This window comes from Solea solea, chromosome 2 (assembly GCF_958295425.1).
Source record: "Solea solea chromosome 2, fSolSol10.1, whole genome shotgun sequence".
Taxonomy (NCBI): Eukaryota; Metazoa; Chordata; class Actinopteri; order Pleuronectiformes; family Soleidae; genus Solea; species Solea solea.
The window spans coordinates 7,506,213-7,578,301 of NC_081135.1; the positions used below are offsets into that span (position 1 = coordinate 7,506,213).

The following is a 72,089-nucleotide window of genomic DNA, read 5'->3' on the forward strand; positions in this document are numbered from 1 at the left end:
ATCATATGGATGAATTTGAGATTCATTTATTAAACCTACTGAACTATTCAAATCAATATTGGCATGTAACAAAAATTGTACTAACGATACTTTATATTATGCATAAATTTGCTCTTGCTGCAATTTATATTTGCAATAGTTTATCTTTAAAAGGTTGGCACCTCGTATAAAAGAGTGCAGAGCACTGTATAGAGGATGGGATAGAATGAGAATCGGTATGTTACTTTAGACTGAAATCGTGATAAAACGTTGGTAACATTGTCATGGAACTGGGTGCAGACCACATTTTCCTCAAGTGACATCACCTGTACTTTGTGATACATATTGGAACATTAGAAATGAGCTGATGCGAAGCTGTGTTCTTAATTCATTCAAGAACAAAAAGGCAGAGCTGGAAACAGCTCGCGATGTGCGTCAGGCTGTTTTTTTGATCTATTCACGTGGGACTAAACCACATCATCAAGGCTTAGGGCCATTTTATTCTCAGTATTTAAAAAAAATAAATAAATAGCAAAGCATATATTTATTATATATCAATTATTTTGAGACACTGCAAACCAGACACTCTATCGTGATAGATCTTTCCTTCATTGACCGACAATTGCGCCGAGGTACAAGTCGTCCTGTTGACAGGCGGAGCAAGTATTGCCACAAAAAGAAGTCATTGATGCTTTTTCATTGCAGGGTAACAGCCATTATGGTGCACATCTGTCAGAACCACGATGCTTTATGTTTTCTTTTTTATCAGACAGGGACAGGTGCATTTAAAATGTCATGGACATGTATCAATGTCTTAAAAGTAATAGAAAGCCCGGGATGGAGCGTTCACCAACCAGACAGCATGCTCGCTCACTGCACTTAAAATCTGTCCATCACCACCCGCACCCACCCAACCACACACACACACACACAGTGTTGCTATGTTTCCATTTCTCATTCCTTTTATATCTCTCTGTTCTCTCTTTTCTGCTTCCAAGTGCAGGGTGCGGGGAGTCATTTGCTAATTGGTTTTGCAGAGGAAACGTATTCACTCGCCTCCTTCTCCTCAATACCCCAGGGCTCTCTTCCTAGATGATTCCCCTGTCTCTTGCTCCTGCCAACTCAGTCGAGTTTTCACCACAGCTTGTTATTCTTCTGAGCAGTGTAAAGCTGCGGAGCTGCAGGGGCTTCAGAAACACTTCTCCCAGTCCATGAATCCATAAAGCGTTGAAGGGAGGAACTCGGCTGCCTGTTCACTTGTCCTACACAGAGATTCCATTTTATGACTTTGACCAACTTCTGCAAATGAGAGGCTCGGCGTGTAAATGAAGTGTCACAATCGCTGAGGAGTGTGGGCGGAGGAACTTAAAAGATTACTGCAATGTTTACTTGATAAATTTAGTGAGGAAGGTCGCGTTGAGGGCATAAACTTGTTGAGTGGGAGGACAGAAGTTTTTTTGGTTTGTTTTTATTTTCCTGTGGCATAATCCGGTGTACTCTGAATTTGAAGGGGGGGAAACACAAGGAGACAAAGTTCTGTTAAAAAAACTGTTGCTTAAAAAAAGACTGAGAGTTATTTTTGAGATAGGTGTGGCTAAAACATCATAACATCCATCCATCCATTTTCTACTGCTGTATCCTCCACAGGACTGTCACCACCATCTGTTAATAGCTGTTTTGTGCTGTGGATGAAGTCAGAATCAGAATCTTCGTATTATTTCGGAGGAAACGGTTTCGTTAGAATCGGTCACTTACAGAAAAGAGAGCAACCAAACCACCAAAGTAAACCTTCTAATTAGAAGCTTACATGAAAGAGTACAAGAAGGGGCACAAAAAATGTAAATAAAGAGCACCTAAAAGAGCGCAAAAAATGAAAATGAAATTTAAATAGCGAGCCATGACGGCTCTAAACAAAGGTATGCAATGTCCATTTCCCGGTTAACTAACCCAAAAATGCGGCTGCTTCTGTAATAAGATTGAATAAAAAAAAAAAAAAAAAAGCAGAGGAAGAGGAAACACTTGCTGTCCCCATCTTGACAAGCTCACAGACAAATTCTCAACTTTCAGCCACAAGACTACTGTTGGTCCCTGGATGAAAGAGAAGAAGTCGTGTCCTTTGGGTTATGCGTGCTTCTCAGAGCAGTGACGACGCTCCGTCGGCAATGTTTGGTGTGCTGTCATGCTGAGCTTTATTTACACCCCGAGCTTATTTGACTTTTGGGACTTTGCCGCCGCCTGACTGCTCATCATATCTGTCTTACACTGGGGGTGCAAGCACAACTCTGACTTTATTGTGAAAGACATTTTATAATCTCTGTCGTATAAAGGCAGCCGCGGTTATACGTCTGATGTTAACATTAAATGCATTCAATACTCAATCCAATCCAATTTGAAATGAGCCTGTATCCAAGTTCCCGGCCTTGAGCGAGTCAGCAGAGTTGAATTGTGCATTATTCAGGGAAATATAGTTGAATTGAACCTGTGTACACCCAAGGTACACTCAAGGGCCACTCCGTACACACGCCACCGAATACAGTGGCAGGAGTGGCACCTGGTCTAGTCTTAGGCTTACTGTGGTTGCTGTTGCCAGTCTTTCATTTCGATGGCATCAACAAAGGCATTTCCAACCTAAAGAGCCGCTGCTCGCTGAATATCTCTACTATTATATTATATATCGTTAAATTATATATATAATATTATTATATAATAACCACTATTATTTGGACTTTTCACATGGCCGTTGTTGTACCCGTAATAGTTGTGTCCACATAGCTCAATGGTCCGATTGTGAGTGGTCAGTATTTGACAATATGTGATCTTTAAGTTTATTGATGATATCCGTTCCTACCTCAATAAATTAGCTTTAAATATATAATTTCCTGTTTGTCTGTTGTATAAAGTGATAAAACGCTCATTTTGACGTCTATGCCCTGGGTTGCTGCTATGCGATTGGATGATTAGACATTCCTGTTAACAGTTAAGCAGTGGCCAGAAAGTCTATTCACTGTATCTGGAAATACTACTAAATCACAGTAAAACGATACTAAACAGATTATTAGAAAGTAAAAAAGGAAATTAAATGATATTTGAATTGATAAATCAGCCATTTCCTAAAGAATATGTTTGATGAATGGATCACAACTGCATGTTTTGCATGTAATTTCAGCTTTCAGACAAAATATCCACAAATGTATCATCTGTGGGTCCTGACCCTGTCCTCGGGAATGATTGCTTTAGAGCTTTAGAGGAATTTGTCTCCGTCCACTCAAAATCAAGTGCTTCGCCTTGAACGGAAACATGATCTGACCTCATTTTGACCCGCCTACTCTGCAAGTTTCATCTAAGATGTGTTTTGCAGATACGGGAATGAGGATGAGTGAGACTGAACGGTTGCTCAAAGGCGGAATAACAAAATGGGGTGAAGGCAGCATATTTGAACGGTTAGCGTTGAATATGCTCTCTAAGCTTACATTTTAGAGTGCACACCCCATTTCTTCACAGCTGACACTCACACATTCACGTCAGGGTTGAGTGGCTGGTGATATGTTCTGCATATCGCTCAAAAGAATGATCGGCTAAACCCCACGGAGCCCTTCAGACGAGATCAAACCTTAGCTAAAAGTTGAGCCACCTATATGAATGGCAATGTATTCGAAATGAAGCTTTGATATTGAGGCACATTCCACATTTTCATAATTCAGGGATAATTTTGGATTTCAGTGCCAAAAGGATGTGGATTGAAAATGTTGCTTTGCCCTTTCTGAATATTTCATGGCACCCCATAAATGTTACATAGCACTCTGCGGTTTAATGTTTCGGAAGTATAGGATGTAGCTGTAAAACTGGGAGGTTTGTCCAATCTTAATATTTAATGGTGATTCTGACAGATGCCCGCTAAATCTCAATCGCGTCTTAATAGGTTTGTTTTGGAGACACTGCAGATTAAAACATTATGCAGTAGAACGGTGTTGCATGCTAGTTTTGCTGCAGGAGAGCCTTTCAGTTTTCATGCTCTAGCAGCAGCGTCGAAATGCTAATACTTTGTTACCGTCCTTAAGTACAACATTCACGTATCTGTACTTGACTTTATTTGTATTTCCATCCATTACATTACATTACATTACATGTCATTTAGCAGACGCTTTTATCCAAAGCGACTTACAATAAGTATCATCCCTTTTAGGTACAAGACTGTCTAACCGTGTGGTATTCACTGCTGTGTGTATAGGAGCTCTGTGTATTTAATGCATTTCATTATCTCATGATGAGAATTTGATTGCCTCACTAGCTTAGTTAGTTAGCGAGCATTTCCATTTCTTGCCTAGAGAGCCTGGGAGTGTGTAGTTGATGATTTTAAGGTTGAACTGACAGTGTATCTTCAACTTCAGGTAGTTTCCCTAGCAACAGTAGACTTAAGAGTGAATGACAGCATTGAAACTACAGTAAAGTATGTATTACATATATATATATATATGAATGTGTATATATATATATATATATATATGTATGTGTATATACATAATTAACTTATATACTGTATAAGTTAATTCTCTGGCAAGGTTTCATTAGGTACACACTGCACAATGAGTATACATGGTTTAAATATCAATAATAGTAGTATTTTTTAAATCAAACTGCTCGGTATAAACTGCCTTCTCATTCATCGAGCATGTCCTTCAATGTGTTTTGTTCTCTGTGTGGCGGCGGCCAAACAGACTGATAATGTGTCAGAGGAGAGCTGGTCCCCATGTTACTGTTACTGGGTTAGCATTGTGGATAAACAGATTGAGTTGTGTAACTAGAGTTGTCTCCCCCTCCTTATGTGTGCCCTGGGGGCTTCTACCAACTCCTGCCTGACTCATTATTTAATAATAATAATTTTAAAAAAAAAGACACTCTGTTGTCATCACTCTCACCGGCGCAGTCTCTCGCGAAGCTAAAAGAGAGCATGTAAAGGGCAGCACGCCACGGACGACCATCTTCCCCTGGATTAAAACAGTAGCTGCCTTAAATGAGCTGATGCGAAGCTGTGTTCTGATTCTTATATTCTTAATTTATTCAAGAACAAAAAGGCAGAGCTGGAAACAGTTCGCGATGTGCGTCAGGCAGTTTTTTTGATCTATTCATGTGGGACTAAACCACATCATCAAGGCTTAGGGCCATTTTATTCTCAGTATTTAACAAAAAAAAAAAAAAAAAAAGCAAAGCATATAGGAAATAATAAACCATGAATATCAGTTTCTCATCGTTTGTGCTGTTGACACATGGAGCAGGAGTTTAACTTCTCGAGATGATGAATTGATTTGATTTTTAGTTGACTGCGCAAAGGTCGAGGTCGACGATCTGAAGCTTATTGTTCCCAAAAAGTCAACCAGTAGAGTCACAAGATGACATTATTTTTTAATAATCTTTACATCATATATATACATTTAGCTTAGAATTGAGATCGCGATTCTCCGGCACGGTTTTTTCACAAATCGAAATGTTTATTGCACTCATGAACAAAAGATTAGGAACATTCAATTAGGCATTCAAGTGAAGTGCCAAATTGTGATGAAGTTATTTCTTTAGGCCCTGAACATAGCCCTGCATAATGGGATTATTGTTTTTCAATTATTGTTGTCAGTATTATTGTAGTGGCTTAAGTGGCTTAAGTGGCACATGGCGTGTTTCCACTAGCTCGACTCGAGTGCCGTCACGGGAAGAGGCACAAGAATCAAACCGAACAATGCCGATCAGTTAAAAAGAATTCACAATCCAGAAAGCATTTAGCAAAGGAAATGTCTAAAATCTCATAATTTAACAGAGGAGTATTTGGTGTATTTAGCGACAGCCCTGCTGCGAGCCAAATGCAAACCGGTTTTCGGTTATAATACATGACTTTTATGTATAAAATTATTGGAGTAAAATATCATGATGGCCTGGATGAGTACATACAACACATGCTCAGATCATGTCTTTGCCGCTTGGACACTGTGTGTAGTCTTTATCTCGGCCTTTAAACGTGGTGAGGATTGTGCGCTCCGGGTTCAGCCCTTCACAATCTTTATCTACAGGTAATCACAGACGTGTACTCACAGCCATGTAGTCTCCTTTATCCAGTTCACCTCACACAAAGCTGAATTAACTACTGCACCTGTTTTTCTCCCTCAGGCTATCTCCACTTTACACTTATCTCTGTGAATTATCTAAGCGGTTTCCTTCTTTTTCCCCATCAGATGACTTATAAAAAACGAATTATGTATATGCTCATTGTATTTAAAGCTTCAAGCGATTCATATGAAATTTATTTAAATCAGTTTCATGCAGCCAGCCTGTTGTTTTTGTTATTTTGATTGATTTTGGAATAAAAAACAGTTAAAATAAATGGTTACCAGTAAATGTTAGCAATAGGTATTTAAAAAGATATTTTATTGTATAAAACTGTAGTGTTGTTTTTAGCTGTCAATAGTTTTTTTTTTTCTTTAATGCAACCAATCGCAGTGTTCAATAGCTGAATAATCACATTTTTATCACATTAAAAAGTAGCAACAGTTTTTAGGTCCATATTAATGTGATCCCATATCCAATGAATCCAAAATAAACGGACTTAATGAGCTTGATTTTTTTTTTTTAGATTTCATTTGATTATTTCAAATGTATAGAAGTCCAATAAGCAGAGAAAAATGCCGTGTGAGGAAAAAACTGTATACTTCAGAAAAGTCAATGCAACCGTAGCCTATTTGCACTTTGCAGGAGTCCTGGTAACAGACTGCAGCACTAACATATATGGACAAAAGTATTGGAACGCCTGATTACACCAACAGGAGCTGTAATGATGTATTCAAATACATATACAGTACAGTAATTTGGAGTCGGTCCCCCTTTGCAGCGATAACAGCTTCCAATTCCAAGGGAATTTGTGCCCATTCATTCTATAGAGCAGAATAGTTTCTCGCTGTCTCGCTGCAGCTGCACGTTAGTTTCTTTTATGTATTTCACTTCCCGACTAAGTAATCAATATGCAGTCTTTTTCCACAAAGTCAAATTGGTAACCAACCAACCACCTTTGTCCCTTGCATGTGATTAATGGCATTTAAAGAAACCCATTAAGCACGTCCTTAAATTATGCCAGAGTAAAGTGTTTCTCTTTTACTCCGTACGAACAGAATATGAAACTAAACCCAGTATAAACAAAGAACAAGGTTTAATGAAAAACACCCAACCTTGTTGTTTTAATACTTTTTAATCTGAAAGCGCGTTAATGAGAACTCATCTGCTGCTTTTGTGCCAGGCAGCATGTGAAAGACTTAGAAAATAGCTTTAAAAAAGCATAATTTAGCAGAATAAATAAAATATGACTTATCCTAATAAATAAAAGATTTCCAAAACCTTAGAGAAGGTAAAAAACCTTCACCCTGGTATTTCTATATACTCCATCTTGTACAAGTTACACTTGCAGACAGATGTTATTGTATATTATTGGAAACCATCGTGTTTCCTTTACATGTAGGAATAACGGTAAAAACTCGCAGGGTAAGACGTCATTTTATAAACCAGTGAGGACTTCCTGCTCCGTGTAATAATTTATGTAAAAATGACTAGATTCTGACCAGCTGCTCTCTCCATGTCTGTGAGGACAGAGAGGAGAGGAAAGGACTGCAGCCACTCTTGTAAAACGTAATCAGAGTGAACAAAGATCTCCTTTGAGGTGGCAGAGGTCGACCGTTTTACGCGTCTGATCTGATCACATCATCATTTTCAGTGACGACGCGGTCTCAGAAGAAAACTTGAATTCATTTGTTTGTTTGTTTGTTTGCTTTCTTCAGAAATGTTTTGACACGTACAAAGGAAGGTGTGCGGCGTCAACTCAAATTGACACCAACAAAAGTGGCTTATCGTGTTAGAACAGTTTAAATTGTGACTGCTGATAAGTCCGTGTGTATGTATGTGTGTGTGGGCTCAAATGTTCCGTTTTCACCATGGAAACCAAAGATGGAGGAATTAGAGCGACAATGGTTTTTGTTGTTGCAGGAGGCGTGATGAGGATGATGTGTGCTCCACTCTGGCTTCTTCCCATGAAGCCCATTTCAGCCTCCACGTGTCCTTCACCGGGAGCTCATTCTCACCTCAGGAGCAGCATTTCATCAAGGTGAGATTTGAGATTAAAATGTTACTTGGTCAAACGTGGCTTCAGGAGAAAGGAAACGCTCCGCTCCTTGTACATTTGACAGCTACTGCCGTGGTCTGACCTTCAGTGCGTGGCTGTGGGACTGCTACAGTTGCCACAATCCCAAATGTGAAGCTGTCTTTGTGTGTAGCTCTCCCTTCCCACGCAGCTGCTTCCACCGGGCTACTGCCGTCACTACAAATACTGGCAAATCCTAACAGTTCACTCACACACACACACACACACACACACACACACAGTGGCGACGGCGTGTTTCTTTGCTTGTGGTCAAAGTTGATGGAAGCTCAAGTCATTACTGACGTGCTGCGCATTAGCCGTGAGTCATGATTAGAGAGGGAGGGACCTTGAGATTAAAGCACACCTGCATAATAATGCCCACATACATAAAGAACTAGGTTAAGAAATACGACATACTAAATTTACATTTAGCAGATGCTTTAATCCAAAGTGATTTACTAAAGAGGAATAAGCTACATAGAAGCGTCTAACGAAAGTATAAAGTAATAAAATAAAGATAAAGTCATAATAGTCGTAATAATTTAACATTAAAAAAAAACAAAAAAAAACACCAGAAGACAAATTTTGATTTGGAATCATGGGAATAATTGTCTAGAGAGAGCTAAAGCAGCGGAACACACAGCAAACTTGTCGTAGTCCTGGGGCCTCATGTTTAAACGGTGCATACGCACATGGCAGGAAGTACTAAAAAATACATTCTCAAGCCTTTGTGGATGGCAGCGCGAGCTCTCCAGCTGCCGTGGGAAGTTGCGCGGCGCTGGAATATTAAGCTCTGAAACTCATCACTTGGTTTTCAAATAATATTTTCAGTCTAGCTACTGTGACACATGTGAATAATAATGTAAAACATTAGCAAGAACAAACTGACCCACACACACACACTAAATACTTTTCTCTTAAGGTGGGGGCTCAAACCAAATGACCTGGGGGCCACCGAGTGTCTAGTTTGGTAAATGGGGGCCGGTCAAGTGAAAAAAAAGTCCAACTATAAAATGATATTTATGATATTTCACATAATTGGAACAATAAATAGTTCACAGTCGTTTCTTAATTTCACACAGCAATGTTGACCAATATGGAGCTGCTGAACCGCACGCATGCATCTCGCCTGGGCAGTTTAAAAAAAGAAAAAGAAAAAAAAAATGTTTAAAAAGTACCAAGGGTAAAGCATAGTTGACATTACAATCAATGTCTTTTAAAAAAAACAAACAAAAAAAAAAACACGTTGCCTTGAACAGACATCAGTCCACAATGTTTCATATGCTCCAAAACAAAATTGTGCAGTCCTTTATTGTGGAAGAAAAAATAGGACAAAAACATTTTCATTAACCCATTTAGGACATAACGAAATAACAACCAAATGTTATTATGCTCCTGCAGTGCCTCTCAGCAGTAGAGACACAGGAAGCAAAGGTCAGTCGCATGGCGACACCGGCCCTCTAGTGTCCTTATCACCGCCATCTCTCATCCCTTCCTAGTTTCCACAGCGTTATCAGTGACAGTTAATGAATCATTACATCGAGTAGCTCGGTGAGCTCTGTCTGCTTATGGCTCATGACGTGTGCCGCTGACACATTTACACTAATTTTCCTCCTTCTTTGCTGCCGCATTTATAACGTTGTTAGTAATTTTTTAAGGGTTCTATAGCCAGGATCTTATTTTAGCGTAATGCTAATGGCGAGAGAGTGCAGCGACCAAGCAGCGGGGTTGGTGCGGAATGAAATCAAATGCTTTTGAGGCTCTTCATTTTTCATTCAATCACTTCATGACAAAAGCAAATGAGCATTTAATGTGTCGTACTGACACATTAAAAGTTATTCAAACAAATAAAAATGAATAGATGAGGTATAATCTGCCAAGTATTAGCCTCATGATTGAAATCAAGGGATTCTGATGCAAAATAAAAACGTTACATCACAAGGTAGGAGCTGCAATCACTTTATTTCAAGTGCAAATGGGCATTTTATAGGTGGTACTGATATTTAAAGTTATTCAAACAAGTGAAAAGGACTATGTGAGGTATAATCTGCCAAATCTTAGCCTCTTAGAAGTGATTTTGAAGTAGAAAAAAACCATCTGGGAAAAAACAGGGCAAAGCATGTTTCTACATTTGTCTACACCAGTGAAATTGATGTACTTCAGGAAGCGGCGGTCCGGACGGCCTGGCCTTGCAAGTATTTATGATTAGTGAGTCATGATTAGTTCTTTGAATCTAATGGAAAGCACGATGCTGCTGTGGATGGTTTTTCATGGGCTTGGCAGTTGCCATGCAGTGACTGACATTGGAGCGCCTTTGTTCTGCTCGCTGGTGGGGGAAACTTGGTGTGGGAGATGTTAAGTGCCGCTAATGTTGTGAGCTTTGGATGTCGATTACACTAAAAAATGTGAGGAAGTATTACAGTCAAAATACCAGGACTTGGCGTATGTATGGATTTATACATCTGTGAGTATGCCATCTTCCATGTGAAAGATGTGCACTATTTTTTTTACATGAGGCCCCTGATATACACTGAGTATCGGTGTCTGTGTTACACTGATGACAGAGGTCATTATTGGCAAAATTGTGCAGTAACATTGGTTGAAAGTAGCTTTGAATGTCTGTACGCCACCAAACCACAAAAAAAAAAAGTTAATCTGATAATTCTGCAACTTGTGAGTGGCCATCCGTGACTTCTGCGGTATAAATACTGTATGAGATGACACATGGGCCAAACCACTGAGGAATATGTTACCATGGTGATGTAGAGGCTGTAAAAATAGCTCAACACCTTTAATTTAAAGACATGTGAGGAACCTGACAGTGGAACTTGTCATTGTGCTTGCTCCCACAAACAGGTACTTCTACTATTGTGATTTGCTTTTGCGCAATAAGTTGCAGTACTTTGGTTGTACAGCTTGTTTTGAGTATGTTTTCAACAATTTTGAAATGTCAGAGAGAAGAAGACATTGGTTTGCTGGTGGTTTTTACACTTTGGGATTGCTGAATCCAAATACTCTGAGGTTTTCGAGCAAAAATGCGGCTGTGTGTGTGTGACAGAGGGTTAAACCAGGCTCAGAGCTGGAGCTGCCAATATAGGACAATAAAAGCCTCCAACATGGAACAAAATATAATTGACTGCAAAGTCGAGCTTTTGCAGTGGACATCCCAGTTTCCTCACCCATATGACCTAAACCTTTTGGAAATTCTGTGTGTATGGTCTTTCACCTTTGCCAAAGTGTAAAATCTCAGAGGCCATTTTTGATCTGTAATCCCTGAACAGTGTCACCCTAAAAGCTGAATATATATTTGAAATTACAAAGCTATAAAACACAAATCAAGTATTTAAAAGTGTTACTTGCACACTTAAGTTGTTTTTTGTTTTTTGCTGAAAACCTGTCATGACCATCCAGCTGTCCAGCTGCGAATGTAGAGACAGTGAATATAACGTTGAATACTGGGATTTTGACATTTCGGAGCACCGAGGACTTCTTTACGTTTTTTAGATGCTGACTAACTTTGGATATCAGGGCTTGCTCTGCAGATTGTTCTAATTATTGAGTTGCTCATGATTACTATTTTTAAGTGAGGACAGCATTGCCATGTGCTTCCGATCTTCTTTTTTGGCTGCTTAAAATAGAATAAAATGTGAATTGGCAGGGTGTTTGCAACGTCTTCCAGCGTTAGTTTTCTCACTGTTCACCGGGAGTGTGACACAAGAGTGCATGGACATTATCTGTAGTCCCATGCTAACTGGCGGGCTGCCAGAGGACTTTGCCTCTGGGTTGAAAAGTGAAGCCTGGAAAGTCTAACAAAAGTAGCACTCAGCCACCAGGGTGACTCAGCTGGTTTTGCAAGAGAAACTCTTTTAATGGAAGTCTATGTGAAAATGAGCTTCCTCATCTCCTTTGATTTAACGTCGGTAAACATTTTTTCTGAGGAAATAATTATGTCCATGGCTAGTTCCAAGTCTTTTTCAAAGCAATTTTGTAAATTATGGTCCCATTTAGAGGAAAATAGAGGGGATTATCGGGCTCATACTAATTTTATATTTTTACAGTGAAAACGACTAAAAATCTCGGATGTAGTTACATTTCTTACTGCAAAAGTAATACTTAAAGCAAACGATCATTCATTACGAAGTAATATTCAGAAATGATTCATTGTATGGAAAGTGGTATGCAATTTAAGGGAATAAGTTGAAGGTCTGTACGTGGAGTCTAACTATGGAACAGTTTGAATGTGGAGTTAAAGGAATGTATAAACTTGAAAAATAAATATAAAGAAATTACTTATGAGAGGTAGAAGAATGAAGAATATGTGTAAACATCTTCACTGGTCTACTTTGTTGCCCTCTGTGGATTTATATACCTATTATATGTATGTTGAGTTATTTTTTTTCTCCTTTTCTATGTTTTTTACAGTATAATAATAATAATAATCAATGGATTGGTAAGTGGGAAGCTAAAAATATGTAAATTATGTTGAGTTGTGCAAATTGGGGTGGGAATAAATCTGTTTATTCTTCCTTTTCGAACATATACATTTTAAATAACAACAAAATGGATGATAAAGTGCAGCACTGATGAGTGGACACCAGTGTGATTGACAGCTGGTATCATCCAATAGGAGCCCGGTTGCCGGTGACATCTGAACTTGCTCGCTTCAAAAACTGACATTGTCCCGGTCAAAGGTGTCTGATTTAGCTCAGGTGACTCGATACCTGATAAAACTGCATCACTGATGTGGTCCTGGGGGCCGTGATCCCCACATGCCTGCTCTCACCAATTACTTTGAGGAGGTGGTAGATAAAATACAGCACAGTGCAGAGATGCCGTTGGTGCTCTGCAGCAACAGCCGCACGGCTCAGCTGATCACCCACAGGTGGGAGAAGACCTGTCGACACATGGCGAGGCTGAATAAAGGCTCGGGATGAAGGTTTGTGGGTGCAGCGCTCTCTCCACTGGAGATACTCAGTCGTACTGTGTATACAGCAGAAGCCTGAAATGTGGCACCACTCCGAGAACCTCACCTCACTGTACTGCCTGATGTGTGGAGTGGGAATTTCCTTCATACTGTGCATACAATGCACAGAGTCACCTGTGTGCCATGCCAATGAAATTATATTTGCTCACGGAGAAGAAACAGAGAGTGAACCTATACCTCAGTTATTATGAGCAGTGGTGGATTTGAACTAATGCACTGCGCCGTTCCTTACACTTAATCACTATCAGAGGGTATAGGGCTGTAAAGTCCCAGTCGACTTATGAGTCGATACGTTCTGGCTCGACTCAAATTCTGATTGGCTGACTTTTTGCCGTATTAATTTCATACAGTCTATGGTTAATTTGATTTCATCTGGATGAATGGGGTGTGAGGTAGCAGCGTTAAACACCCCCCTTTGTTTTCAGTATTTTGGATTAGCCCAACCCACAAGAGACAAGAGATAGATTGAAGAACGTCCAAACGTAATTTTGAGTGTTTCATTTTAGGCTACAGTCAGTCCTCCTCTAACATCCATGTCAAAGACATCGGCAGCATTTTACAGAGATAGATCAAATGAAATCACTGCTCGACGACAAACATGGCATATCATATAAAAACGGTACGCTAACTTGTCTGCGTTATGTTCCGTTTGGAGTATATGAACATATCAGAATTGGATTGGCATATTTCAGCGTTTTAGTCTAATAATTGTTGATTCGTTTTATAACTGCAGGCAAATCATGGGCTATGATATTGCACAGATGCACGTGATGCAAAACGCTTCAGGCTTCAGTCGACCAAGAATTTCTTTGGTTGATTACAGCCCTAAGAGCGTAACATTTGATATTTTACTCCTGCAAATGTATATACAAAAACAATACTTTCGACTAGAGTTTAGGTACTTGGTCAGAAATAAGTTTCACATATTAAATTTCTTGTGCTCAGTAGTCATTAAAAAGCAACAATACCCGCTTCTTAAATGACTGGAAGTCCCCCACACTTTGTGGATTTACACGTTTTTTGGTATTGTAATGGTGTTAATGTTATTATTATTCTATTGAACAGATATTGTTTATGGTTTGTGATGTAGTTATGGCATTTGACCTCTGCCGCAACTGCGTGATAGTGACAGATTTCCTGTTTTGTAGTGTTGTTGAAGGTCGCTTGCCTGCTTCAGTGTGGACTAAAAGTCTGTCTGCATTGGAGCTAGAGCGCTTCATGGTATCTGTACCTACCTGTGTGTTGGGCAACTCTTCAGTAAAAGTGAGATAATCCACTTCAGAGTCACCCTTCATCACGCACATACACTTATATCCCCTGTTATCAGCCGAAGCTAACAGTATCTTTGCAGTGTAGAGACCAATGCTGGAATTGCGACCTTTCTACGAACAGCCAATCACTCCCTACTACGTAACTCTAACCCTGAAGACAGAATATTAACTTTTATTGATAGGTTAATTGACCTTGAAATTTATTTCCACATGGAAATGACTTTTAAGTTCCTTTTTGCGGAGCCGTCTTCATCCTCAGTCGAGTTCCTTTACCCTCAGTCAGGTTTATTCACCCTCAGTGAGATTTATTCATCCTCAGTGAGGTTTATTGATCCTCACACCCTCAGTGACACCTTCACTGAGGTATCTTCCACCTTAGTATTCTCTGTGGCTGTGAAGTTGTTCAGTAGAGTAACAGGCACATGTACGCTCCCCATTGAGCAGCCGCTGCAGTTTGAATAGGTTTTGGGGGACAACGCATGACAGCAGTCAGTGTTATCTTCAAACCTCCTCAGGGTTGTGCCACACGTAACCTGTCAGGGTCACATACTGGTTCTTTACACAATGTGACCCACTGCACCACTGTTGCATAACACCTCCTCCTTGACACCAACATGGGAGAGACACACGGTGGTTTAAACCTTCCATCCTGTGAAAGATACATCTTTGAAGCTCCACTGCACATTAGCTCCAGAGAGTGTCTGGAGCATCGTGACCTGACATTGCCTCTGAAAAAAAAATAAAAAAAGACACAGCATTTTGAATGCACAGCAGCACTTGGGGAGCCAGACTGTCTTTCTAAAGATAAATTTGCTGCTGGGATGGAGCAAGGGGGGGAAACAGAGTGTTGAGTTTATCTCAAACTCAGCATTGTACACTATGACAGGTAAATAATGATTTGTTGTTATCAGGATGAGGCCAAAAGAGGGCCCTGTTTTCCCCCAATGTGACAATTTAGTGTCCTTGTCGTGTGCTACCAAGAGTGGAGTTACAAAATCAGGCTCCTCTCACTTCAATGGCTGTCAACAGAGAGTGGATCGGAAGCCGTAAAACATGGGAGCGTTTGATACTGCATGATAATAAATGTGTGCTACAGGATTCTGTCAATTTAAAGTTCTCCTGTTTAAATGGATCACAACTCATGACAATCGTGAGATTAATATGAGATTATTTGCGCGTAAATGTCTCGCGACGGGTAGTCTTACTTGAAATTGACTTGTAGTGGGGCTGCAAAAACACTGGAGGTCAATAAAACAGCAGGCACTCTGACTTTGATCACGTTAAGGCTTTTCAATACAGCATAATTCAATTAATAGTTTGTACACAGTGTAATAACTGTATTAATTTATACAGGGAAAATTTGACACTGTGCTTAATTGTTTGCCCTTCCACTCCCACACTCTTTCCTATACAAACATCTCACTATTACTGCTAACTGTAGCTTTTCATATAAAAACAATCATCCAGACCAGTGTCTGAGCTCTATTTCAGAAGCAATCTGTAACTAGCACACCTGAAAACATGCGCATGCCTGTGTAAGAACAAGTCTATCTCCTATTATACCAACAAGAGTCAATCAGGAATTCATGCTGCGTCATTGTTTCCAAAGATCGATGAAACTGTTTAAACTTCTTAGTTTTTGGGGGCGGCTCTAAAATGTCAAAGCAGAATTTATGCATTTTTAAATGCATCGTGTGGACGTAGCCTCCCTCACTCATTCAGATGTCAGATAATCATATTAATAGAAGACTGGGACTGATCACCCCTGGCTTGGTTGCCTGGGTGAGGGTATACAAGACTCAACACCCCATGAACCCAGGAGTATGCCCAAGCGGCACAAAAATATCTACGACCAGTAGGCAACATTTTTCACCGTCTTTTAAAGTAAACAAAGACAAGAAGAAGTCCTTTTCCAGCCCGTAACAAAAACGAATACATCCAAGTGTTACCGTCTTGTGCTGTAGACACTATTTACAGCAAACCTGTGCAATAATAATAATAATAGTAGTTATCGAGAGGCAGTCTCAGCTGTCATTCGTGACACTTCACCTGTTTTGATAACGTCTAATAATTCTTTATAAGAAATGTGACCAGCCAAACACACATCCGTGTAATGATAACTACTTAAAATACCAGAATTCATCTTTCGGCACAATTTGTTTTTGCCTTTTTTTCCGTTTAGTCCATGCTTCATCTCTGCCACTAGGGGTCAATCCAGATGTTTCAGCTGTCACATCGAGTTACATGCAAACAATTTCACGCCGGGGTCAACCAGATCATTAAAATCAACAATCAATTTGTTTGTTTTTTGTGTCTCGCAAGTGAAGTGGAACTGTGGGAGAGTGTGCATTTAAACTGTGATCGACTCTTGTCGAGTACTTTGTCAGTAAAAGCTCACAACAAAAGAAAATGGAGCCTCTGTTGAGCTAAATGTTATCATCAAGCCTTCTAAAATGTCTGCTCCCCTCAGTGACAGATTAATACCATTCTCACAACAATGGCGGCAAATTAAATGTTCATGCTAAGAGAACAGATTGAAATCGCTGGCAGTGTCGATACCTTCTCTGCGGCCATTTGGAATTTAAAAAAAAGTGTGAAACTTCTGTAAATGGATGCGTCTGTCTACAGATGCCTTTGCAATGTTACAGGTATATGTGAGTGTGGTAAGCAAGGCTTTAATGACTGTGTTCTTCTTCTTTTTCAAAGGAAAAAGCATTCTTTTTGAGAAAAAAAAACGATGGACAATGGAACTGGAAGTTGTTTTAAGTAATCTTTGAGTTTGAAAAATGACATAAAACCCATTCATACCCACCTAGGTGTGTGCTAAATTGTTGGATTCGGATGCATCTGTGTTGGCACTGTGACGTTTATTTTGAAATGAATAATTATTGCCCTCTTACCTGCACAACAACACAACTTTTTTTTCAGTTACATGGTAACATTCGGCATTTCTTTCTTTCTTTTCTTTTATTGTTTATTTGACGAGGACAATAACGAACACATTGTAAATATGCCAGATTTAGCGCAAAGCTAATTTCCATCCGTAGTCCTCATATTAAAAGACAGACATACCATAAAAAACAAAGAGATCACAATAGAGATAAAAAAATGACCTAATGATAACAATACCATCAGCTATAAATATAAAAGAAAAAACAATATTTGCAGCAATTGTTCAATAAATTACAATAAATGATAGGATAACGTATGAGACAAAGGCTACAGTTATGCTGTATTAAAGTGCTAGACGGCATTTCATTCACATGTGCATATTTGGTGGGACAGTAACCATTTCCAACCCATAGCTGCAGCTTGTGGTGTTGGACTGTGCTTCAATCTCTAATCTCTGGTGACTCACCATGGTCATTTTGTGACTTAAAGGAATACTTCACCAATTTTAGAATAGTAGTATTTTTGAAAAAATTGTGCTTCCCAACCTCAGTATCTTCCGAAATATCTTCATTCCTTTTTTTGGTTACGTACCCACCAGTGACACGAATTCCGTACTTTTTAGACCCACTCGTAGGGGAATGGGACCTCACTTCCAGAATGTAAACAGTGTCCGCCATCTTTGCAAAGTTACGCTAACAGGATCAAGTGTCACTGGTGGACACGTAACAAAGACAAGAATGAAGATATTTCTCAACTCAGGGAAAACTGAGGTTGGGAAACACTATTCAATACAAAGCTAAATGCACATCAGTGAAGTATTCCTTTAATATACATATTCACTTATTTACATATAGGCCCTACAAGCTCACTTGGTGCAAAGACAGGTTTGGAGAGATAGAGGCTCGCCCGACACACTCCCTCTCCACTCCAACCGTATCGACCACTCTCTTCACGCCTCATTCAGTTGTGTTTTTCTCGCTGTCAAAACTGGACTCACCCGAACTTTGAGTTTGATGAGGGAAAACAACAGCAACACTAATGCGAAAAGATTTCCTTTCTGCTGTGTCAGAACTTAGTGCCGCCCGGTACGAGTCCCTCACATGGAATGGATTTCAATAGCAGTCAGGCAACAAAGCAACCAGTCGACAGACTATTAGCGTGCACACACACACACACACACACACAAATGAAATCAAATACCTGCTGTTGCCTTCACCGTAGCTTGAGTAAGCAGAAGTGTAAAAATGTAAAGGTAATTAGCAAAAGGCGTTAAGTCGTTTTGGGGCCAGTTTTGGAGTGTTTGTGTAAGGCTATGTGTGCATTAGCTTTGCCAAACCACAGCCAAGGGGACCATTGTCTCTTGCATTCTCTGCCCCCATCTAATGTTATTGCTTGCCCCCTGCCTCTCTGCAGCAGGGAAGACACACTGAACAGTCAGTGAGGGACCAGAAAAGTATGCAGACTCTTATCTAGTTTCCTTCCCAAACCACTGATAGAAATGTGTGATGATTAGCTGCAGGGATTCAGGAGCGTCATAATATGCCATACATTGATTACCACCGTTTTCCTCCTCGGAATATGAAGCGTGTTTGTGTGATAGCTGGACTTTATCTGTAGGGAATCTGCTGTTTGTAGCTGCTCCTGGGCACTACTTGGATTTGGTCCCACACAACCGTAAGAGCAGTAGTGAGATAACACATGAGCAACCTACAGCCCTAGGGCCAGATGCGACCGATAGAACAATTTTATTCAGCTCACGGTGTCCACAAAGGAAAACAAAATGGCCCCCCAAAAATCAATAAAAGGCGACATTATAAACCTTAGGTACCTTGGACATTCTGGTGCTGGCACAGAGCAGCTTGACCAGATGAGGAGACAACACTCAGTCACTATACAGTAGATTGAGTTACTGCAAACGTTTAAATTCCTACTGCTGCTCTGCGTTTAAACTGCTGAAAAACAGCATGACTTTAGTTTTGAAGTGAAACCTCAGTTTTACAGGAGACTGCGACAAAAGTGCTATCAAGTTTAATAAATTTAATTCATGATTTAGCATCTTTCATAAGGGAAAAAAACCCAAAACAAAAACGATCTAAAAACTTGAGTGAGACTACAGGGAGAAAAGGGAGAAAACACATTTAGATTACGCCAACTCCCCTGATGCATTTTTGCTGCATTTTTGCTGCATTACGTCCATAAAAATTAAAATAGTTTCTGAGTGGAAGAAAACCTTTCGCCACAAATTTGTTTTATCAAATTTATGACACATGTTTCTGATGTGTGGTGCGGAATTGTACATAAAACAAAATGAAAAGGGGCAAAAGTTAAGAGGAGTACAAATCATTGGAACCTTAGTGTGTTAACGCTGTGCAGTGTAACTTGCAAAGGTCTGTTGCATTCAATCCATTGTTAAATGAGTTCACATAATACTGATTAAGCCTTTCAGCTCCACATGACTCTCTTTGTTTCTCAGTATAATAGTGTTTGAACTATGCGACGTCGCTGCCCTGCGCGCAGGCATGACTTGTATTGTATCAAAACAGACAAAGGCAAAAGCAACATTGTGCCAGTAAAGGGAGACAAGTTGGAGTTTGACTCAAAATTTCCGAAGTGAATTCTGCTGCTCACAAAAACCCATTTGTTATACACACAAATGCTCCCTCAGTCAGGTCTGATAGTTTTGCTTCACGGCCTGTCTTACAAATAGTGTCACTTTGTGTCTGTGTGATAAAATAACATTAACGGCAACTCCAAAAATCACAGAGTTAGTCGTGCACTGTCGCTTTAAGAATAAAGTCAGTGAAAGTGTGAAAAGAAAGCATTAGAATGAATTTCTGTGTTGTGCCATTACAATCTCTCTGTCTGAGTGAGAGAACAGAGAGAAATACAAGCTGTTTTGTCTCTCATTGTCATTTCCAGTGCTCAAGGTGAGTTCAGCCCTTCACAGCCCAGTGGGCTGCTAACATTTCCTCCCCATTAAGATGGCGATGCACATGTTCTTGCTTTCTCTCTCTCTCTCTCACACACATATTCCGACTTACTCACATTCTATACACACACACTTACAATGGCAGAGAAGTAAAGGGAGCATGAGGCAAGTGCCAGGCAGAATGTGGGCAGGCCAGCCAAGGTTTTCCGGTACAGGGGTCTCATCCTGCCACATGTCAACCTCGATTGTGGTTAGCACTGGCATGATCAGACGCACCACGACACTCCTCTGTTGCTCTGGCACCCAAAGGTGAAGGGAGGGGCTGAGAGCAAAGAGGGGAGCTGCAAAGAGTAAACAAACAAAGGAGGTGGAGAGTGGAGAGGAAGACTGATACAGGGAGAAAGTAAGGTTGAAGGAGAGGAGGCAACAGGAGTGAAGAGGGAGAAAATGGGGTGACGTCAGATGAGGTGGAGGCGAGCAGTGAGGAGAAGGCGGTGGGAATATGTCTGTGTGTGTGTGTGTGTTTCCATAATTATCTACTTTCGGGGACAAATACCGGACTAACAACCAGTCTTCTGGGGACAGTTTGTCTAATTAGGGACAAAGTCTGCTTCTCCAATTGGAAAAAAAATAATAAAACAGGTCAGTGTTGACGGTTATGGTTAGGAAAGTAGTGGTAATGGAAAGGGGGGGGGAGCATCAGCAATGGTCCGATCAACTGTTATTTCAGCTCCACTCTCCTGTCATTAACTAGCATCACCGCGGTGGCAATTATTAGCACAATAGTGTGAGAGTGAACCCTTGTCTGTGTGTAGTTTAATGAGGACTGAGAAATGAGAGATGGAGGGAAGGAGAAGAGGGAAGAGCGATCATTCTCCTCATCGAGTGTTGACAAAATACAGGCAATTGTGACGCTTCTAATTGTTTGAGGTGTCCATTTTGTGTGTCTGTGTGAGAGAGATAGCTAGAAAGAGAGAGAGAGCATGCCTGCCTCTATGCCTCATGCTGGAATCTGTCACGTAATCATATGTGTGAGTCGGTGTGTCTCTCAGTGTATATGGGACTTTTTGTGTGACTCATTCTGACTCCCTGTGTGTTTGTGTGTGTCACCTCTTTCTGACCTTTTTTTTGGCATCAACCAGTAGTCCTCAAGGAGACCAAAACCTGGTCTTGATGAAGGAGAACCTCATTTCTGAGCAGAGGCTTAATCAGCAGTGGTTAGAACATACACTTATTTGTGCTCTAACCACGCAGGAGTCTGTCAGTGAACCTTTATTTTTGACCTTTTATTTATTTTTATACATTTGCATTTTTGTTTCCACACACCTCAAAGAGGCCACATCAAAGTAGGAAAGTAAATAAATGTGGGATATCGCTGTATCTCAAACCGTGTTACAGCTTGCATTTGACTTCTGCCTTTGGAATTACTCCATAATAAGCTCCTCCCCAAGAATCCAGAACAAGCTGATTGTCCCTTTTGTCTTTTAGAACTGATCACAGAGACACATTTTCCCTCTGATGCGTCCTTTGTGCTTGTGGTGTGCAAAGTCAGGGGTATGTATCCGAGTGCCGTGACAACAGTTCTTCAGCCCTTTTGGAGATGAGATCATTGTTGGGCCTATAGGCCAGGCTTAACATCCACTTTTTGTCATTAACATTTGGCGTTGATCCCTGTCACCCGTTAATGGTTGGCAACCTCTATCAGATCTAGAGTGGAGAAACTTTCAGGGACATTTAGCATCCTGTCCTGTATTTTAAAGTGTGTGCTGCTACTTCTTTCCAATGGTGCTTTTTCTCCTCAGTGATAACAGTGTGTGTGTGTGTGTGTGTATATGTGTGTGTGTGTGCATCAGTGTATGTGTGTGTTTAGGTAATGCTACACTAAGCCAAGCTGTTTTGTTGCCCCTGCATAGCCCCCGTGATTTACCTTTTCTGCTCCAGGTTTCCTCCTGGTCACTGAAGCGATTTGCAGATATGACCTGACACCTGTCTGCTTGGATGGCCAGCAACAGGCCTCACAAACACACACACACACCTACATATGCACACTATGCACCCATGCATAAACACACAAGGAGCACTCCATGGCACACATCCACATAAAGGTGCATCCATATTCTTGTACAAGCTTGGAGATAAAGTTCAAAAATGCACATATATACATGCGCCCATGCACACACATGTGAGGCGGAAACATTCCTTCGCCCCAACACAAACACATTTCTGACATTATTGAGATAGCATTGCCCTGAAAGGTGACAAAACCCATGTGTGTTGTGTAGAAATAGTTGCACCGAGATATTTGTGAATATGTCGGAGTTTATCTTGGGCTGTATAATCATAAGCCAACAAGGCACAGTGATTCACAGCCGGCCGACTGCATCTGTGCAGCAGCTACACACACAAAAATTGTTATATCTAAAATATCCAAGCCAAAGTGAAGAGTTCTTTTAAAAACTCACTATTAAAAACTCAAATAAATGTCAAAATGTGGACTAACGGATACAAAACATGGCTAAACTGCAAATAAGCTATTCTCCCATAGACCGCGTATTTTACGAAGAGTTAAAACACTGTTGGAGAAATGCATGCAAACAATAAAAGCTAATACAGAGTGTGCTACTTTATTTTCTTTTGAGAGCACTGCTCTCAAGCAGGCATTATTATCTGTGAGGACAATAGCAGCAAGTGCAATCACAAGCCATCATACTCACTGTTGTGATAATTAAAATGGCACTGTCAAAGTTAATTTGTTGGCATTGGACAATTCAGAATGTAGGCCGTGTCAATATGACTCTGCGTTCTCGGCTTTTATCAGTGGAATAATTTTCTCAGTTTTTCGCCCATTTGTTGATCTGAAGTCAATTCACAGAGCCGACGAGAGTGTTGAATGTCAGCAGGTTACACAACACAATAACAGAGGCTGTTTAAGTGTTTGCGTTGGCATATTTCTTTTTATCAAGCCATGTGTGAAATTTATACATTATCAAAGATTAGTCATGAAGTCTGTTCGGTTGTATTTGTACAGATTTGAATCTCGGTATTTTTAGATTAACATTATTTCAAGAGCCAGAGAACAGAGAAAAGTGAGAGCCAAACTGCTTGACTGAGACAAAATAATTAGCTTCTATGATAAACCAAACTCACGTAAGATTCTAAACTCAACCTAAATTAAAATACTACACAGCATTAATGTTAAGTTTTAGCACTAACACGTACAGACATGGCACTTCCTGTTGATCCCTCTCATCAAGTATCTCACTCAGACACACAGCGGTGAATTGCAGTGGCTGCTGCCAGGACTAATCAGAGGCATGGACCATGGAGTAAGGAGGGCAGCAGATATTCTTAATGTTGTGGTCTACAGATATTGGAAAATGTTCCTCAAATGCCCATATCTTACTCTATCGGGTTTAATCTTTAGCAAAATGCTTCTGTGAAAACAACATTTCAGACATAGTCAGACAAACGGTGTCACTTTTAGCCTGTGTTTATTTCTCCTTCTTCCTTTTTTCATTTGTATTTGACGTTGTTTTTCTTTTTCTCTTTTGTGTTATGTTGAATAATTCTAACATAAGAAAGAAAGAAAGAAAGAAAGGGGACCAGTATAGTTCTGTATTTCATGCTACACTCTAATGTTGCTTATTTAAAGAAAATGTGGTATGTTATCATGCTTTAATAATTAATCCTAAACCTTATCCTAATGAATCTATTTTAATAATTCCATCCTATCTTAATTGGTCAGAAGCCTACATTTTTGAGTTAACTGTTTCATGTTTAACTTGTAAACAAATCTACATTGCGTTCAAGCTATTGTCAAATGAGGGGGCGGAGACAATAAGCATTGTTGGCAAAATGTTGCTGACGGCGCCGTCTGTCTTAATATGAAAACAAACAAACAAATAATTCCTGTGTGCAGTGTGGAAATGTTGCCCGGTGATGTGAAACACTGCTTCACTGAAAACCACTGGAGTCACGTGGAGCTGATAGTTTTGCGTGACAGAGCCAGTTTTCGAATCCTACGTTGTTTCTATTCCCAAAAAAACAATCAACGACAATAAAACTCAGCAAACATTATGCAGCTTTTTCAACAAAAAAAATTCTGATCGATCTCATGCATGCCCAGAGTTTACCATACACCTCATCATTTTTTATATTCTCCAAAATCCTAAGACATCCGTCTACCTAATGGTCCGAAATGGATCCGTCCTGATGTCAATCTGACCCCAATCTGGTGCCAGATCTGCTGAGGACTGCAGTTTCCCCCCCCTCCCCCTTTCTTCTTTCCACCGGCCTCCATGGTGCCAGGCCAGATCAATCAAACTCAGTGGCTGAGGCATTTGAGAGGAAGTGAAGTCGTGTTTGACCCCGCAGGTTTGCTGCTAGATTATGATAGTGAGCAGAGTGGACAGGTTCAGGCTGCCTCCACTCTCCACACGGCCAACTGAGACTAAACTGGACTGGACAGCCAGGAGAGATGAGAGAATAGAGATGAGCATTTGGATGACGACCATATGAGTGCGTGTACGTACAGTATGTAGGTGAGTGTGTGTGCTCTGCTCAGAGTGTGCACTTGTATTTGCATGTGTTTTCCATTGGTGTGTGTGTGAGTGTGTGTGAGAGAATGGGATTTTGAAGCGATGCATTCGTGATGCGATGTGAGCTGTGGCTCAGAGAGTGAGTGCATCCCTGTCACCATAAGATAAGACCACTGAAGTGGTTGCTTGTAGATGGAATAATCAGAACCTCGGATTTTGGATTTAAATCACGGGGAAAAAAAGAAACCATAGATGTTGCTTCTTTAATATGAAAAAAATAAATATTATTTTAACTCAACCACTATACCAAATGCTTTTGTTAGACATCATCAAACGTGCCCTATCTCTGAGTCTGATTATTAAAAGCAACTTCCTAACTCGACATTTTTTTATTGAAAACTATATTTTTCAGTCTATTAAGTACATTTACCCACACACCATACTCTAATTTCAATTCTTATACCTGTACTTACCTCCTGCTAGTTACATGGTAATTAACATCTTTTCTAATTTCCTGAGATGTTTCCTCATAATTTCCCTAAAAACGTGTTGTATTTCACAAATGATTATCACTGAGGACCTTACCATAAATTACACAGCTTGTAATTTATGTTCAATTTATATTTTGCATGTTTAAATAAGTAGTTGCCACACGTTTGCTTTCAGATTTTGATTTCAAAATGTCTTCAAAGTTTGAAGTTATTATTGGCCACTAAATGAGATCAAATTTAAGAACATAATTATGCTCTAATGTAAAAAAAAATATAACATGGATTTGTGTGGCAGAGCCTTTTCTTCTCTCCTCTCTTGTCCTCTCACTTCGCCGCCCATCAGATTTTCCGCAGTTGAACGCAATAATGGCAAAATTGCTGCTTACATGCTGTTGCGTCAGCATGAACAGTGCGATGATTCATATACACACATGCCTCTGTCATAGCCTCTCAAAGCTCTCTCTCAAACCTGCCTTAATAAAACCAGACGCTCCTTGCTCGCTATTTGCTCCTATCATGCAAGGGAAGTTTAATGACACAACATGACAGTCGTACTGTAATGGGAAATAAAGGACAATGCACGGGCAGGTGGGAACTGCCATGCACAACAAAAGAGCATTGATTTTCAGTCTTTGCTCCTGCACACTGCTGCTGCTGCTGCTGTATGAGGGGGAGAGGAGTGACTGCAAAGGGGCGACTCTCCATGGAATTACGTTATTGAAAAGCAGTAATTGGCGATAGGTATGATGGAATTTGTTGGAACCAAGTTTTAGCAGGTCAACAACAATAGGTGAGGTCTGTGCTCAATATCAGGCGCTGCTGTGGCGGGAACGAGGAACTTAATTAAAACAGCTGTGGCTTAATGGTCACGTCAATGTCAGCACACCGTAAACGCTACACGATCTTATGTTTCTGCCTCATAATTGATGGGTTTTGGTCGCCAACATCCCTCCAGTTGTTAGCCATTTATAGACAATGTGTCTAACAAAAAAAAAAAAAAAGCACATGAGACAATCATATACCACTTACTGGTCTGAACTGCTTTTGTTGTTGTGGTGCTTGATTTTTTTTTCCAGCTTTTTCCATCATTGCTTTCTAATGTGGTGAATTTTTAGGTCCTGCAACTTGGCTGACATCCTTGTGTCCACGTTTTTATTGATAGATATCGATAATTATTGATCATTTTCATGACCTATTAAAAATGAATAATAATTAAAAAAAAAAAAACTTTAACACTTTTATTCTAAACTCATAAACTTTCCTCTTATTTGAATCGCTCCAGTTATCAATCAGAGCACACAGAGGTTATTTTACCTCTGTGTGCTGGGATTGAGCATGTCACACACATTCATGAGATTTTTAAAAGTACACTTCTCAACTATGCTGACTGGAAGCATGTCCTTGGCTCTGTGATAAGCCACCGCCTCAGTTATGTCTTTGTAACGTTTCGATTTTTCTTCCTACGGCACTGTTGCAGTGTGCCTGTCGTCTGTCTGTCTGCCTCAACAGGGCACAGACCTCACCTATTGTTGTTGACCTGCTAAACAAAGGGGAAGAGGATGGCGCAACCGAACTTGACTGTTCAGTGATTGGCTGTTTGATTGCCACTCCAGAGGCTCTGACCACTCTACTGGTTGCAAGAATGGTAGCAACTTGGTTACGAGGGAGGGACTGAGTTTGTTCACGCAACCAAACCTGCTTCGCCTATTTCTTTTTAGTGCCTTTTTGTTTGTTGTTTTCCTAATGAAGTTGAGTGACTTTATTGAACATTTGTTCAGTGTCTGCCGCAATGCATATCGTTATCGTAGTATCGCCCAGCCTTAGTGGAAACGCACTTAGTTCCATGGAAAGTCCCTAATTCCTGATACAAGTCCTTATGATAAATGGGCCTCAAGAGTGAAGAGGTCTGAAAATATATGGAATCCTCATACTCACGAAATGATTGCTGACAGGAAAGCGGAGGATGCGGCGAGGTACCGGATTAATGAGAGAACACAGCATGTGCACGTGGGATTACACGGTGCGACTGGCCGACATCACAATGCAAATTAGCGTTAACAACATTATTTGATTTCAAATAAAAGGAGCAAACAAATGTACAAGCACACCTGGCTTCACAAAATCTGTAAACAGATGGGTGCACTGCATGCCAGTTATCACGGAGAGGGAAATGCTAATGAGCGCTCACTGTAGGGCACAATTAGAGGGAAACAGTGGGAATGGGCTTGATGTTTTTTTGGCGAACATGTCGTCCAAGGTGACGGCGATGGCCAGCTCCTGAACGTTTGTCTCCTCTGCCATGATTAAAACTGGTAGGCTTACATGTGCAAGAAATGAAAGATTTAGTATTTGGAAGCGGCTCGTTCTGAGGGGCCATTTACACAACCAAATGCTGCAACTTGATCTTAATCCTAGGCTTTTCAGTCTGGAGAACAACCACTAAACTGTTACTCTTTTTGATTGTTAGGGTGCAAAAAAGAGGAGAGGACGTACTGTACTCGAATAAATAAACAAAGACAGAGAAACCTTGGAACCAGTGCAACTTAAGGCAAATATATCAGTTTGTTTTAATAACATTTGAAGTGGTTGTTGGATTTTTCTTGAACGGATCCCATGGGAGGGTTAAACAGTCTCGGTGGCAGCCAGGACAGAAGAAGTATTGTGGTAATCTTGACGCACACATGTCGCTGCGAGCTAAAAACTGATATATGCCCTCAGCACTGTCTAGAGCTAGACTATAGTGCTACCTGATTTTGACAAAGAAAACATGCTGAAACATGTTTTCTTTGTCAAAATGTCATAAAAAAAAAAAAAAAAGATGAAATAAAATGTATGATGATAATGGGGGCGGGACTAGATAAGCTTTTCTTCTCCCGCTTTCCCTTTGGGTTATGTATATTGTGTGAACTGCACTGCTGTGTGATGATCGAAATAAATAAATAAATAAATAAATTAAAGCATGTTGCCGTCAGTCGCTTGAGGGATAAAGGACATTTTTAAATGGCATATTTAGCAGCTTCCATTTGCCGTGAGAGTTTTAAGTCACAGTCTTTTCTCGCAGCTCTGGCTCCTTCCCTGTGGTCACCTCTGTATTCAAGCCCTTTTTTTTTTCTTCTGTGTTAATGGAGTGGTACCGGCACATACACGCTTAACTTCTCTGAAAGTGCGAACTTTTTTATTTTACAAAGGCACATTTGACCTTTTAAGTGCACTCGCCAGGTGCGAATTAAAGAATGCAATTGACTGCGTATGGAGTATGTGTGAGGAGCCTCACTTGATGTTTCAGAATCTGTCGTATCCACACTCAACCCTCACCACAGGGCTCCCAAAATCGATGAAAATATTTAAAATCGTGTCTTTTCCGTGTGTGTGAAATACTCTTTCACTGGAGATACATTTTAGATCAGGTCGTTTTGTAGTTCTGGCTGTCACTGCTGCATGCCATTTAATGTGAATGTGGTATTAAGGAAAAATGTCAAAAAAATCACAGATTTAAAATCTAATGTGGCACTAATACCTGGTCGAGACGCACTAAAACTGTGTTTTCCCACACAAAAAACGGATGGACCCTTTTGGTTTGAAAAGTTAAGCCTAGAAAGTAGCAGTAAAACCACCAGGGGGCGCACTATGCTGTTGACATAGAAGGCTATGAGAAAACAAGTCCATGTCTAACTTGATTTATACCAGTTGAATATGTTCCTGTTTCTTGTGTATCTTCATGTGAGAGGCGAGTGGAAGCGTCTCTTTAAGCGATATCTCTGCTGCAAACCTTGGACAGTTATGCGATTAACAGACGGACAGACAATCCTTAAATTTTTTTCTGAGGAGTTAATGGCCTCGTGTCAGGTCTTCATCATGTTCTTTTGCTGGAGACCTGACGATAGACGATTAACTCGTCAGAAAAATTTTAAGGATTGTCCGTCTATCTGTTGATCATCCATTAAGCTGCTCAAATTTCTTTGAGGAGTGAATGGTCTAGTGTCAGGTCTTCAAAAGAACATGATGTCACTTTTGTAAATGACTTGTGTTTAGAGGAAAATAGATGATAATGATGAAAATCAACTTTTAATTAAATTTTAGAGCACGTTGTTTAAAACATTTACAATTCTTAAGTGAAAGCCTGGAAAGAAATCTGCATATTTAGTTGCTCTATCGTTGGTCATGACCCAGTCTTTTGAAGTGACCTGGCAGAAATAACCCGGATAATAATGATGAGGGAGATAATACCCTAAACAAAAACACTGCTGTGCATTCAGAGCATGAAATCCTGACCTTCAATGATTCGAGGTAAAAAGGCGTATCAGCTCAGCAGAGGCATCTTCACGTTGGATTTTCAGTGTTATGGCAGCGTGATGATGCTGCTGGATCAGACTCACTCTCTCTGTGTGTGTGGATGCCAGTATTCTCCGCGTTAATTGGGCCTCTCTCTGCTGTTCCATCTCTGACAGCGGCGAGAGCTCTGTAAATCTGAAAGCAACTCTCTGTCTCCGCCCGTCATCCCGACACACTGTCTCTTCCTCACTCTTTTGTTTCCTACATTTTTTTATTAGCCATTCCCAACCACAGATACTTTTGTAGTAGCTCGACCAAACTGAAAACACCAGACATACACACCTGAACACACCGCGTTGCGTTTGAGAGAGCTCGTTTGCAGAGAACTGAACGGTTAGCTCAAAGTAATCAATAAGTGACATGGACCAGTAGAAATCCGACTGATCATTAGCATTAAAGTTACAGTGTGTGATATTTCTGGGCCTATATTAGCTAAATCAAATTTACTATATTTACTATAGTTATTGTTATATTATTCCCATAGCCTTAGAATTAGTGCTTTATAATAATATAGTCATATATACTCCAAAGTCCTCCACAATCGCAGTTTCTACAGGAGCCTGACAGGGACAAACCATACGGGCGTCATCGTGCTTAGAGGTCATTTATAGTTATCCCATAATTTCGATTAATTAATTTTCATAATTATGACTTTTGATCTCATAATTTCGACTTACTTAGAGGATTTTTTTTTTATAAGTTTTATTTCTTATAAAGTTTCTTCTTTTTTTTCTGGCAGAAATGGGCTTCCATACATTCCCGACAGACGACGACAGAAAACAAGCTTCTGTGTTGCCTTTATCGAGTGGAATCTGATCAAACTGATGCTGACATCACGTGTTTTCTGCTGGACAGGTTACTTCACATACTTGTCTAAGTGTTGTTTGTAGCTTGATGGCTGTAACTAGAACACAGTGCACGGCCTGTGTTTGTATTGCACGGGTAGGGTTGCTAATGCACATGATGTGAACCACTTTAACTCTGTTTGAATGGAAACATTGTAAAGTCCAAGTAGGTGAGCAGACCCTCCACCACTTAAGCAAGCAACACAATACGTAGCTGCTAAAGTGTGGGAGGATGAGGAGGGCTTGTTTCTCCTCTGTGCTCAGGTGAGTGAGCACTTCCTCCCACATCTGAACATGAAACACAATGTTTTGAACTGTGGCTATGGTTCCGATTTTTTTTACTTAAAAAAATCCTATTGTTTCTTTACAGCTGTGAGAGACAAACATCAACACTGTCCAGCACTGGTGCTGTAATATTTGACCAGAAAAGAATAAGTTGATTGTTCACAGGGTTATATAAGAAAGTTTTGTTCGTGTGAGTGTTTTAGAAGTCATCAGAGAAGCCTCGGAGCATTTAGCTTTGTATTACTAGAATAGAGGCAATATCCTTTTTGCAGCTGATATGACATGTGCATTGCAAAGGAAGACATGGACCCTGGCAACAATTTGTAATTTGAGTAAGTTTACAGTTTGGCGTTAGGGTTAGGGTTATATAGTTATAGCTCTCTAAATATGTCCTGATGTGTTATGTCTTTACAGAATTGATTGGGCAAATGAAGGTTTCCCCTCACTTACAAACCCAAGATGGTGTTGAGAAGGATGACAGCTCTGATGAGGAGTCTCTTCCACCGGTCAGATAAGGTCAGTCTCTAATCTCCTGACGGTCAGAGTTAATAACTCATAACTGACAGAAGTATTTATTAGCCAAAGGATGCACACACACATCTGCGCTTCAGGTGAATAACGGCAGTGTTTTGCACAGCCGTACTAAACTATTCAACTGTTAAACTTGAAATTTACAGTGTTATTTTCTTGTGTCTTCTTGTTCAGATCAACTGCAGAGCTCGAGGCACATTCTGCTGCATGTGATTAAATGTCCCCCAGTGTGTGAGACCAGAATTCCGCTCGCCGAAAAGAACAATGCTGGAAACCCGAAGCAAGGAAAAGAGGTGTGTGTATTTCACTCTTTTGGCAGACACGTCCGTTATATTACTGTTTTCTATGCAGGTGATATTTGATGACATGGTAGGTAACAGATATTGAATTTAAATTTAGCTCCCTCAGCTACAAGCAAGGACTTTACAGAGGAGGCTCCAGGTGTTGGGACGCCTCAACATCAGAGCCATGAACATTGAGATATCTGAATGCTTTTGGCGTTGTGTAAACATGTCACAGACTTGGAAGAAATCTCAGAGGCCACTTCTCCCTGATATTCCAACCACAGCAGCTGGCGATAAGTCGATTTCCCTGCCCCAACAAACCGTGCTGCCAAAAGGTCTCATTATGATTTGGTGCAATATGAATAAAATTGAATTGGAATGGGCATCTCCAGGCTCCCTGGTTTCTCCTGACATGATAAGATCCTCCCAGTGTCAGTGAATGCACAAAAACCTCCTTTAAGGCTGTACTGGGAGAAGTGTGGTACACGGTTGGAACCCGGCCACAGATTTTCCCCCTCCTGGTCCGTAGGCAAGTCCCTACAGTTGACACAAGAACACCATTTGGTCTTTTCATAATTCTCCATCCTGGTTGTCATATAATCATTCAGCTGACGTTACTCAGGCAACTGTTGAAATAACGCATCAAACTGATGTTAATTACGCTGTCATTTACAGTACGATATAAAGTGCCTTGACGCTAACGTTATATAAATACCTATTGCATTTGTGTTGTTACTGAGCAGACCAAGTAAGAAGATTATACAATATTATCAGTACAAAATTCTCTTACTTGTCTTCAGTGTGAGGAGCTTCTCTTCTCCCTCTCCTCTCGTTCAGACTAAAAATGTAAAATGCAGTTATTGTTACTTTTATTAGTTTTACTCGACAACAGCTAGCCTGCCGTTAGCGATAGAATGCTAACGCAATATAGAAAAATAACGACTCACTTTCACTCTCATGCATGTCTATGTCCTGTACAATTTCAATATACCAGGGCTGCCAACTGAGACACACACTCTTCTGTATGGTGACCGATGGGCAAACGCACTGCAACGACCCGAAACAAAATAAAATATTCACAATCGATGCGGATCAGATCTCACTCCAAGCTTTTTAGAAAACTTGACAGCCCTGCATATACACAAGTAAAAGTTGTAAACAATGTCTTTATTCGGGAACCTCATCTGTTGACATGGTCGTAGAAGGCGATGAGGACGACATTTTGATTGGTGAAAGCCACCGTATTTCTTAGGGAAGGGAGGTCTTAGGGAAGGGAGGTCTCTATAAATGACACACTCAACCTTTAACATCGCACACGGTACCTGTGCGATCCCCAAGTCGCTTGGCAACAGATCTGCAGCTTGTTTTTACATGTCGTTCATGAGGTTCCTGGCAACTAGATTTAAAAGTGTGTTCTTTGGATTGATTCCATTAGACATCTCATTATCCATTACAGTCTAAAAGTTTTAGGGGTTTTGTTGTTTTGCTGTTGTTTTGTCTGTGATCATTGTTACTTGGAGTAGAATGGTGTGACTAAACGTTGGTCTTATGTATAAGCAAACTGTCAGTTAAACTCATACAACCTACTCAATCATGTCTTGACTAAACCCGGTGTGTTAGACCTTTTTCTCTACAGAGGACAGATCGCCAGTCCATCACAGGGCCACATATAGATGCAAATAACCACCCACTCTCACACATATGGTCAATTTAGAGTGTCCAATTTACCAAATCCCCATATTGCATGTTTTTGGACTGTGGGAGGAAACCGGAGAACCAGGAGAAAAACCCATGCACACAAGGGGAGAACATGCAAACTCCATGCAGAAGGACCCTTGTTCCAACCAGGTCGCTGGTCTAATTGCTGGAAAGGCAAGAGTGCTTTTTTTTACAATGCAAGATAAAAAAGATCATATATCATCCCATCTCTAATCATATCCTTTCCAAACATTTGTCTTTGGCAATACCTTAATACCTGCCCACTTTTGTGTGTATTTGTTGCTTTAGGGTTGGGAGGACACATTTTTGTGGCTGTCTTTGGAGGGACAATCAATTTGTGGCACTGTGATGCAGCAGACTTCCAACATGCCGCCACCCAAGCACGCGGCCCCTGAATTGAGAACCAGCATACTAAGATACAGGAAACCATCTCTGTCTTTTTACGCTCACTTACAGGTGAAGTTATTATTCATGGCTTGGGAACACTTCAACCCTTTATTCTTTACACCCCCCCATCACGATTCAAGCCAGATTAAATTGCAGAAACCTATGAGATCATGGCGTTAATGTGAATTTACGCTCGTCGGTGCCTTTCACCGAAAGCACAGAGGCACCCTTTAGTGCACTCGAAGGATCTAACACCTTGGTTTTCATTTGCTGCCTTCTTACCTTTGAAATAAAGAGAGTATTCCTCTCTACGGTGCTGGTTGAATAAATAGCTTGGCTGAGTTCTTGCTGTTGCTCTCACACGCTTTTATTTTTTCTGTCTCTATCTTTGTCAGCCCTTTTTCTCGCCGTCAGCAAAAAAAGGGGATGCGGGCATCAAATTTCAGACCAATAGCATTGGTATAGCACTTTGGACACAGAGGCAGTTATGAGAAAATCGGGGGACCTAAATGGAGGCGGGTCACTCACGAGTTGACACGCACATGCCGTGACGTTCATGCTGTACATGTGTAGGCTCATGAATGCACATACTGGAGGCAGACACAAAACGAATTACACAAATAATAAATCAATATTAATAAAAATGCAGCGGTAGACCACGGCAGGACCTCAGACTGGCTGCTTTTGAATTATAGATGCCTGAGTGACGGATGAATACCGGGAGGAGATTAATGTCCGTGACTATATTAGCGTGTCTGACACCTGCACACACACACACACGGACATCCGTGCATAAATGTGACTCTAAACTTCCTCTGTGTCATCACTAAAATGGAATACCAGAGCACAGATAAAGCCATAACCAGGAATGCACACTCTCACACACATACAGGTGTCAACAGTGGGTTTCAGTGGCTCCTCCAACCACGCGAGGTATTCACTGTTGTGGTGGAGAATAATGATTGACTGGTTGGAGCCTGATCTGCGTCAGACAGAGCAGCAGACTCTGAACTGTGCTGCAGGCAATTACTTTGTTTTAGAGGAAAAGAAGGGGAGGGAACGTGAGAGAGAGAGAGAGAAAGGAAGGAAGGAAGGGAGGCATATAAAGGGCGTGCAGGAGGAGAGGCAGAAACAGAAGGGGGAGGGGTTTTCTGACTGGGGGAGGAGAGCTGCCATGAGTTAACAGTGCCACCTGCTGGTTCATCACAGTATACAATTCCCTCTCACCTCTTTCTGTCCGTATAACACATTTATTTAATTCTTCTCGCCTTTATTTATTCCATCACTCCATATGTTCTTTTCCAACCTTCATGTTCCTGCCTGCAGCCCGAAGGACATTCCATCAATTGCATTGATTTCTTACCACTAACCCCCGTAACCTTAAAGGTTACGAGGTTGGTGTTAAAGGTTATGGTGTTGGAGGGAAAACGTGTAATCTTTCACGGATCAATAGCTCACTCTCATTAATAGCAGCCTTCACCTGTGTATAATTACATGTTATGTAATTATACATGGGGTTATGACTCGGCAAATAAAAGAGAGTGTGTTAAAACCATGAACAGAAAAAATCAAGACCCACTGTATGTCTGTGAAGTATCCTCAGTCATCCAGGTCATAGTCATCCTCAATAGTTGCATTATTTAACTCAACAGCTCTACACAGGTTTCTAGCCTTCAGAAGCTCAATGGATTTTTCCGCCTGTTCGTCAGAACTGAAGAAGCCTCTTGCTGAAATGTTTTCAAACTCAATTCAAATAGGTTCAGTCACCTTCAGTACTTACTGAACATGGGAACATTTATGTTATATAAATGCATGTGCTCTATATCCAGAGAGAAGCCTATGTGAGAGCGTCTGAAAGCTGTGTTCTCTCGCTCTTTACTGGTTCATCTGCAAGTCGATGAGCAAAATGCGCCTATTTTTCACGTAATTCATTACATCATTTAAAGGCCACATAGACCGGAAGCTCCAATTAACGCTGCGTTTGTGTGTGTGTATCTGCGTCATTACCTCATTTATGAAACACTAACGTTTCAGAACAAACAGTTCAGCCACTGCTGAGAAAATAGTGTTGTATTGTTTTCCTGGGCTCTGCGAAGCGGATCGGCACTTCCTTAATTTGATGTCGTCATCAGAAATCCTCACCACTCCTCTCACCACCGTAGCGCCTCCCGGTGCGGGCACTATCCGGACACATCCGGTTGCGTACATTCAACCGCAGAAGAAGAAGAACTACTCTCGTTGTAGCTGCTGAGATGCAGAGCATCCACCGTGCCAGAGGGGGAGCTGTGTATCTGAGAGCTGGCCTATCTATTACGTCACTTCCAGGTACCTGGCCAATCACAGGACAGTGGGAAAGCTCTCGTTGGCTGGCCAATCACAACACTGTCCACGTTCTGGGGGTGTGGTTTTCGTCTGAAACAGCGCGGCTGACGAGAGCGTCAGTGAGGAGATATTTTGATCGGCTCGTTTGCAGCGACTAGGAGGTTTTTAACCATGAAAACAAGTTAATATATGCAAGTAGACCTCCATAACTAACATATATGTGCGATACAAGCATTCTATGTCGCCTTTAACATTTTCCGAATAAGTTCATGACTCAATTATTAGTTTCATTTGGAGTCAAATAGGCAAAAAAGAAGTGTGTGTATTATGGTATGGATACTGTTTTGCCAGATATGGTTATTAGGGTTCCAAGAAAACCAATGAGGTGCTCCCCAAAATACTGAACTCGAGGCTTCAAAGCAGCAGTTAACTAACCTGTGATGTCCTGTGATGTGTGCCTTATGTCTTCTGATCAAAACCAGCATGCTAACATTAGCAACTGCTAAACTGCACCTACTGTATTACTGATAAGGAGTTTGGATGTCCTCCCAGTGTGTGGGGGGATTTTCTCCAGGTTTTCCAGTTTCCTCCCACAATCATGCAGACTTGGGGATGAGGCAAATTGGACACGCTAAAATGACCGTGTGAGAGTGGATGGTTGTTTGTCTCTTTGTGGCCCTGGGGAGGATAAAGCAGTAGAAGATAAATGAATGAATGAATGAATATACTGAATAATGTATATATTGTTTTGAAAGATTATAGAAGTCTACATTCTTTGTACTGGGAAGAACAATCTATTATCTATTATCTATTATCCATTGGCAATTGAATGCATATTATTTAAATTTCAACATCTGTTCATTTAAATATTATCTATTATGTACAAATGTAGTGCTTTTTATGGTCCTTAAAGCTGTGAAGTTGGATGAAGTCATTTTGAATACACTACATATTTTAGGTAACTTGTGAATCCTGAAATTCTGGTGAGAGACATTGAAAAATTCACTCAGAAAGAGGTACAATACGCAATTTTTGAATAGCAACTTACTGCTGCCTGAACTATAAAATCCAAAACTTAGAATTAAGATTAAAAAGTCGACCTTTAACTTTGCGCTGTAGCGTTTAGAATTCAACACAGACACTGAACCGAGGACTTATTCACAACCTGCGTAACCGAAGACTGAATTAAAGGCAGTTATGTGATTGAAGTACGGCACAGTTTCGTGGTAAAACGGTCACCCTCATATTGGCTCATTTACATCACATCCAATCCTCCACTACATTGTATTAAATGTGGTTCCTGTTGCAAACATGATTTCTTCCCCCATGCTCGAACAGAAGGGAGGTTTTGGCTTCAGCTCCAAAAATCAGTCACTTTAAATAAATTATCCCTGCAGGCCTCAAGACAGAGTACAGTTTTAAGATTTTAAGACAGAATACAAGATGTATGCTCTGCTGTGCAGTAATGAGACTGCCATCCGGCACGGTAGATTTTACATGCAGTCTTTCAGATATTAGATATTTCATATTTCATACAGTCAGTCATTACTGTACTACCTTAGATTCCATGCTGTGGATGTTACATTAGATTCCTAGTTACACACGTGTCCAGCGCACATACGTGCTTGTGGGCCATTCAAGTGAGGTGCCAGGAGTTAATCACCATGTTAAAGTGCACACACTCAGAGGTTGTTAAAAGAGAGTGGTGCATTACTGCTCCACTTTCTCTGCCCAAAAATGTGAAACTGAGGATTTTGAAGTCGCAAGCTTTCGAAACATGACTTTGCTGCTTTGGTTTTCCGTCTTCGGCGGCGCTGGACTTGCCACTTTAAAGGCAAATATTCAGCGAATGTATTCAATTACTAAATCACCTTGGTGTGGTTGCCAGGCAACATTAGTCCAAGAGCCCCTGCTTCCATTTTCTTTCAGCCTTGCTGGTGATTTGTCTTGTGTTGCTTCTGTACATTAGTCTGAGACAAAAGTAGGTAAAATAGGGAGAAGGAGGGGACACAACAACATGTTAGAATGGATTTACAATGAGACAGTTGCAGTGATGAACACACACACACACACACACACACACACTGCTTCACTGCAACCATACAGCCACCCACGCAACACACAGGCACACTTTGGCTCCAGGTTGTTGTTTTTGTCGTTTTTTTTATTTTTTTCCACTTCCACTCGTGCTTTTACATTCACCGTGTCCTTGGTCCCCCCCCCCCCCAAAACACTTTAGTGAAGCTCCGCGAAAATCAACACGGTCTGTTTTTACACGCGAGGAAGCAAACCACACAAGCTCCCTCATGATCAATGTTGTTGTCTGTCTGATTCGTTGTGTTGCTGCGCGCATGCGTGTTCACATAACAGTGTGTGTAACTCGCATCCTTTGTGTTCCCAGGTGTGTGGTGTGAGAGAGAGAGATGAAGAAAGAGACAGGCACACTCTGTCATCCTCAGCTTCCTCTGTCACCACAGGACAGCTGACAAACACACACATACGTAGATGCTCTGTCCAAAGGTTAACGAGCGCACGGTGGTGCTGTGTGTGTGTGTGTTTTGCTGTGTGATGTATCTGTTGTTCTGTTGTGCCCGGCTCCATCACGTTGCCATCACACTGAATGTAGTAAATGAGTGAATCGTGCTCGCGGACAGGAAGGAATTTGTCTCTCCTTTCAGATCTGGAATAACTTTATGTGCCTCGGAGAAATAGATCTTGAAATAAATACAGAGGTTTTCTGTTGCCACTGACGCAGCAACATTTGGACAGATGGTTGTGGGTGCTGCTATTTGGCTTCCTGTCTGTATTTTGTGTTTGTTATATCTGGTTTGTGGGCCACACGGTTGGTGTAGTGGTTAGAACTTTTGCCTAAGCAGCAAGAAGACCTGGTTTCCTGGTCAGAACAAGGACTTTTCCCCCATGGAGTTTGTGTGGGTGTTCTCCAGTTTCCTCTCACTGTCCAAAAACGTGGGGATTAGGCTAATTGGACACTTTAAATTAACCAAAGGTGTGAGAGTAGATTGTTGTCTGTCTCTATGTGGCCCTGTGATGGACGAGTGCCCCCTGAAATTGAAGGCCAGGAAGCAGAATGGAAGTAGCAGTTAGCCACCAAGAGGCAATTTCACTGGTTGCAAATGGAATTGAATGTAAGCCCATAGGAAAATAGACAATTACGTGACACATGAGTGGACATCAGTGTGATTGACAGCTGGTAGGAGGTGATGTCTTTGAATTTCTGGTTTCAGAAACCATCATGATGCTGGTTAAATCACAAATCTCATGTCTTCAATGGAAATGGTGTTGTTTTGTTGTTCTTGTGTGCATTCTACAGTTTTTCAATGGCTTTTTCTCCTCATGACCCAGATTTGTTTGTGGCCTCCATAACCACACTGTCCCATTTAATCTCAAGTATCTGCGCAATCACAATTTGAAATAAGTAATGGATTCAAACGGAGACAAAGCCTCAAGTGTTTCAAGGAAACAGCCATTATAACACTGTGTCATTCAGGTGACGCTTTTCTTTAATTTAAAAACATTCACATTCAGACTGTGAAGTTCGGAATAATTGTTTTAGAGATGAGAATGGCTCTCAAAGTGCATAATTTCAGCAGGGCATTATAGTTAAGCTAACGATTGTGAAATCATAAAAATTCACAATATGCTCCTTTATCCAGATCTGGACCAAAATGTGATGGGTTCTTCTTTGGACACCCTCCACACATTTTCATGAAAACAAACCTGAAAACTGACAAACAAAAGACACAACCCCCTCGGTGGAGGTAACAATGCAAGTCTAATTCATAATTAACACTTTAAATAGACCGTCCTTCAAATCTGGCCCTTATGGGAAAAGGTGGCACTCAAATGAGGTATAAATAATAAAGTAAAAATGAAGTGGCAGCCTCTTTGCACCGTACGATTTTTAACATTGAGATAAAACGGGGGCACAAATCTGGCTGTCGTGTTCTCTTCACGTCACCCATGATGGACACTTTTGCCATTGTTTTCAGAAATGATGGTCCCGTCAGATCGGACACATTATACAGCGAGTGCCCTATTGCTGCAGGAGGACACTGTGCAAATAGAAAAAAAGGTTATGGCCAAGGCGAGGATTCTCTAACAGAATAATTATGAGGGAAGGGGGGCAAATGTCAGAGGCCTCATTAAGTCCCTTTGGTGCCAGTGAGTCCAGTGTATAAAGCCAAATGTTCTCCATTCCAAGTGGGAGGACTCTGATGTCAGCCCCTCCATGGCAGCACTTAACCTGTTCATAGTCATAAAATCTGACTGAGGTCAGCAAGTGTGAAGAGCTTTTTTCCTCCAACACAGCGAGAATTAGACACTATATACATTTAATGGGTTAGTGTCTTTGAAGACTCTATGAAGCACTGATACACTGTCAGCACTGACTTTGCTGAGCTAAGACGTGCACCACTTACTTATGTCAATGATATCTTAAATATATTTGGGGCTTGCGTTATCTCAGCCTTTCATGACTGGAAACTGAAGTTTGTAAACAGCTCAATCTGTATTTTTTTTTTTTTTAGCTCACAAGGACACACTGAGCTGCTGGTCTATTGCTGCCTCACTCCAAATGAAGGAACAGTAGCCTCAAAATAATAAAACATTTTAACTCACTGATGGAGGCAGCAGTGGATCGACAACTTGTGCGTGCGGCCATTTAAAATCGTTGGTTTTCTCTATGGGCTTCGGTGCAGAAGTAAGCAGTTTACAAGGCCACACAAACTTTAGCGTCCAGTCGGAAAGTGCACATCTATCACCACCAAAAAAGTGGCAAATTGTATTTTACCTTTAGTGTGAGTAGTTTTTTACTCTGAAAGCATCCTTTTTTAAGCCTCAGGATTGCTTGAGAGCCAGGGAAAAGTGAATGGTAGAGATTTTAAAAGCGCAATGTTACTATTTTTAAAATGACTGGTGTCCACTGACAACACAAGACTTCACGTATGCACGCTATAGACCCTTTCAAGAGGTACGTCACAGCAATGTGCGTGCACAGTTTACACATAAGATGCCTAGTTATAGCGTAGATGGCTGTCAAAATAAAACCATCAATGGTGTCAAGTTCTTCAGAATCCCTACAGGATCTCATCCCTTTCAAAAAAAAAAAAACAGACATCGTCTATGGCTCCAAGCATTAAAAAGAGAAGACTTGGGTGCTACTGCAGTCAAAGAGGCTCGCGTTTGTAGCGCTCACTTCATTTCATGTAAGTTAGCATTTATCAGCTCTTTCTGTTAGATTACGGTGAAAAGCCTGGATTAAAGCAAGTCAAAGCAAAGTCAAAGCAATGACAGCAACATATGTATGTGAAACCTATGCAGCCTATAAAGTTATCTTGTGTTTTTGGACGTAGCTAGCTTGTAGTTAGCTGCCGGCTGGCTAGCGTGTTGACAGGTAAACATGGTGTGCTAAAAACATTCCTTGTAAGACTTGTATGTGCATAGACTTTCTCGCGTGTACGGGCCAGGTTTATATATAAGGTAAGAGTGAATAGCTGGCCACTGGATATAATATCTGGCCACTTGCTAATATCATCTACCCAATCTTTTATTGAAGCAGGGTCAGGCAGGCTATTGCCGTCAGCTAGTACTCATTTATTTAGGTATTGGCAACGAAAGAACATATTCAGAATTATTTGGTGGCGAACCGTGGACATATGCTATTCGCTTACCTGTTTTCTGACCCCAAACTATGCGCATTCTCGCTAGGCCTGGAATGTTTGCATACAATGAAAGGGTCTATATGCCTCAGATTATGTCAATCATCTCAACCTCTTAGGTTCAGTGTCACTGTAGCAGCGATAGAGCGCCCCCTAGAGAACAACAATAATAAACAAGAATCAGTGAGGCTAAAGTCTTTATCTAAGCGACCCACAGGATGCTGCAAATGACGCTTCCTGTTCACAAGGTTCCCCGGTAAATCAAAACCCTCAGGAGAAGAAATATGCTCCAACATAAGTTCAGACATTCACGGGCTTAAGTTTGTAGCCGGTGATAGAGAAAATCTAATTTTACATTGCAATCTATCATCACAGATAGGCTTTGCATTTCTATTAGGAGCGGGAGAAAGACACAGAAAGTGGTTGAATTTTTTTAAGAAAGAAACAGGATTACAATACTGTTCCATGTATGAGACCAGGCTTTTAATTTGACTGTGTTTTGCTTGGTGGATTAAATATTCTATTATGGAAACCTATTTTTCTTTTTTTCTTTTTAAACCTTGTCAATCGACTTGCTGAGGGTGAAAGAGAAAATGGGGAGATAGTGAGCCAGCCGGAAAGGAGGGAATGTGTGAGAGAGCAGAAGTCTTTCAAAAGATGAGAAAAAATTAATTTCTGGGGTTTATTCAGTGCATATCACTCCTTTCTATCTAAGCTTCGAGGCTTCAGGAAGAAAGTGGAGGAGGTGAGAGGAGCCAGACAAAGGGAGAGGATAAAGATGGGATCAGATGGAGTTCAGGCGGGAGAGAGGAGGGCAGGCAACAGGCGGCTGAAATGAGGGGGAGACTTATCAGCGAGAGGCAAACTTGGCTGGTCCACCATCCTTCTTCTCATGTCTATGTGATGGAAGCTCTTCTTGCAAAGCTGGTGTTGTATTTTCATCACTGTCTGGTTTTAAAAATGAAGAAGACAAAGGACTTTAACGACAATGCTATGAAACAGACTGGTGCTGTTTTTCTCCCATTCAGTTTATGTCTTTATGGCAATTGTGCATGGATGCCTTTAGGCGCGTTGATCTTAAAATGAGGTGCAGTGCGATCTTGAGGCAGCGGGAAGCATTTGCACTTTTGACCAACACAATTTACTGTGAACTGTCTAGTATTTCACTGTTGTTTTGAAAGCCAATTTACAACATAGTAGTGTGGTGCCTATGAAAGGCCTGAAGACATCTTTAAACAATACGTGGGCAGGTCCTCGAACTGAGAAACAGTTACGAAAGAGAACCTTTTATACAAAAGTCCTTCAATGTCGAACGTGTGATGAGCAAGACGATCCGCTTATCCTTTTATTTTGTAAAATCAATTGATACACCATTCATTTCAGAATAAAATGAGGTTAAATCCTGGCTGTGCTGCAGCTACAGTGGCTGGTTAGCATAGTTTTAGAACAGCTTTGCTGCCCTAAGGTCAGAAACCCTGTGATCCAAAGCTCTCTCTTATAAGCTAAGCTCTATGGACACTGGCAGAGTGAGGTATCAGTCCTTCCATCAAACCTTGAGCAAGAAAGTGAACATATTCTTTTAATGTCTTTAACCCACCTGACCTGGTGTGAGTGTGCTCGTTGTTATAAATTCATGCTGTGCTGCTAAACTGGTTTGGGTCAGGCATCCAGGCTCACCTGCTCGGGGTTCGGAGACGGTCAAACACTCACAAACATGATATTTGTTTTTACAGGCACCAGCACCACATCTGAAGGCAGAGCATATGCCTCCCATGCCTCCCGGCTCACACTTCACGCAGCTTCCCATGATCAAAGACCACGATGACGTTGACGTGGCTGAAGGGATGGAGGGAAACAACAGATGGAGGGACAGAGAGTTGGGTGAGATCTTGTGTTAAGTGCATGGTTAGGTTTTTGAAGTGTGGATGAGATAAACTGAATCTTGTTAGCGTAACTGGTAGCAAAGTTGGTGGGCACTGGCGGTTTCGAGCCTCGGACCAATTGTCACTGGTGGGCACGTAACAAAAAAGATATTTCTCTCAAGGGAAACTGAGGTTGGGAAACTGAGGTTGGGAAACTGAGGTTGGGAAGCACAAGTTTTCAAAAATACTACCCCTATTCTAGTAATATAGACTGGGTCGTTTTTGCTGCAAACCACTACACCAACCGAGTGACCCCCGACTGCTAGTTTTCTGCCACCTAAATACAAATGTGGCAGTGCTGTTCCCCCTAAGAGAGAAAGTGTTCTCATCGCTGTTTGATTCCACCACATAAAATCAGCTTAGCGTGAAGCGCAATAGCAAAAGTGTCAAGACAGCCTGTGTGGTGCCAGCCAGAGAGTTGCCAATGAATGACCAGTATTTTACCCTTAAAAGGCAATTATAGGTGGTTGATGTACCAAGGTGACAAATTTCCCCTCCTTACTGGCTCTGAATGGCCTGAGGGGGACGTGCATGGCACAGTCGTGACACTGTACAATGAGATGAAGAAGAAAGAGGAGCGAGTGCTCGCTGGGGATGGAGGGAATGGGGGGAGAGGAGGATGTGCAGAAGAGAAACGAGGGGTCTGGACATACTGAGTATTAATATTTTCCGCCTGCAGCCTCCATTTGTCTCCTTTCACAAGCCCCCCCTCCCAAAAAAAAAATCTAATAACGTCTGGGTCATGTGAGCAGAAAAGGGAGAGGTGTATTCACATGCATATACCTCCAATGGTGCACCATTATTTCTAGATTAGTAAAAAAAAAAAAAAAACAAGCCTCTCTAATTGCCCTCTTGCCAAGCTGAACTGTTGAGATTACGTTCTGAATAACAGCCGCATCACTTGCAAAGTTTGTTCTCATTTCACACGTGTAAAAAAATACATATCTCTGCATTCTGAGAAGCAGGAGGCAGCATCGTTTTGTATTGCACGACTGCAACTTAATTCCCGCACCGTCAATTTTTAGTTTCAAGTGTAAAGAAAACAGGTACAGGTCAGTGTTTCCACTACTGTGAACTAATGCATTGCACATTAATACTAGGACTGCAAGACGAGACATGGGACAAGACAGAGATGCAGCCTCTAACTCAAGGACAATTTTCATTTTGAAATGTATTTAAAAACAGGCAGACAAAGGTGGAAACTCAAATTTTCTGAACTTCGTCTCATAAAAAGGAAAATATCACAAGTTTGCTTCACAGTGCGGTGGAATCATATTTGATCCTAAGCAACAAGTGTCATATAATGCTTTGTATGTAAGTAAGAGCACATACAAGGGAACACATATCGCCTATTTTAGCCACACTCCACTGGCTGCCCGTGCATTTTAGACTTCATTTTAAAATCTCATTTCCTTTTTATATCCTTAAATGGTCTTGAGCTGCTTCATCCTTAAACTCCGGTCTCGTATCCTGTATCCTGCCCTGTATCAGCTGCTCCTCAAGTTACCAAAATCTAAATGGAAGCTCAGAGGGGACAGAGCTTTTTCTGTTGTGGAACAATCTCCCACTGCATGGCAGACAGGCTCCCCAATTATCCACTTTTAAAACCCATTTGTATTCTTTGGCTTTCGACCCAGTATGAGATTTGGGTTTGACATTTTATTTTTATTTTTTTAGGTCATATAAGGTCTTATATTTCTTATTCTTATATTTTATTTGTTGTATTTATCTCTGATGTACAGCACTGTGTTTCAGGTGTTGTTGTGCTTCATAAATGAAATTGGATTGGATATTGAAGGTCCAGGATGTAAGAATCAGTGTCATTATATAAAACAAAAATGACCCAGTTTGCTTTTTTTCACTGACACGTGCTAACATCCTTAATTCTGTTGGAGGTGTTTTGAAAGTGTTCCATATATAATTTCTATTATCACCTCAGGTCAATACCCCAATTATGTTTTCTGCTATTATGATAAGCTGGATTTACACAGAAAAGTCAAATTAGCTCACGCTGAAGGGAAAGAAGAAAAAATTAGCATGAAAAAAAGGTTAATAAATGAATCACCCACTTCAATGGCCTTTGGCACAATTGTAATCTTAATTATCACTAATTTCCCAGCATGGGTTGTGACAAGCACCATGAAGCAGCAGTAGAATCCAGTGTGGATCAATACAAAAAAAAAGCACACACTTTTCTGACCTCCAGAGGGTTAATTTGCCACAAGCGGCGGGAGATGCAAGGTTAGAGGTCAGTGAGTTCAGAGAGCAGGGAGCTTTGGAATAATATAAAACCCTGCTGCGCTGCTTCACAATTTTCTTGCTGCCCTCCTTTGCCTTTTCACACCCATAACTGTGTGTGCATCAGGGACGGATTTTAAAATACCTGAGCTCATAATTCTTTTTTTTTTTTTCCTCCCTTGGTCTATCGTCTATCCCGGTAATTGTGCATCAGCAAGAATTTAGGAAATCCACAAATTGCTTGGAAATGAAATAAAACAAAGGGATGTTTCATAACGGGTGAAAAAAGCAGTGGGGGGGGAGGAAGAGGGCAGATTGGGAGACTAAGTTCACTTCTATGCTGGATAGTTAAAGGGTTGAAAGGAAAAGAAAAACCAACAACAAACATCTTTTTTCATTAGCTTCATAAACATTTTATGATAGAATTTCGATGTTTGCCTTTGGAGAGATACTCTCCAGTATCTGTCAATCATCTGAAGGATCCAGAAACAGCTTATGGGGTTATGACTGGCTTGATTTAAAAAATTGCCAAACAGTGTGAAGATAAAGAGGTGTCATATGATGATGTACATGTGTCTGTAAACCGCTGAAATGACACTGCTCAGTCAAATGCCTTCAGCAGTGAGTAAAGACAAGATTTAGACAGAATAGAATATTAAGAAAAGCCTTTGTAGTTGTAGTCTCCATCTCCCCTAACGTACTAATAAATGAGCAGAATGAGCTTGAAGAAACAAGAAAGAATAGTTTTCCAATTCCAGGCGATGGCAGTAATGCAACATCAAGCTTCCGTTAAAAAACATAGAAGCACATTTTTGAATGTTCTAGAAAACGTGATGAAAAAAAGTTCATGCAGGGAAAACAAAAAAATATTACATTTTTGAAAATAGCTACAAAGAGTGAAGTTTTTTTTTATCCTATTTTTATTTCATGTGTCCTATATTTTTGCCGACAGGCTATTGAACGTATCTGCATTTCCCCTATGGGTGATCAATACAGTACATCTGTATCCTAACGCTATTTTTAAAGTTGTACTATAACACATCCAGTGTATTGACGGGAGAAATGGAAAATGTAGGATTTTGACATAACGTGACGCAATTATCATTGCATACGAAACAGGACATGATTATAATTTTCAAATCTTTTTCCCACAAAGGTCTAACTTCAGTGACGTGACGTGAAAGAATAGAAAGAAAATATTCAATCCACTTTGCACAGGGCACATATTATTTATTGATTTGTTTTTACCACTCAAAGGAATAAGGCTCTTTTTTTGATTAAAAGGTCAAGGAAACACTGTTACTACCTAAAACCTCAGCTCCGCCAGTGACAAATCAAATTTGACATCACATCTTACTTTTCTGCAGCTCATTGTCAAGACTGATGTCCGGTTGTTGCCCTTCTAATAAAACTTCTATTGCTTCTGGGAAGGGAAATTTAACTGAGGAATCATGTTCATTAGCACGGACACGGAGACAAGCTGTTTGTGAAATAAATGCAGCTGATTAGACAGGGGAGAAAAAGTGGGAGGACAGAGACAGGACAAAGTGAAAGAGGCGGGGGAGAAGTGAAGGGAGAGTGAATCAGGAAAGATAACCATATGAAAACGGCGCAGGATGAGGGAAAATAAACTGAAAGAATGAGACAAATAAATGGCGATGAGAGCTAATGCAGCATAAAAAAAAAGCCAATATCCTGAACCTCTGAAGCAATTATTGTGTACGTGGAAACAGTTCTTATTAAACAAGCGAACGCCTTGACATTGGAGATAAACTTTAGAGAGGACGGGCTGACGGAAAGTCGTGTTTGCTGCAGAGCGCGGTCACTAATTTGCCGTTGCTGATCAGTGCCGGGAGTGTGAGACGCAACATGGTAAAAGACAATTCACAGTCGGATGCACTGGAACACAAAACACACCCACTGAACACAACTAACACTGGCTGTGGCTCGATGAAGTCAAGGCTGAACTTTACATGACTTTGCCTTTGATTGAAGATCACGCAGTTTCTCAAGGAAATAAAACTGACGTTAATTGTATTTATGGGCGAGCGACGAGCAGCGGCATGGAATATCTTACACAAAGCTCATTTTCGGGAATAGGATGAGACTTCAAATGAAATTACACATGATGGGCTCAGAGTGTTGGGCCTTTGCTGAGTAGCATCATCAGATTAGAAAACAAGGGACAGATATGAGAGAGCTTGAGCTGCGCTGATGAATTAAAAGAGAGGAAAATGGTGCGCAGCACCACTGTGATGTCAAACAGACAGAGGGCCATGGCTGGAATCTGCTGAAAACCTTGGTCTGCCATTACATAAATAATGTTTGTCAGGACTTTAAAAATCACTGCTGCGATATTGACACGGCTCTCCATGAAAAGCATAAGCAGATAATGAAACCACACAGAGGAACATTTCAGTCTTTCCACAAACACACTGTTTGAGTTTGGCCAATACAAAAAACAGTGACCCAAAATACTCTTTTCACCCAAAGTTCACACTGTTAACAACTCACATTTACCCTCAGTCAATAAACCTGTTCTGTGGTCAGCAATGTTACTGATATGACCAGCGGCGCATGAGGACCAATCTTCATTTTCTTATTTGACAACCCTTCACTCTATCTGCTCTGGTCGTACGCTGTCTTTTCTTTCATTAGCGTTGAAGTTAAATATCAAATTAAATTTGATATTACAACCACAATTTGATTTTCAGACATTTTTCAAAAGTCAAATTTCAGTCCAGAAGATACAAAATATGAAAATGAAATTACAGTGCACATGTTATTTAGTTGAACACATAACCTGTTAACAAGCAATCACATTATCATCATTACATGATAACATTACAGCCTCAACGTTGTCCCTAGCTCCAATTCGACAACTATTCATTGTTCAGAAGACGAGTGTTGCCTGGTTAACCTAACATGTTTTTTTGTGAAATGTAACGTAATATTTCTTTGGAGATGAACAATACATTTGTTATGGTTAGCACACAAGGATATAAACGTTTAGCAACTGCTAGCCTTGTTTACAATATTTTAAAAACTATACTATATATTAAACTTAATGGTCACTTCAGTGAAACAAGCAACTCATCATATTTGATATGACGAATGTTATTACACACCATGACCATCTGATTAATCAGTCCCATAAGTCCACTGTCTTGCTAGTTAGCCGCTAAACGTGTCACAGTGCTCACTGCTAGCCTTGTTTATAATATTTAAAAAACTATACTAAACTTAATGGTCACTTCAGTAAAACTCATCATATTTGATATGACGAATGTTAGCATGTTATTACACACTATGACCATCTGATTAATCAGTCCCATAAGTCCATTGTCTTGCTAGTTAGCCGCTAAACGTGTCACAGTGCTCACTGCTAGGCCACTTGTCAAGACATTAAGACACTACTATGAGTTTTCATATGGTTATTATTCCTCTTTGTCTACAGCCAATTGTGAAATGTTTTATCAGATTCCTACACTAAAAAACAAATACCTTTAATTGTTACCCAAGGCTGTATCAGTTTATATCAATAAAAGAATATGCTAGCAGCCTGATCCAAAAGACATCCCACAATTAAGCGATGCATCGTTCGACGCTGCCGTCTCCGTTTACTGTGCTGATTTGATTTTTTTTTTTTTTTTTTGCAGTGCGTCGCTCTGAAATATAAATAAAGTAGATTTTATATAGGAAATATGACCGTGTACCACATCGTAATGGGATCTGTGACCCTGTAGTTTGTGGAAGATTTTTAGCTGCAACAATATATGTAGCCTGAAGCAGGGTGGTGACACCAGTTGCTATGATACACATCCCTTCTTCTCTTCCTTCCATCAAAGCCAGTCTTGCCATTCCTCCCTGCTTCTAATCTCTCTCTCTCCCTCTCTATCTTTCTCCCTTTCTCTCTCTCTCTCTCCCATCCTCTATAGATAGATTTCAGTCTCTCTCTTGGTGTCTTTCCAAAATGTTTATCCCATTTCCAAAGTAGCCCACTCACCCAGATACAAAATGACAAGATAAGTGTGTGGAGGATGGTGAAGAAGTAAAAAAGATTCTGGCATTTCTCTTCTGTAAATGGCAGTTTATGAGGAGCAATGGTGGGCACGCGGGAGGGGCTGGGGGTGGGTGGGGGGGTCGGGGTGCACACATATCTGCAGCAGGAATCACACAGCCTTCAGAAGTTTCTGTGGAGGGAGCGTGTGCGGTGCTGCGAGTAGAATCCCCACCCTCCTCCCCTCTCCTCTCCTTCTTTTTCCAAACAATTTCTTCCTTTTCTGCCACATCATTTGCCACCCCCCGCATCCCAACCACCCCCCCCCCCCCCACCCCCTCCACTGAAGATGACAGGCACCAAGACTTCACAAGGCTGTCTCAAACTGGGTCAATAACAAACCGAGACTGAGAGGAGTCAGACAAGGACGGGGGGGGGGGCTTGGGAGCGAGCTAGCAGCTCGTCGCTGCTCCAGTTTTCAGACTTGAACAATAACAACAGTGTAATCTATCATATGTCATTTGTTTAAATGGTCGCTGTTCCCTCTCCCCACTGTCTTGCAGTGAGTGGGTGGACACACACTGCATGGCTGGACTGGAAGTGTGGTCTTTATCATCTGCAGACACTCACGTCGTGGCTCCCTCTGCTGTTTGTTCAGGTAATGTCGCTTTTCATTGTCAGGAATTGGCAGCGGTGCTTCTAACAAAGTTAGAATACGAATTAAAATGTTCCTCTCAGGCCAAATAAGTGTAAAATGAGCCACTTGGAGCAGTTAAGAGGTCAGTCTTTGGATATACAGTACATTGGGCTGGACACTGTCAGTTTAAATGTGTTTGTCAGACATTACAACCATGGGCATTGTTGTAAACCCAAGAAATGACACACTTTTTGCACGTACAACTGATTTTAATGAATCATTCGTTAAGGCTGTTACTGTTGTGCTTGCTCTTTTTTAAGGTGTGTCAAATCAAATACGCATTATCATCCCCACGGGGACGTTTGTCTTCGGCGAAGACAACACACAGCCTATAAAGAAAATATAATATCCATAAATCATAAATAACACAGCATAAGGAAGGGTTATTACACCTGCACTGAAGCAACTACGACGTAAAGAGAATCCATGCATGCAAGGCCTGACATTAAAACCTAAAATACAAAACACTTTAAAGCACTTTGAGTGGATGATAATGGGCTACACAAATACATTTGAAGAAAACAATAATAGTAGTAGTAGCAGAAGAAAGTGCAGATAAACAGTGTGATCATTTTATTTGTTAACTTTTTCATTGCTCCACATGTTGCTACTTCTCATCCTTCTCCTCTCATCTGGATTTTGGTAAGAGAAGCTGCTTAACTCCCATAACCTCCCGCTGTACACGATGGTCTGCATCAGTCTGCAGCAGAGAGTCTTCTGAGACACTTCCCCCCAACCTTGAAATATTCCATTTCAAGAACTTGTCAGTTTCACCCCCCTACATTTCAAACACTGGATCCTTCTCTTTTTTTCCTGCTCAAAGTCGGAATCCGACACATCTCTACAAATGTATTCAGGACCTGGCACTGCAAGTCACCATTTGGTGATGCTCATGCACATCCCCGCAGAAAGTCTTCTTCTTTGTAGGTGAAAGAAACAAAAAAGTTAATATCAAACCTGCAGCAAAAGGATATGATATCCTAATTAGGGCAGAGAAACACCTACACGGCTTAATAAATGTCCCCAAACCAAAGTGCTGCTGTGCGAGGACAAAACTGCCATTTGAATGTGCAAGTGTGGACTTTGTGTGGGAGCCTTTGTGTGTCTGTGAGTGCAGTGGAATATCCACAGCAGCGACTTACATTAACTCATTCACTTCTGAAAGTGTACGTGGACAGAGATCTTACGCAGCCTCGTTGAGCGAACACAGGAAATAGGGACCATACATTTGAAGTGCTAAAGGGACCAAAATGTAAACATGACTTATTTTATTGCACATAGATTTTTAAAGATTTTGAAGTCAATTGCACGTTGCCCTTTTGTATAAACGTTCAGAATTCATTATAAACATACTGACACTACTGCGGCTGTTACTTTAATTGAAACTGTTGCTATTACTTTACTTTGAACTCCCGAGTTGAAGCCTCTAGAATCACAAGTTTATTAGTGCCATGCTGTGTGTCACCTGCGACCAGGCGCCTTTTGGAAAACACCAGCTGTCTATCACACTGGCATCCGCTCATGTGTGCCGTTTATTGTCCATTTTCTTCCAAACGGGAACATAGATCACAGATCCGGCATCATGTGACATTGAAGATGACCTGAAACTAGCGATTGAGACCGTTAACTCCTCGGGAAAATGTTTACTGACGTTATAAATCAAGTGAGAGGTATAGAAGCTCATAGACATCCATTCAAACTCAGCTCTGTTTGCGATCAGTGGCGTTGCCCCCTGGTGACTAATCAGTCAATGGTTACATCCTGGTTAGATTACAAACTGGAAGACAGCATCCATTTTTATGATCTATCTGGGTTTTGAATTATATACCATGTATAAAATCGTGTACAATTATCTGCCATAATTTGAGCATTTTCAGAAGAAAATCTGCCACGCTGTTATCGAGTTTGTCAGACTATTACAATAATCCTCAGTAAGCAGAGGGACTGCTTTCACAATCCCACTTGAGTCTGGACTCACACTCGGCCATTAAACACTTCTGCAGACCAGCACTCGCTAGTCTTTGCACGTTGGGCCCGTGCACGGCAGATTGCCCCGTAGAAGGACTATTGGCTCATGGCACATTGGGTACAGCTGAGGCATCAGCGGCTTCCTGAAAACATTAAGGGCTTTTCTGCTGCTCAGACGGACCCTTTGTGCCGCAAAAGAAAGAAAGAAAGAGGGGACAGTGGGAGGAAGAGGAGGGAAAGAGAATGACACATTAACAGAGAAAGAACTGGTGCTAACGTAATACTTACTGACAGAGCCATAGGGCTTTTTGGGGTTGGGAGGACGTTGGGATTCATTGGAGCAAGCATCTTAGGTTTTGTTCACACACAGAAACAGAAAATCACATCTTTAACCTTTTATGACCCAGAACTAATAGATTTTTCTTCTTTTTGACGGAGTGAATAGATGCGATTGAGGATTCATTAGGCTAAAAATCAACCGGTCTTGTCGCGTGCACGTACAGCCAGAGAATAAGAGCGTGTCCCATGCTGTGACCTAAAATCCCATTTCATTGTGGCACAGCTTTTGGAAACAACTTAATCTTTTCTAAACGCAGACATATTGGCACTCTGTTCAACAAAGACACAGCACTCCAGAACTGATGGCTTGAGATTTAGGTGTCAAAACGTGACCGGTTTCAAAATAATGCCCACAAAGTGCAGACAGATATTTAAGTTTTATTTGACGTCTTGCATTTTTGGACTCAAAAATGTAGAAGACATCTACCTTACTTGTTTTACCGCGTCCTGCCAAAATCTGGACATGTTGTCTCTGAGCTGTCGGATGCCCACACCTCATCCATCATCCGCACATTTAACCAGACTTTCAAACCAAGAAGAACAAAGTGAAGATTTAAAAGTTCGCTGTTTTTCTTTCACTGTCAGTCCATTTACTTCACGCTGAGCTCAAAATGAGAGTCGGCGTTTTTCTAATTTAGCGAACTTGGTGAATCAACACGCTCATTATCGCAGGTATCATTTCTCAGCCCAAACATTATAGGTTCCAATCTTTCACATCTGAAAGTTTGGCGGGCGTTTTTTTAACGAGCTGCTGGAACCAGCGTGTTGCACACAAAATTATTGCATAATTCTAAATCATAGCGATAGTGACGCTACAGATCATTTGCATGAGTGAATTGGCAGCATAAGGCTGGTTGGGATTTGCTTACAACGCTGCCCTTGTTTCACCCCATTTGGAATATGAGGAGCGTTAATGAAACTGAGAGTGTAACTGGCTCAGCAGTGGAGCAGCCACAATTATGAAGAGCCCGCAAGTGTCTCAAAGTGATTTTCATTTTACTGTTTGAACGTTTTAATCTACTCAGCGTTGTGAGTGGTTTTGAATGGAAAAAAAAAAAGAACTGGCTGTGTATTCTTGTTGTGAAAGGCAGCGACAACACTAAGCCCAGGTGGGCACTCCATGGAAGAATTTGGTGGCTCGTTCCACGAAAATCACGGAACCGCTGATGGAAAGAGTCCAGACTGTAATTGTCTTGAGTGCGAGGCATGGCAAACACCAGATGACACTTAAAAACACACAAAGGCTGAGAAGCTGCACCGGCTTTAATGGCTTTATCCTGCCGACAACTGAAGTTTGCAAACTGCTCACTCTCCTGCACCAAAGTCCATAGAGAAAATCAGAGTATTTAGTGTCCCTCAATTAAATTGGCCCAAATAGTTTCTGACGCCAAAGCTTCAAAATAACACATTTGAACTTACTGATGGAGGCAGCAGTGGATCCACATATTTTGTGTGTGGTCATGTTAAGTTGATGATTTTCTCTATGGACTTTGGTACAGTGGTGTTCAAAGCGACACAAACGTCCGTTTCCACACAGAAAAGGCCTTTTAACAGTCAAATAAATAAATATTCTTAATATAGTGTAAATTTGTGTGGATTTTATTGTTCCAAGAACATCCTTATAGCCTATGATCAATTTACGCCATGGAGGAGACAAATGCCTCAATCTAAATGTGAGGATTTGACAGTCAGTGATCATTTCAGTGGCTTTATCATGATAATTATGAAGAAAAAAAACAACCTTTCTCATATGTTTCTCTAATCTCAGCCTTTTTTTATTTGTCTTTGTTATTGAAATGAAACCAGCAGGGATGCTGACAGGTGAAATGTTTCTATGTTTTTTTTTGTCAGTACTCTTTCACATGATGGGATAGTGAGCTTGAATGCACTGTCTATGATTACAAAGGTGTAAATCAGTCAGTAATTCCAGAAATTGTGTATTATATGACATATTACACTAAGAGCCCCAAGAGACCCGGCTCTTTGATACTTACTCTGAGGTTCAGTAAAAAAAAAGATTAATTAAAAACACATAATTAACTGCCCCCCATACTAGCATTGCTACTTTAATTCTCTTCTTTACCATATGGCGTTGATCAGTGACACCACCGATGTGTCTGTGGCTCTGCTTGAGGAGAGAAGAATATCCACTCCCCGTCTCCCACTTGTTTTTCTTGCCTGGCACAGGAATAACTGCTCAACGATTCAGGGCTTTGACCTCTACTCTGATAAAGGTTATCTTAGCAATTTAGTGGCGGCCATATCACATTATGGAGAGATTTATGAGGTGGAAATCAGATTTCGCTTCGAGTGACTCTGGGGAGAGGGAGGATGAAAGGTGTATGAGGCCACACCGTAATGATACGGTAGAAATTGTTGTGTGAGTTTGGGCATGCAAAGAAGTGGGTGAGTGTGTGCGTGTGTGTGTGTGTGTGAGTGAGATTCAGGGACATTAAAGCTGCTATTCTGAAGTGGAAAGCAACAAAATGGCTGCATCTCATGCTAGCTTTATATCACAAGTGTTAGTCCAATAAGTAACTAAGTCCTGATTAAGGTTATAATAGTTTTGGATTAGTTTGTAGAGCGTCTTAATATTTTGCAAATGCTTAGTTTTAGTTTACTTTTTTATCAGTTTTAGTGTTAGTTGTTTGTTATATGGAGAATAATAATAAGTACTGTGTCATTAAAAAGCCAGCAAAAGATGGATGAACAACCATCCCTGAATCAAATGTAACCTTCGACAAGAAAATGTGCATCATACTGCTGAGGTTGGATGCTGTTCGTGTGCCAGGTAAAAATCCAACAACATCAATAATACTAATAAATAACCCTCAGGGAGTCTCAGGGATCTCAATCGAGAGAAAAACAATAAAAACAATAAACCCAATAAAAGACGAGAGGTTTGACTCACTTAGATGAACCAACTCAACCCAATTAGCTACATAACGAATGTTACGTTTAACTTGCATAGTCTTATGTCCCACATTGTAAACAAAAGACTTTTTTAATATGAATGAAAACAATGTGTCAAATGCCACCTTTCAAAATTGCCGGCAGCGCAAAAAAATAAATACCCACAATTTTACTTATTCGTTATTTTTCATTAAAGGAATACTTCCCCGATTTGCATTTAGCTTTGTGTTGCTAGAATAGGTTTAGCATTTTTGAAAAATCGAGCTTCTCAACCTCAGTTTCCCCTGAGTTGAGAAATATCTGGGAATGAGGTCCTGTCCCCCTACGAGTGGGTCTAAAAAGTATGGAATTAGTGTTGCAGTTTAAAGCCTCGGACCAAGGCTGGGACCAAGTGTCACTGGTGGGCACGTAACAACAATAATAATGAAGATATTTCTAAACTCAGGGGAGGTTGAGAAGCACGATTTTTCAAAAATACTACCCCTATTCTAGTAATACAAAGCTAAATGCAAATCGGCGAAGTATTCCTTTAACTATAATAACCTTGGTCCTGATCGCTGGACTATATCAGACCAGAGTAAGTGCTGTTGTATTATTGCCTTTTCTCTTTCCTTATCTTTGTCACACTTTTTTACAGTGACATACCCATCACGACGCACTTCACAACAGAAATCATGACAAATGGAAATGTGTGCATATACAGTAATCTCATTTCTGCTACAAAACAAGAGAGCCTGAAAAACACACCACCATCACATCACACCTCCTGTATTTGTCTCATGCATTATCATGTTATTAGAGTCACAGTTTACTTTCCTCCCTGGGGGGGGGGGGGGGGGGGAGCAAAGAGAATATGACAATGCACAACTCATTCTGCCCAAATGGTTACCATGACTATGAGTCTCTTTTTATGCATCAGCAGCAACCACTGATTGAGGAACACTTTCAGGTTGTCTGTCAGTTCTCGTGAATGTCAAAAACATCTTAAGAACTGTATAACATTACAAGTAGATGTGGATGCTATTAAAAAGTGTTGATATTTCCTTAAAAAAAGCAATAAAATATTCATACGGAACGAAAAGAGGTCTTTATCCTTAGTAGTTCTTATACTGTATTCGCTGAAGTACACGAAAGCTGAAAAATCATGTTATTTTATTAAAATAGTTATAGGAAAGAAGCACTAAAATCTACAGTACTGATATAAAATGTAAAGAAGGTGGTCTAATTATAGCGTGACTTCTTCTAACCAAGTAAGACCTTGTTGAACTCTGTAGAGAGACTGGGTGAAGCGTTTCAGTAGAAGTGTCTCTGTGTTTCTTCTTGCTTTAGAAGTAGCTATAGTGCTACCTGATTTATTCCAGGAGATATAAAGTACTATACTTATTCTTTGGGATAAATGCAACATGTCTCCATCTTTTCCAAAAGCGTCCTGTTGTTCCACAGCAACTAAATCGGCTCTAATCCAAGCTGATGTCACCAATACAAGAGGAGTGCGAGGGTCAGATAAGGGGAGATATTAGGTGTTTGTGCCAATTAATGTCTGTTTTATTTAATAAACAGGAAGGGGGCGTTTTAAAGGGCTGTGCGTCAGATGTTAATGTAATAAAAAAACTGTCAAGAGTTTCCTCCTGGAGTCTCCTTTTATAGGGACTATTGATGTTTAAACCCTAACACAATAATTGTGTCCCAAACTAGAGAAAGAGGGATTATTGGAATCCAGGGGGGGGGCAATGTTTATCTTATAAAGTCATTAAGTTTCCAGGAAATCAAGTTTTATTTAATAATGGGACTATATTGAAACGTACAGAGTCTAAATGAAATCATTTTCGGTGATTGCAAATGGTTTTCATTTAAATCCAAATAAATAAATAAATAAATAACTAGAACTTGTTAAGTTGACATTCCTGTGGGCTCTCGTCTGCCAGACAAAAAAAAAACCGCAGCCTCGCTCAGTACCCATATCACGACTCGCGGCACCAACAGCAACTATTCTGTGATTCCTTTTTCTCTGTTCCAATTCTGCCCCGACAAGGCAAGCTGCATGGCATGAGCCTCCACTGAGATGCCTCAGCACGGCCTCTGTGTACTGCATGTTTTCTCTGTATTGTAATAAAAAGGAGCAATGGCATGGAAGTCAACAAGCCTGGGAAACGCAGTCGGTATTCAATGCCCAGATCCTCCATAGGGTCGTGCTTTTCATATTAGCATATAGAGTGGAATACAGAATAAAAGCTAATGGACACAGTGAAGGATGTGTCTATATACTGAAGAGGGAAGTTGTTGTACAAAGGCGCCATTTCACACTCCTTTGATTACACACTCAAAGTTACAAGTGGTATTTATCCTTAAATTTAACGGGGATGTCGTCATTTGGGGTCGTCACCGTAAACAATCAGATGTCATATCATGTAGGGTGTTTGTCTTTAATATGGCAGATGTTGTCATGTGGCTGTGGGCAAAAGTCGTTTGGAAATCAACCAGTCAGGTCTCACTTTACACTCAAGCTGTTCAGCCGGTCGTTGGCAGCGGAGACGCTAAATGAAGGCCTCAGACAAAGCAAAACAAGTCGTAAATTCTATGTGGCCGCCATGCCATTCTTTGCTTTTACAGTATATGTTGTGCCAATGAAGAAGAATCATATTAAGACCTCCCTATATTTTCACTTTTTACGGTTTTGGTTTAAATCAGGTTGAGCTTCAAAACCTGAAATATATGCCGCTGTCGTGACTTTCACTCTAAAACTTAAAAACACAGCTGCCGGCAGGGACACGAGAAAAACTGATTCTAGCCATGTAACGGAAGGCTCACCAAATAAATTAAGCTTGTGCTATATCTTAAGAACAGCTTTTTCTCACTGTTCGGCTGCCTTTTTTTCAACCAAAGTGAATAAACGGTTCACTCTCCAGTGTGCTGTGATTTAAAAGCGCAGATTTTTTTTCTATGGACTGCGGTAAAGGAGTTTACAAACTTGTATTTTGTAACTTGTAAAAGTATCCAGTCAGAAAGTAATACTACTACTACTAATAATAATAATAATAATCATACACTTTATTTGTATAGCATCTTCCATACAAGGATTGCAAAGTGACAAAGGGAAAATAAAATTTAAAAAAGCAAACACAACAATAGAACAGGGTGGAATTAAAAGTAACAGTCTTAAGTCAAAAAGTCAAAAACCCTGTCGTAACTTTGAAATAACAAATAAAACAGTAAAATACAACACAGGGTGCAATACAATAGGAAAAGGCTAGGTTCAAACGCTGTTTTAACTTGGAGCCACATTCGTTGTATTATGTCACCAAAGGCCCAAACTAGCACCTGCTCCATTGTGAGGGAAATTCATAACACTTGGTCACTCTTTAGGAGTATTATTATAATTATAATTCCAAGAGAAAGCGATTGGGTTCATTTCTTAACAGTAAGAAGCCAAAGAGAGCTGCCTGGTGCGACACAAAACACAAATAATGATGGAGCTGAGAGCACATGATTCCAGAGAGAGTTTGTGTCTACCTGAACTAAACTCTTCACAAAATCCAGGGCCTACGAGCATTAAATCCCTGACACCCATTACCTGACATTTGTGGGTGAAAATAGCTCAAGCCTAATGAATCTGAAAATGAACCCATGAGAGGATAAAGTGAATAAATGCAGTCGTAAGGCAGTGAACCTCACCGTTGCTCTTTGGGTTCATATATCGCCGCAGCTGGGGTTCCATCTCAGCGAGGGAGAACTCTGACACTCTGTCCTTTTTGCGAGAAATATTTCAAACTGTTTTGCTTGACAACCCCGTGCACTGGTCCTCTCCTGCCACGACGGGGTTTTTTTTTTCCTTTCTCTTTCAATTTCCTCCCGTTGTTGTTTCATGTGCAGGCTGTTCTGACGGGCTCAACGGGAGGGAGATTCACTGGATGGAGAGAAAACGCAGGATAGAAAACTTTTGGGATCAGAAGTCAGACATTGTCTAACGCTCACTTTTTCACACCTTGGTGGCCCCGCATATGTCCATTTTTGTCTCGGTAAATGGACATTGCTCATGTTGGACTCAGCTGATGCCTTAAAGGCGGGTGTGGATCAACAAATGCCCTGTGGACAAAATAGGTGACACATTATTATAGAGTAGTGGAGTAGAGTCCTCATTGACTTCGAGGGTCTAAGGACAGAGGATGTTGTACAGATTGAGGCAACTTTGTGACACATAAAGTTTGACTTCACTGGACACGAGACGTCAACTATATTCCTAAAAACAGCACATTTGCTCTGGGTAGAAAAAAGAATGTTATGCTGTGGTTCCGATGACGGTAATGGATTTGCTTTTGCTCGGAGGCAAAATGTAAACAGAGTGTGAGCGTGCCGAACTCAAAACAATTTCCTGTAACACGCTTGTGCTGTAAGCACATAACATTTTCATTACGCCGGCAGCCCCGTGAAGAGTAATAAAACGCTCCGCAGGTAAATTAACAGAAAAACAAAGGAAGACAAATAGTTTAAAGACGGGAGTGGAGTCTTGAAAGCTTCCTGACCTGCATCCAAGTTAATTTGCCAAGTCACGCTCTTAGTTGATTAAAGTGACCCCTCTCTGTGTGTGTGTGTGTGTGTTCGGGGAGAAGGATGTTGGCGAAGATGCATGTGTGACTTTGTGAGTCCAGCACACTGTCGTCTCATTTCATTTCACAGCGTGTGTTCATTTACACTTTCTTCAATAACAGGGGCAACAACGGCACCTCCGAGAATCAGAACCATAAATACTTTATTGATTCCACAGGAAATTGGGTTCCATGACAGTGGCTCTCTCCATGAGTAGAATACATATGTATATATATATCTATATATAGATATATATATAGATACACACACATATATATATACATATACATATGTATATGAACACAGACCCTTGGTAAAAAAAACAAGTTAGAATGAATGAGTGCTACTAAAATATATGTATGGAGAAACATGGAGAAAGTCAGTTAAGTAAGAGAGTAATTAAAAACCTTTCCAGATGTTTCTCATTGAGCTTTAAACCATCCTTCCACCATCCGAAACTAAGCACAAGTGTCTAAACATTGTTATCCAAATGATTGGATGATTGAAACCACCTGCAGGGTTAAAGAATGTCCACATGAGGGCGCTGCTTCACAACAGCTGAGCTTCAACAGGGAGAACTGGCTTGATAGGGATATGAATTAATTGCGTTTAACAAAGGGTCTCGGAACTCTTAAGATGCTCCTGTGACAAATCACATGTTGATTAACATATGATACACTATTTTATGTATAACATTAATTAACATATTGTAATGTTTCCAGGTCTCTTTTTTTTTCATTTCGTTCTCAAACGTATCGCCAATTTTCTTCTATCATATTATGAACAAACTCTGTATTCACTATTAAAATCCATAAGGCATATCACAATGAAATCCTAAATATGATACATGATACTTTTATTATATATAAATCAACATGTCCAATGCATTTCTGGTTGTGTATTATATTATAAAGGAATCTAAATATAATAAATCCATACATTTGTCACACAAATACAGTAGAGTAAACAGTAATACATTAACCCCTGAACTGTATTGATTTAAAGTAAAGTACAATAGAGATTTTGTTTTACTTTCTCTCTGAATATTTAATTAATTTAAAAGGAACATAAAACCGATATACCAAGTAATGATGGACCTTTCCACTATACTCAATCGTATTTGTTTAAAGTCACATTATTTTAAGACTCTACAATAAATAAAATGCACTGTATCACTGTTTTATTATATTTTCCTCTGAATAGTATTGATATGAAGTAACATAAGTAAAGATACTATTTTACTACAATTAACTGTATTTCCCTCTTAAGTACAATAGTAGTATTTCTATTGATGTGAAATAACATAAATAAAGATACTACTTTACTACAATTAACTGTATTTCTCTCTTAAGTACAATAGTAGTATTTCTATTGATGTGAAGTAACATAAATAAAGATACTACTTTACTACACTTAACTGCATTTCCCTGTAAAGTAGAATAGTAGTATTTTAGGGTGTTTATATAAAGTGACATAAATATATTACTTTGCTTTAGTTAACTGTATTCCCCTCTAAAGTACAATAGTGGTATTTTATAGTATTGATATAAACATAAATAAAGATACTACTTTACTACAGTTAACTGCATTTCCCTCTAAAGTACAATAGTAGTATTTTATAGTATTGATATGAAGTAACAAATATACTACTTTACTTCAGTTAACTGTATTCCCCTCTAAAGTACAATAGTAGTATTTTACAAAGTAACAAAATAAAGATACTACTTTACTTCAGTTAACTGTATTTCCCTATAAAGTACAATAGTAGTATTTGAATGTGTTTATATGAAGTAATATAATTTAAAGTCATAGAAATAAAATACTATTTTAAGTACATTATTGTATTGGTATAAAGTAACATACTGTACTTCCTTTTGAACTGTTTCTGTAACAGGTGGTGGTGTGTGTGACAAGTTCATAGATGTAATGTGTTGATATTTATATCAGTTGTCTGATGCTCCTGTGCTTATCTTTAAGAGAGATATGAAGTTTTAGTTTGATTTAAAAAAAATTTATAAAAAAATATGGGTCACCTCTATGATGATGATGATGATGATGATGATGATGATGCGGGGTGATGGGGGACTCTCCACTGCTCGGTCGCTGCAGGATCATTGATCACACTGGGTGTGAATGGCTGCTCCACAGCAGCCAATGGCGCAGCACCGGATGCGTGATATCCGCTGCAACAACAACCTCTCTGTCCCCCCCCCCCCTCCCTCCTTACATGCTTGACGCCATTTACAGCCCAAATCCCGACCTCCTCTCCGGAAAGAGCGAGGGGGGGGGAGAGAAAAAAAAAACTCAACAACTCCATGCAGCCTCTGTGAGCTTTGCACATGAAACGCAGAGAATCCAAAGTTTCCTGAGCTGGGCTTGAATCCATGTTCGTCTCGTCCGTGTTGCAGGGAAAGTGCAGTCAGGCTGAGTTCACGGTGCGGCGGTGTTTCTCTGAACTTTTCCAGCTTTGACGCCTCGTGCTCTTGCGCAAAAGAGAAAAAAAAGAAAAAAAAGCGCGACAGGATTTAACGTGTTTGCGCTGCGTTTTAGGAGAAAATGCGCCGCGCTTGGAAACTTTCTCAATGGATTTTTACCCGAGTGAACTTCTGCTGTAAGGAATAATCTCCCTCTCACACTGGATTTATTTCACCTTAAGGGGAGCTAAAGCGACGGAAGCACGGTGAGTGTCTCCTCTGTTTTCTTGTAACACTTTACAATTGTTTATTTGAAATAACCACGGCACGTTTGTTTGGGGGGGAAGTCTAAATCACATACGGATTAGAAGCAGCGCCACCTCCGAAGCTTCCTGTGCAGATTACATGTTGTGGTTTTACTTTCGCGATCGGAAAGGGTTTCTTTATCTGTCGCCATGTTTGACTTAATAAAAGTGCACGTTTCCCTTTGAATGGAGACCGACAGGTGTTTAATGTCCAGCCTGAGTCTTTTCCCTGGGCTAAGTCTAATGTCTAATTTAACTGTTGATCGCACTGCTGGCGTCTGCTCTATTAGGAAGTAGTCGGGTCCAAGTTGGCCCATGTGTTTGCTCATGTGTGCAGTCACATAATCTCCTGTTCCCTCCCTCTTGTGTGCACTTCTTTATGATGGAAACGGCCATTTAGACACTTCTCATTAAGGACAAATGAAAGAAAGAGGACAATCCAACATGGAAAGTCATGCACAAGCTCGTGCAGGAGCTTTATCAATGTGTACTGTGACATCATTTCCCTTTTTTCTATTGTGTGCACTGCTTTCCTGTGGAAACGGCTATTTATACAGTGGTTATGAAGGAAAATCATACATGGGAAATGAGTAAATAAAGCATTTCAGCATATGGTGTGTGCATAATCTCGTGTTTCCAAGTACAAATGCAAACAAGGAGAATCCCAAATTAAGTTAACATGTTTGCAATCTCATATTCTAACTTTTTTGTGTGCACTCCTTTTTTATTATGGAAACAAAAATTTATGGAGCTGTTATGAAAAACAATAATACACCATACTGTTTGATAGATCACTTATGGGGCCTGACAGTAAAAGCCTTGTCACTCTCACTCTATTTCTGCTTAACTTATATGACACTACGCACTGGTGTGTTTTTTATTTTCTAACTCACAAGGGTTTTATTTATAGAGGACTTTTACTACAACACTGCTTTGACTGACTCACTCACAGACGTTACAACATCGCACAGTTCACAACTCCAACTGCCAAAACAAATACAAGTAATCGAGGAATAAAAGCAGGAAGACACAGTGTCATGCACAAGAGTGAAAACAAATATTAAAAGTGATAAAAACGCAAGATAAGGGATGACGGGGGCTTTGCATAGGCAACAAGTAATGGTGCTGTAATGCGACATTCCGGAAACCAACTGCCAATAAATACTCCAGAATAAGAAAGGAGGCGACAAACACAGAAATATTAGAATACAAAAGAACACATTACATTTATTTTCATTCTTGTCATTTATCAGCCTTGGCATACAGCACTCTTTAATCTTCCTTTTAGGAAGCTGGTGCCATCATTTCTCCCACCTGTTGTGTCGTTGGGGTTAAATAGTGAGTCGCATGCTCTCTGAAAGCAGCGCTTCCCTCTCCTACCGCCCTTGAGCACATCACTCAACTTCGTCTTTTCTATCTTGTCAGTCATCTTCTCCTTTTCCAGCGTGTCACAATGTAAATGTGTAAGAATGGTGAAGGTTGCCGCGAGCCATTTGTCATGCGACAAACAAAAGCCCTTCCTGTATTGTCATTGAAAGGGGGGGATGAGGAGAGGAGGGGCCCCCCCCCCCCCCCCCCCCCCCCGAGGAAGGCATTTGAAAGCTAATTAGCACAAAGAAGGAGAATTAAGGCCACCACTGACAGTTTCTTTACTTTGCTGTGATATGTTGATGAAAACAAGGCTGAGCATTTGAATATGTTAGAATAATGCAGAGTGACAGTGTAATATGCTAATCCTCACACCTACACACAATGAATCAGTGAGATAATCGCAGATCCTGCAGACGGACGTGAAAAAAACTTTATAAATATAACAAATGTCTGTAACAAAAGCCCTTCAGCTCGACATGGCTATGGTGTTAAGATCAAAACACACAAGTGATACGTTTTATGTCGAGATGGACGGCGGTGGCGATGTCTTTGCACTAGTGAAGCGAAACAAGGGTAGTCGATGACTGTCCACAGCCTTCGTCTGGACTTTGTGTCGTGCCGTGTGCCGCTATTGGCTTGGCATCGACATCACTCAGTGCGTTTACATGCGTCTTTAAAAGTCTGATTTTAGTCGGACTAAGACATAGATTTGGTTTACTTCATGTCATGTAAACAAGGTAGTCTGACTAAAGTCGAGCGAGTCTTAGTCGGACTAACATACCTTAAAAATGTGATTCATAGTCCGATTACTCCTGCATTTGTACGATGAGTCGGACTTGGTGTTTCCTCCCCGGTCTGTGACTCGGACGTAGAAGGAGACAACGTATAGACAATACAATAGCGCCGCCGAGAGCAAAAGCTACAGAGAAGATCCACGTTTGGACTGACAGAGAGATGAGATTTATGCTTTAAAACCACAGCGCGATCCATCTTGCTGTTTGTTTTTCTGTGACCTAAAGGTCAACAGGAATGCGATTCAATACGCACTAACTTATAGAGCGATACAGTGCCACCTACGGAGACGGGAGTCACACGTCCACCTCCGCATGTATACTCGGCCTCTGCAAGTCGATTGCCTGACTCAGTCGGGCTGTCGCTATAGCTTAGATTAAACTTAAAGTACTGAAGGTTTAACAGACCAGAAGAGTCACGGAAATGAAGATGCACGCTTCCAACTATGACTACTTGTGGCTCAAACGGATCACAGCCATAGAAAGTAGAACATCGGTCTTCTTCATTAACTATTACCCAGCAGTTCAAAATCCAGCAACATTCACTCAACAGAAAACCTTGACAACTGAGATGTTAGCCGAGTGACAAATGACATGTCTGAAAGGATGATGAGGAAAATAATTACTAACGTTAATTTTGAGCTTAATCACACGAAAAACAGAGATGTCCATATACAATCTATACAACCCCGATACAAAACCCCCCCCATAATGACTCTAAACCATGTAGTACATATACCTGGCCAGTATGTGGCGTTGTTACGCTGTGACTGAAATCAAATCAAAAACAGATCAGAAGACGTGAAGCATTCGAGAAAAGCTTGTGCACCGTGTACTAGACATAGGGTTGGGTTAGAAAGTTGGGGCTATGACAGATGTCATTTCAGGGCTCCCTATGGATTAAAAGCTGATTACAATATTTTTTGACTAAAAACGAAAACTGTATGGGCCCTTAGTCTGATCTGATCTATTTTTTTTGTGGGGCTGAGCAATGAGGAACTGGCACCAATTTATTTATAGTTCTTGATAACCATCCCTAGTCCCCATTAAACCTTGCATAAACCCTAATAGTAAAAGTGTAACCAGTGATGTTTCAGCAGTCAATTAATGAATTACATCCTTGCAGATACATTTTAAAGTATCTTAAATATCACTTCAGTGTATTAAGTATTTATTTTCATTATCAATTAATGTAATCTAACTTGTTTGTCCATAAAATGTCAACAAATGGTAAAAAAAACAAACACTTAAACTGATTTATTGATTATAAAATAGTTGTTGATTAATTTAGAGACTGGAGGAGAGGAAGCAGAGATGCGTCCCAATGGCCCACGCTTGATTTAAACCAGATGTGTGACTGACTTGTCACCATGTTCAATTTTAAAGGCGCCCTTTGGATTCATTTTCTCTTGGTTGATTAAGTGTTTGTTTTGTGGCTTTTTAGAAGAAACAAATGTCTTGTTTTTCTAAGTGTGTTTCACCATAGTTGTGTCCAGTAAAGATATCCACTCTTAAATCCCGTGTATGAAACGCGACAGTAACTGATTCTAAAGGCCTTTGTAACTCACAGTGTGATGTGCGTGTGTGGCGTCTTATTTCCATAGTGGTCGTATCAGTTATGATTTGCATGGCATCATTTGCATGGCTTCGCATGGACGGATATAAACGGACTGTTTTGTCTTTCAGGACTTCAGATGTGTCCCATGCCAGCGAGAGTGGCCCTTAAGTCCCAGGATGGATTCCAGAAGCCAGAGCGACAGCGATGGGGGAGGAGGACACCGCGGACAGTCGCCGGGCTCACCGCATGACGAAGGGGGACCGCAGCCGCGGCCTTCGCAAACTCGGGCCGATTCGCCAGATCCCGGGCTGATCAATGGGCAGCCACCCCAAGCTCCAGCAGTGCTGTCTCTGGAGCAGATCAGGATCACTGGGAGTTGTAATGAGTACACAGAAGGGCCCACGGTCACCCAAAGATCCCCAGCCTCTCAACAGAAGGACAGCTTGGTGTCGTCTCGTGGCACAAGGACAAGCAGGCAGCAGGAGACTCAAGAGGAGGGCCTTAATAATCTCCGCAACCTGCAGTCATTGATTCAACATGGAAACACAAGCACTCCCATCTCTTCCAGCGAGACCTTGTTGCATTCGTCCACTGCGGAGGAGACCCAGAGTATCGTCAGGACCAGCTGGGGGAGCGCCTCTTCGGGCCACATCATCAGAACCCAGCCGAAACGCGAGGAGCTGATTCCAGAGGAGCTGAAACCCCTGAACGACGCGTCCAGAGTGGTGGCGGCCTTAGAAAATGTCAGTAAAGAGTCAAGCAAGTGTGAGAACTGTGGCCGGTGCCAATGCTCCGAGTGCACCAGCGCCCGGGTGCTTCCCTCCTGCTGGATGTGCGGCCGCCGGTGCGTGTGCTCGGCACACAGCGCCGTGGAGTACGGGACGTGCGTCTGCTGCATCAAGGGCCTCTTCTACCACTGCTCCAGCGACGACGAGGACACGTGTGCCGACAAGCCCTTCTCGTGCTCGCAGTCGCACTGCTGCATCCGCTGGACCACCGTGTCGCTCCTCTCCCTGCTCTTCCCCTGCCTCCTGTGCTACCTCCCAGCGAAAGGTTGTGTCGCTGTGTGCCAGAGCTGCTATGACCGAGTCTCGCGACCCGGCTGTCGGTGCAAGAACGCCAAACCAGTCCACTGCGAGGATGGCGCCAAGCAAACGTAGACGTGGTGCTCGGAAATTGCAGAAGGACGGAAAGACTCCGTGTCCCTGTAACCCTGCAGTGGAACGGTTTAGTAATAAAACTAAAGACGCTGTTTCGGGGGAGTTTCTCGTCATACACGCCCACCAGTTGCACTGCAATACGAGTGTCACTTGACAGGTAAACCAAAATAAGCGCTCCACGTGTTCAAAGGCACGAAGACATCGTACTACTGTTTTGCCCCGAAATAGAATTCCCCGACAACACGTAACGGTGTTGGTGCTAAATGCATAGCCTCTGTTTTAACACGTAATATGACTTAATATGCTAAGAACACACTCCCGTTACTAACTGCATGTAAAGTAGGAAATGCAAAAGGCGACGTACGTTAGAAAGTGTTGAGAGTTGAGACAGATGTTTTATTTTTGTACATATAACAATACTCTGACTGTGAAAAATGTTCTGCCATACCAGAGGCACCTTGATAAATTCAATTTGTATATGAATCAGTCACATTCACTCATGTTTGTACATTCACTGGAATGTATGTCAATCATTTTTATGTCATTTACAAAGGAAAGCAAATCTTATCCCTTCTGCTTGTATATTGTACAGTGATCTTTTATCGGGGGAAAAAAAAATACTATTTTCTAATTCCAACATTGCTTAGTGTAAAGTTAAAAAAAATATATATTTATTTGAAGGTTTATTATTTTATAATAAAAAATATTTATTTTGAGAAAGCATTGTTAAAGTGTCACCTTGCTCTGTGTTCGCTGCAGAAGGGAAGGGACCTGTAGGAGTGTCCGAGCCGGATGAATAATTTTTATTGTGAAATAGACAAATATATTAACGTTTGGAATTAAACAACATTGAAGTGTGTTGGATGTTTGTTTGTTTTTTTTATTCCTGCATTGTTTGACGTCTCTTTAAACCACATTTTTTTCTTTTTAATCGGTCTTTTTTGCAGGTGGTTAAAGGTAAACATTTGTACGAGTTTTGATATCAACTCTTCTTTTTTGAAGTCAAGTTTAAATGACTGTAAATTTATTACATATACACATTAAATTGAGAATACAATTAGTAAATTATATAACATATGAATGCAGTTACACAAACACACACAATAAGTACATATTTCAATACCTCATATGACCGCACCTCAAACAAACTTGTGCTTTCTTTTAAATATCGACTGTGATGCTAACTCCTTACATGTTAAATTCATGTAAAGCTACTATTTACATTCTTGGCTTTGGGTTCACTTCTCAGGATCCAGCAGGTTTTAGTTTTTTAATCAAAGGTTTGTTCAGGAATTCCTTGGTTTTGGATGTCCCTGCGGGGTGAAACCTAAACCTGAAACCCAAACCCTGACACTTGTTGACAGCGTGCGGACGTGTTTGCGGCACGGCGCTGTGACTGACGTGTCCGACCTGCGCTCACTTGTTTGTTATTCATCTCCAGACCTCTTGACTGTATGTGCGCTGGTAGCCTTACATACAAAAGGGAGTTACTTTACATGATGATCAACTTTCACCTATTTTACAGGGACGAGGAGAGGAGGTGGCAACATAACAGACACAATCCCATTAGTGGCAGAAAGAGGAGCGTTGATCTTGCATGTAGTCTTTATCCTTCCAGTCGCAGGCCTGCTCGTTCTCGCTGCTTTGTCTGAGCTGTGAATGGCAAGGGAAAGTGCGGGAGGAGTGTGTGTGTGTGTGTGTGTTGGTGGGGGGGGGTGTCAGGAAGAACGGCTGCAAAGGGTTAAAAGCATCACTTTGAATGACAAAGACCTAACAGTTTACCCCTGTATTCAGCCCGGCATGCATTCATCCTGTTTTCAATAGTTGGGGGTTATTTTGGCTCCCAACGCTCCTCTCTGCTACCTGCTCCTACTTGGTATTCCTATAGGGAGATGGGTGTCTTGTTTGGGGGTGGGGGGCGGGGAGGGCAACTGGATGAATGTGTTTTAAAAAAAAAACGTCCTAACTGTTGAAATATAAAGTTAAAAAGACACAGCGTGAGGGTGATAAACGACACGTTAAATAGTGTTATGTAAAACACCCGTTATTGTGACGGTTTTTGGACATTAAACTTAATGTAGAAGTTTTTCAATAATTTTAATTAACAAGTTATTCATTGTCTTGATTAATTAGGATCAGTTTTACCCGTCTGTAAGTTATGACCAAAAAGATGTGAAGCATATCCTTTTTTCTTTCAATACATGTTATATTTTAGAACAAATGAGTTCTTAATGAGCAATGTTGGCAAATACTATCAACTTGACTTAAAATGACTTCACATAAACTTAAATATTTAAAGTAATATTCAAGTTTACACAGCACTTTTTTTGTGTTGGGGGGGGGGGAATACATCAAGTCATTTTTTAAGGCAGCATGTGAACTTTCATTTCCAAGTTCAACCACCTTTAATTTTTTTTACAATGCAGTTATGAAAGAAAGTGTTTATACATGTTTTAGAAAACATTTTTAAAAGTGTGTATGTATATATATATATATATATATATATATATATATATATCTTTTGTATAAAAGAACAGTGCGTAAAAAAAAGAAATAAAGAAACACGAGTGCAGAGGGGTTTGTTTGTCCCAGCGATTTGGCAGCAGAGAGGAGGAGGAAGAGGAGGAGGGGATGTGAATTTGGAAGAAAAAAAAATGGGGGGGGGGGGCAGAACGGCTCTCTTTGTTGGTTTTAGCTGCCGTGGCCCCTGTGGTTCATGGCGGCTGTGGGGCAGGGCGGCCTATTCACCCTGCTCACCAAGGCAGAATGCGGCACAGGAAGACAGGAAGGAAGCGAGGCTGTTCTTCATGGACACATTGTCTGTCTGTCTGATGACCAGGCTTAAGCAATCAAACCGCTCGGAGGGAGAGAGAGAGCGAGGGGAACGGGGGGGGGTGAGGCGCAGCGTCTCTAAAGAGATAACAAAAAAAAAAAAAACATTTAAAGGGAGAAAGAAAATGTATTTCCATCAATGAGTCACTAGAAAAAAGTTTTTGGAATAAAGTTTAATAAAGTTTAAATAAAGTTTGGAGAACACCGAATACAAACAAAATGTTTACAGTAGTTTACTTTATGAAGCAACTACACTGAAGAGTCCTATTGCTTGCTGCATATTAATTCTTTTTAAATGTTTTTGGATCAGAATAAGGGATCAGATCAAATTTACAAACAACACAAATGCAGATTAAAATTGCTATTACATAATAAAAAAAAATGCAAATTGTTGCAAGTTTTTTGTGCAGGAAAAACCATATGTTTCCTGATTTGAACTCGAATCAGTGAGTTAGCGTTGTTCTCAGTTCCAGTGTAAAGTTCCGTTTGTGGTAAATCATCTTCCTGTACATGTCTGGACTTTGTTCTTGTGGTTTTTAATGTTCAACAGTGGCAACTGCTTAAACTCGCGCACGCTCACCGTCGACTTCATCTCCCCAATGCATGTTGTGTCTTTCGTATAGTTTGTGGAGAAAGGACTCCGGCCCCTTTGAAAAACTCGACTTTCTAATGAGGCACACGTAAATCTTGCAGAAGAGTTGCAGAAACGGGGCTGAAAATGGAGGCCAAGGTGCTGAACCCCCCCCCCCCCCCCCACACACACACACACAAACTGTAGGTGTTGAAGACAAACAGTAGCCACGCCCTTCTCTTCTCTAACAGTGAAAGCTTTTTCTTAGAAGCGGAACTTTTCAGTCTCGTTTTCCGACGTGGGCGGTTTGTGTGAGGCACACATTTTGAGCTCAAAGAAGAGCACACACACACACACACACACACTCACACCTGAGTGTGGTTTTATTTTCCACTGAGTCTGTCCTCTGCTTGTGTCATATTTCACTGAAGTGAAATGGCACACAGAGAGAACAAAAAAGTGAGGAAATGAAACAGGTGAATTCTCTGCCTGGCACATTAGTTCTCTGAGAGGTGACAAAGGTGTCCAGAAGTTCTCTTCTTGTTTTACAACTTTTTGCTCCCCCCCTTTTTTTTTGTTAACTTTCATATTTTGTTGCTTTGCGAGGTGAATTGCGGAGCAGTTAAGAAACGAAAAATCTTATGTAACCCAAGTCTACGTCGTTGACAGCTGAACTAATGTTGTGCCTTGAGGAGGAAGATTAAAGCCGAGGGAGTATCTGTCATAAAAGTTTCGAGGCGGTGGAGGACATGGTGTGTGTGTGTGTGCGTGTGTGTCTGCACATTTAAAAAA

The 72,089-nt window shown here is 40.8% G+C and overlaps 1 protein-coding gene and 2 long non-coding RNA genes across 3 annotated transcripts; 2 read left to right on the plus strand and 1 right to left on the minus strand.

The window, feature by feature from the left end:
- Positions 1 to 7,992: 7,992 nt before the first annotated feature.
- On the plus strand, positions 7,993 to 43,471 carry LOC131455651 (uncharacterized). The gene is made up of 4 exons (XR_009239820.1): positions 7,993 to 8,110; positions 31,128 to 31,229; positions 31,419 to 31,537; positions 43,368 to 43,471. It is a non-coding gene; the product is annotated as an uncharacterized LOC131455651 (long non-coding RNA).
- Positions 43,472 to 58,735: 15,264 nt separating this feature from the next.
- Positions 58,736 to 62,457, minus strand: LOC131455547 (uncharacterized). The gene is made up of 2 exons (XR_009239810.1): positions 62,329 to 62,457; positions 58,736 to 59,794 (listed from the first exon to the last, which is right to left on the minus strand). It is a non-coding gene; the product is annotated as an uncharacterized LOC131455547 (long non-coding RNA).
- Positions 62,458 to 62,576: 119 nt separating this feature from the next.
- On the plus strand, positions 62,577 to 68,753 carry spry2 (sprouty RTK signaling antagonist 2). The gene is made up of 2 exons (XM_058623245.1): positions 62,577 to 62,975; positions 66,863 to 68,753. The coding sequence occupies exon 2, from the start codon at positions 66,911 to 66,913 to the stop codon at positions 67,892 to 67,894; it is 984 nt and encodes a 327-aa protein (XP_058479228.1). The 5' UTR covers positions 62,577 to 62,975; positions 66,863 to 66,910; the 3' UTR covers positions 67,895 to 68,753.
- Positions 68,754 to 72,089: the final 3,336 nt, after the last annotated feature.

Bases quoted from the DNA above. Each gene is read 5' to 3' on its own strand.
- spry2 (XM_058623245.1), top strand. From the start codon at position 66,911: ATGGATTCCAGAAGCCAGAGCGACAGCGATGGGGGAGGAGGACACCGC.